This window comes from Culex quinquefasciatus, chromosome 2 (genome assembly GCF_015732765.1).
Source record: "Culex quinquefasciatus strain JHB chromosome 2, VPISU_Cqui_1.0_pri_paternal, whole genome shotgun sequence".
Classification (NCBI taxonomy): Eukaryota; Metazoa; Arthropoda; class Insecta; order Diptera; family Culicidae; genus Culex; species Culex quinquefasciatus.
Window position 1 is genome coordinate 103,024,248 of NC_051862.1, and position 72,089 is coordinate 103,096,336.

Here is a 72,089-nt window from a genome sequence, read left to right on the forward strand (position 1 = left end):
TTTTCCAATTTTATAAGGACTTGGAATATTTAAAATTTGAATTTCTCAATATTTGGCTAATTTAAAATTTTCAATCTTGATGCTGGCATGTTTTCTGAACGTAATTCATCAACCAATGTTTTAAAACTCACTTTTGGGGTTCCCTGAACATATTTCAATCAAAACCACGTTGGATGCTGGGTTTTTCCAATTTTATAAGGACTTGGAATATTTGATATTTGAATTTCTCAATATTTGGCTAATTTAAAATTTTCAATCTTGGATGCTGGCATGTTTTCTGAACGCAATTCATCAACCAATGTTTCTAAACTCATTTTGGGGTTCTCTGAACATATTTCAATCAAAACCACGTTGGATGCTGGGTTTTTCCAATTGTATAAGGACTTGGAATATTTGAAATTTGAATTTCTCAATATTTGGCTAATTTAAAATTTTCAATCTTGGATGCTGGCATGTTTTCTGAACGCAATTCATCAACCAATGTTTCTAAACTCATTTTTGGGGTTCTCTGAACATAGTTCAATCAAAACCACGTTGGATGCTGGGTTTTTTTTCCAATTTTATAAGGACTTGGAATATTTGAAATTTGAATTTCTCAATATTTGGCTAATTTAAAATTTTCAATCTTGGATGCTGGCATGTTTTCTGAACGTAATTCATCAACCAATGTTTCTAAACTCATTTTTGGGGTTCTCTGAACATATTTCAATCAAAACCACGTTGGATGCTGGGTTTTTCCAATTTTATAAGGACTTGGAATATTTGATATTTGAATTTCTTAATATTTGGCTAATTTAAAATTTTCAATCTTGGATGCTGGCATGTTTTCTGAACGTAATTCATCAACCAATGTTTCTAAACTCATTTTTGGGGTTCTCTGAACATATTTCAATCAAAACCACGTTGGATGCTGGGTTTTTCCAATTTTATAAGGACTTGGAATATTTGATATTTGAATTTCTTAATATTTGGCTAATTTAAAATTTTCAATCTTGATGCTGGCATGTTTTCTGAACGCAATTCATCAACCAATGTTTCTAAACTCATTTTTGGGGTTCTCTGAACATATTTCAATCAAAACCACGTTGGATGCTGGGTTTTTTCCAATTTTATAAGGACTTGGAATATTTGAAATTTGAATTTCTCAATATTTTGCTAATTTAAAATTTTCAATCTTGGATGCTGGCATGTTTTCTGAACGTAATTCATCAACCAATGTTTCTAAACTCATTTTTGGGGTTCTCTGAACATATTTCAATCAAAACCACGTTGGATGCTGGGTTTTTCCAATTTTATAAGGACTTGGAATATTTGATATTTGAATTTCTTAATATTTGGCTAATTTAAAATTTTCAATCTTGATGCTGGCATGTTTTCTGAACGTAATTCATCAACCAATGTTTCTAAACTCATTTTTGGGGTTCTCTGAACATATTTCAATCAAAACCACGTTGGATGCTGGGTTTTTCCAATTTTATAAGGACTTGGAATATTTGATATTTGAATTTCTTAATATTTGGCTAATTTAAAATTTTCAATCTTGATGCTGGCATGTTTTCTGAACGCAATTCATCAACCAATGTTTCTAAACTCATTTTTGGGGTTCTCTGAACATATTTCAATCAAAACCACGTTGGATGCTGGGTTTTTTCCAATTTTATAAGGACTTGGAATATTTGAAATTTGAATATCTCAATATTTTGCTAATTTAAAATTTTCAATCTTGGATGCTGGCATGTTTTCTGAACGTAATTCATCAACCAATGTTTCTAAACTCATTTTTGGGGTTCTCTGAACATATTTCAATCAAAACCACGTTGGATGCTGGGTTTTTCCAATTTTATAAGGATTTGGAATATTTGATATTTGAATTTCTCAATATTTGGCTAATTTAAAATTTTCAATCTTGGATGCTGGCATGTTTTCTGAACGCAATTCATCAACCAATGTTTCTAAACTCATTTTTGGGGTTCTCTGAACATATTTCAATCAAAACCACGTTGGATGCTGGGTTTTTCCAATTTTATAAGGACTTGGAATATTTAAAATTTGAATTTCTCAATATTTGGCTAATTTAAAATTTTCAATCTTGATGCTGGCATGTTTTCTGAACGTAATTCATCAACCAATGTTTTAAAACTCACTTTTGGGGTTCCCTGAACATATTTCAATCAAAACCACGTTGGATGCTGGGTTTTTCCAATTTTATAAGGACTTGGAATATTTGATATTTGAATTTCTCAATATTTGGCTAATTTAAAATTTTCAATCTTGGATGCTGGCATGTTTTCTGAACGCAATTCATCAACCAATGTTTCTAAACTCATTTTGGGGTTCTCTGAACATATTTCAATCAAAACCACGTTGGATGCTGGGTTTTTCCAATTGTATAAGGACTTGGAATATTTGAAATTTGAATTTCTCAATATTTGGCTAATTTAAAATTTTCAATCTTGATGCTGGCATGTTTTCTGAACGCAATTCATCAACCAATGTTTCTAAACTCATTTTTGGGGTTCTCTGAACATATTTCAATCAAAACCACGTTGGATGCTGGGTTTTTTTCCAATTTTATAAGGACTTGGAATATTTGAAATTTGAATTTCTCAATATTTGGGTAATTTAAAATTTTCAATCTTGGATGCTGGCATGTTTTCTGAACGTAATTCATCAACCAATGTTTCTAAACTCATTTTTGGGGTTCTCTGAACATATTTCAATCAAAACCACGTTGGATGCTGGGTTTTTCCAATTTTATAAGGACTTGGAATATTTGATATTTGAATTTCTTAATATTTGGCTAATTTAAAATTTTCAATCTTGGATGCTGGCATGTTTTCTGAACGTAATTCATCAACCAATGTTTCTAAACTCATTTTTGGGGTTCTCTGAACATATTTCAATCAAAACCACGTTGGATGCTGGGTTTTTCCAATTTTATAAGGACTTGGAATATTTGATATTTGAATTTCTTAATATTTGGCTAATTTAAAATTTTCAATCTTGATGCTGGCATGTTTTCTGAACGCAATTCATCAACCAATGTTTCTAAACTCATTTTTGGGGTTCTCTGAACATATTTCAATCAAAACCACGTTGGATGCTGGGTTTTTCCAATTTTATAAGGACTTGGAATATTTGAAATTTGAATTTCTCAATATTTTGCTAATTTAAAATTTTCAATCTTGGATGCTGGCATGTTTTCTGAACGTAATTCATCAACCAATGTTTCTAAACTCATTTTTGGGGTTCTCTGAACATATTTCAATCAAAACCACGTTGGATGCTGGGTTTTTCCAATTTTATAAGGACTTGGAATATTTGATATTTGAATTTCTTAATATTTGGCTAATTTAAAATTTTCAATCTTGATGCTGGCATGTTTTCTGAACGTAATTCATCAACCAATGTTTCTAAACTCATTTTTGGGGTTCTCTGAACATATTTCAATCAAAACCACGTTGGATGCTGGGTTTTTCCAATTTTATAAGGACTTGGAATATTTGATATTTGAATTTCTCAATATTTGGCTAATTTAAAATTTTCAATCTTGATGCTGGCATGTTTTCTGAACGCAATTCATCAACCAATGTTTCTAAACTCATTTTTGGGGTTCTCTGAACATATTTCAATCAAAACCACGTTGGATGCTGGGTTTTTTCCAATTTTATAAGGACTTGGAATATTTGAAATTTGAATATCTCAATATTTTGCTAATTTAAAATTTTCAATCTTGGATGCTGGCATGTTTTCTGAACGTAATTCATCAACCAATGTTTCTAAACTCATTTTTGGGGTTCTCTGAACATATTTCAATCAAAACCTTGTTGGATGCTGGGTTTTTCCAATTTTATAAGGACTTGGAATATTTAAAATTTGAATTTCTCAATATTTGGCTAATTTAAAATTTTCAATCTTGATGCTGGCATGTTTTCTGAACGTAATTCATCAACCAATGTTTTAAAACTCACTTTTGGGGTTCTCTGAACATATTTCAATCAAAACCACGTTGGATGCTGGGTTTTTCCAATTTTATAAGGACTTGGAATATTTGATATTTGAATTTCTCATTATTTGGCTAATTTAAAATTTTCAATCTTGGATGCTGGCATGTTTTCTGAACGCAATTCATCAACCAATGTTTCTAAACTCATTTTTGGGGTTCTCTGAACATATTTCAATCAAAACCACGTTGGATGCTGGGTTTTTCCAATTTTATAAGGACTTGGAATATTTGATATTTGAATTTCTTAATATTTGGCTAATTTAAAATTTTCAATCTTGATGCTGGCATGTTTTCTGAACGTAATTCATCAACCAATGTTTCTAAACTCATTTTTGGGGTTCTCTGAACATATTTCAATCAAAACCACGTTGGATGCTGGGTTTTTCCAATTTTATAAGGACTTGGAATATTTGATATTTGAATTTCTTAATATTTGGCTAATTTAAAATTTTCAATCTTGGATGCTGGCATGTTTTCTGAACGCAATTCATCAACCAATGTTTCTAAACTCATTTTGGGGTTCTCTGAACATATTTCAATCAAAACCACGTTGGATGCTGGGTTTTTTTTCCAATTTTATAAGGACTTGGAATATTTGAAATTTGAATTTCTCAATATTTTGCTAATTTAAAATTTTCAATCTTGGATGCTGGCATGTTTTCTGAACGTAATTCATCAACCAATGTTTCTAAACTCATTTTTGGGGTTCTCTGAACATATTTCAATCAAAACCACGTTGGATGCTGGGTTTTTCCAATTTTATAAGGACTTGGAATATTTGATATTTGAATTTCTTAATATTTGGCTAATTTAAAATTTTCAATCTTGGATGCTGGCATGTTTTCTGAACGTAATTCATCAACCAATGTTTCTAAACTCATTTTTGGGGTTCTCTGAACATATTTCAATCAAAACCACGTTGGATGCTGGGTTTTTCCAATTTTATAAGGACTTGGAATATTTGATATTTGAATTTCTTAATATTTGGCTAATTTAAAATTTTCAATCTTGGATGCTGGCATGTTTTCTGAACGCAATTCATCAACCAATGTTTCTAAACTCATTTTTGGGGTTCTCTGAACATATTTCAATCAAAACCACGTTGGATGCTGGGTTTTTCCAATTTTATAAGGACTTGGAATATTTAAAATTTGAATTTCTCAATATTTGGCTAATTTAAAATTTTCAATCTTGGATGCTGGCATGTTTTCTGAACGTAATTCATCAACCAATGTTTCTAAACTCATTTTTGGGGTTCTCTGAACATATTTCAATCAAAACCACGTTGGATGCTGGGTTTTTCCAATTTTATAAGGACTTGGAATATTTAAAATTTGAATTTCTCAATATTTGGCTAATTTAAAATTTTCAATCTTGGATGCTGGCATGTTTTCTGAACGTAATTCATCAACCAATGTTTTAAAACTCACTTTTGGGGTTCTCTGAACATATTTCAATCAAAACCACGTTGGATGCTGGGTTTTTCCAATTTTATAAGGACTTGGAATATTTGATATTTGAATTTCTTAATATTTGGCTAATTTAAAATTTTCAATCTTGGATGCTGGCATGTTTTCTGAACGCAATTCATCAACCAATGTTTCTAAACTCATTTTTGGGGTTCTCTGAACATATTTCAATCAAAACCACGTTGGATGCTGGGTTTTTCCAATTTTATAAGGACTTGGAATATTTGATATTTGAATTTCTTAATATTTGGCTAATTTAAAATTTTCAATCTTGGATGCTGGCATGTTTTCTGAACGCAATTCATCAACCAATGTTTCTAAACTCATTTTTGGGGTTCTCTGAACATATTTCAATCAAAACCACGTTGGATGCTGGGTTTTTTCCAATTTTATAAGGACTTGGAATATTTGAAATTTGAATTTCTCAATATTTTGCTAATTTAAAATTTTCAATCTTGGATGCTGGCATGTTTTCTGAACGTAATTCATCAACCAATGTTTCTAAACTCATTTTTGGGGTTCTCTGAACATATTTCAATCAAAACCACGTTGGATGCTGGGTTTTTTCCAATTTTATAAGGACTTGGAATATTTGAAATTTGAATTTCTCAATATTTTGCTAATTTAAAATTTTCAATCTTGGATGCTGGCATGTTTTCTGAACGTAATTCATCAACCAATGTTTTAAAACTCACTTTTGGGGTTCTCTGAACATATTTCAATCAAAACCACGTTGGATGCTGGGTTTTTCCAATTTTATAAGGACTTGGAATATTTGATATTTGAATTTCTCATTATTTGGCTAATTTAAAATTTTCAATCTTGGATGCTGGCATGTTTTCTGAACGCAATTCATCAACCAATGTTTCTAAACTCATTTTGGGGTTCTCTGCCCGGGCAGAAAGTTACATCTTCCTGAAAACTTGTCATGTTCGCAAAAACACAAACATGTCAAGTACCTGTTAACTTCCAGTTAAGAGTTACCCGGCCCGGCCCGGGCAGAAAGTCGCATCATGGGACGAACAAAAAAATAACATGAGTTGTTTTTGATATCATGGCATGTTTGCTATTTGTTCCAAAAACTCTTAAAATGCGCGCCAAAATCTATGTTCCTTTCTATGTTTGTAGACCTTTTATCATCAGTTGTTAAATTTTCATTTTCTCATGATATTACCGGACTTAGAAAAAATCGAAAACCGAATTATTTTGGGACTTAGAAAAAATTGACCTCTTTATAATGAGATGATGTTATTTTGTTTTATCATGCTTTCACTGGACTTAGCAAAATTTCGAAAGCCAAATTATTTTAGGACTTAGAAAAAATTTCGAAATCTTTATCATGAGATGATATTATTTTGTTTTATCTTGTTTTTGCTGGACTTAGCAGAATTTCGAAAGCCAAATTATTTTGGGACTTAGAAAAAATTTCGACCTCTTTATCATGAGATGATATTTTCTAGTTTTATCTTGTTTTTGTTGGACTTAGTAAAATTTTCACTCCTTGACAAAATTTCACTTTTCCTACACTTAGAATATTTTTTAAAACCCTGGATTATGAGATGATTCATAAAGTTATTTTTTTTCAAGCGGGATTTAGCTAAAATGATAGTTTTGTTAATGGACATTTTTATTGATTTTTTTTCACTTTAATTTACTTTAAATGCACTAGTTAAACTAATCACATTAAAAAGTATTTTACCGCATAGGGGGTCGCAGTGTGCCCAGAGAAGTTGGGCCATCAGTCGTGTGGTGTTCGTTGGATCGATCGGAGAGTGAATCGACGCGCGCGAGCCCGCGGGAAAGTGGTAGAAAGTTCTCGAAATCATTGAAAAGGGGTCGCAGTGTGCCTAGAGAAGTTGGGCCATCAGTCGTGTGGTGTTCGTTGGATCGATCGGAGAGTGAATCGACGCGCGCGAGCCCGCGGGAAAGTGGTAGAAAGTTCTCGAAATCATTGAAAAGGGGTCGCAGTGTGCCCAGAGAAGTTGGGCCATCAGTCGTGTGGTGTTCGTTGGATCGATCGGAGAGTGAATCGACGCGCGCGAGCCCGCGGGAAAGTGGTAGAAAGTTCTCGAAATCATTGAAAAGGGGGTCGCAGTGTGCCCAGAGAAGTTGGGCCATCAGTCGTGTGGTGTTCGTTGGATCGATCGGAGAGTGAATCGACGCGCGCGAGCCCGCGGGAAAGTGGTAGAAAGTTCTCGAAATCATTGAAAAGGGGGTCGCAGTGTGCCTAGAGAAGTTGGGCCATCAGTCGTGTGGTGTTCGTTGGATCGATCGGAGAGTGAATCGACGCGCGCGAGCCCGCGGGAAAGTGGTAGAAAGTTCTCGAAATCATTGAAAAGGGGTCGCAGTGTGCCCAGAGAAGTTGGGCCATCAGTCGTGTGGTGTTCGTTGGATCGATCGGAGAGTGAATCGACGCGCGCGAGCCCGCGGGAAAGTGGTAGAAAGTTCTCGAAATCATTGAAAAGGGGGTCGCAGTGTGCCCAGAGAAGTTGGGCTATCAGTCGTGTGGTGTTCGTTGGATCGATCGAAGTGTGAATAGGCGCGCGCGAACCCGCGAGAAATAGATCGGGAAAGCATTGAAATAGAGATTCGCGTCGTTGAATTATATGTTATATTTTCATTTCGTTTTGAAAGCCCATCCCATAGCATCGTTGCTCGGATGGCACGCCGGCGGTAAGAAGTTAAACATAATACGCGATTGAGGAATTGATAAGTCCTTCTCAAAGCGTCGCAACTCGGTAGGCAGCGATAATGTTTCACTTTTTGGTCATATCATCTTACAAAAATGAATCCTGATCTATCCTAAATTGTACATCACCGAATAATACGTTAATTCAAAATTCATTTCGTTTTGAAAGTCCTTCCCAAAGCATCGTTGCTCGGTTGGCACGCCGGCGGTAAGAAGTAAAACAATACGCGATTGATAAGTCCTTCTCATAGCGTCGTAGCTCGGAAGGCAACGATTGTTTCACATTCTGGTCATATCATCTACCAAGATGAATCCTGACCTTCCCTTTCCTTCCCTACTAACACAATTCCCCACTTCCCGTGATGCTTGAAGGAGATGCTGTGGATTCAACGGTCTCATGCGGTGTCAACAGGTATAGAGCGACAAACTCTGTGTCTGATGAGTCTGCAACTTCAACTATCGGACTAACATTCCTACCTTTGTTGAACTGCATCTCCTTGGGGGGGCGCCGGTATTGACTTAAAGCAGAGATCTTCAGGGGTTATACAGTGAGGATGATTAGCTCCCACTATTCATCTGTTGGTTCATTGTGTAACTTCAGCTGATCCGTCAATAACGGAGTAGCAGCTCATTGGCAGTCAACCATGCTCATGCTCATGCTCATTAAAAAGTATTTTACCGCATATGAGCAATTCTCTACAAAACCGGCCGATTTCGACCATTTTTATTTTTTGTATTTTTTGATTTGGCTCAAACTTTGTGGGGGACTTCCCTATGACCAAAGAAGCCATTTTGCATCATTAGCATATATTTCCACATAGCTGTTCATACAAAATGGTACGTAAATATTGAAATTGCTTTGAAGGATTTTGATCATTTGGTCTTCGGCAAAGTTGTAGGTTGTTAGGACTATTTAGAAAAAATAGATACGGACGGAAATTTCCCGATTTTTCATCAACTTTTTTCACAAAACAAATTCCCAAAATACGTATTTTTGATTTTCGAGATTTTTGATATGTTTAGGGACAAAATCGCAACTTTGAGCTTATAGAAACATGGTCAAATCTGCCGCCGAGTTATGATTTTGAAACTGGTGATTTTAAAAATCGAAATTTCATACATAAAATTTTGAGCTCATTTTATGCAAAATTGAATTTTCAATCGAAAATTATTACAGATTTTGATAGGCCTCGTTTTCAAGTTACCGAAAGTTTGATTTCAGCGAATATTTGCAGTTTTTCGATTTTTAAAATAGTGACCATGAGTGACCATCTCTAAAATATTTTTTGAAAGTTCAGAAAATTTGTATAAAATTGTCTAAGAGACATCGAAGATTGGGCCCGGTTGTTGAGATACAGGCTTAAAGAAAAGAAACACGAAAATTGAAGTTTTCTGTTCACTAAATAGCCACGATTTTCAGACGATATCTCAGCATGGTTCACTTTCAATGTTAATACATGAAACATTCGTGAAATTTTCCGATCTTTTCGAAAAAATATTTTGAAAAATTAAATCAAGACTAACATTTTAAAAGGGCCAAACATTGAATATTATGCCCATTTGAAATGTTAGTCTTGATTTAAAATTTTCAAAATATTTTTTCGAAAAGATCGAAAATTTCACGAATGTTTCATGTATTAACATTGAAAATTGAACCATTAATTGCTGAGATATCGTCATTAGAAAATCGTGGGCTGTTTGGGTGAGACTTAAAAACTTCAATTTTCGTATTTCTTTTCTTTAAGCAGCTGTATCTCAGCAACCAGAGGTCCGATCTTCGATGTCTCTTAGACAATTTTATAGCAAATTTTCTGAACTTTTCAAAAAAAATATTTTTAGAGATGGTCACTCATGGTCACTATTTTTAAAAATCGAAAAACTGCAAATATTTCGCTGAAATCAAACTTTCGGTGGCTATATCTTGAAAACGGGGCCCTTTATCAAAAAATCTGTAAAGTAATTTTCGATTGCAAATTCAATTTTGCATAAAAAAATGAGGTCAAAAAAAATTTATGTATAAAATTTCGATTTTTTCCAAAATCACCAGTTTTTTCAAAAATCATAACTCGGCGGCAGATTTTGACCATGTTTCTATAGCTCAAAAGTTGCGGATTTTTGTCCCCTAAAACATATCAAAAATCTCGAAAATAAAAATATGTATTTTGGGAATTTGAGTTTTGTGAAAAAAGTTAATAAAAACTCGGGAAATTTTTTTCCGTGTACCTATTTTTTCTAAATAGTCCTTAACAATACCTACAACTTTGCCGAAGACACCAAATTGATCAAAAAATTCCTTCAAAAGTTACAGATTTTCGAATATTTACGTACCATTTTTGTATGAACAGCTGCCAAATTTGTATGGAAATTTATATGGACAAACTAATTATGCAAAATGGCTTCTTTGGTCATAGGGAAGGCCCCCACAAAGTTTGAGCCAAATCAAAAAATACAAATAAAATCCATTTCCGGTTTTGGTAGAGAATTGCTCATATACAATTTCATCGCAAAGCGCAAAAATGAGCCCACGCGCTCGCTCACTCTCTCTTTTCTCTCTTCTTTCGTTCACTGCTCGCACGCAACGCGCGAGACATGTCGTGACAGGAATCGGCAATCGGCAGACAGACAGCTTTTGCGTTCGTGGCGGGTTGGTTTGTGTACGTTTTCGCGCAGTAGTTTTCCGCGGATGAATTATAGTCCGCGAATCGCCGCGGGTTGTGAGTACGTTCTGTGGCCGAGGGAGTGTGTGTTCGTTCGTTCCGTGGCATTTGGGAGCCGTGATATGTTGTGGTTAAGTGATTGTTTGTGTTTTTGTGGCGGGGGGCTGCTGTGGATTAACGAGGAAAGGATTTTGGCGGATTCGCCAGGACAAGGACTAGGGTTTGTTTACGTTTTTGGTGCAGTAGTTTTCCACAGATTAACAACAGCCCGCGAATCGCCGCTGGTTGTAAGTGCGTATTTTGGCCGTGGGAATGTGCGTTCGTTGGTGTCGTTTTATGAGAGTTGCGAAATGTTGTAATTTATGTGAAAGTTGATGTTTCTGTGGCTCTGTGGAGAAGTTATGTTAGCGAAATCCTCCTGCTTACATGCCGCTGGTCATCGTTCCTCCTCCTCCTCCTCCTGCCGATGCTGTTAAGACGTGGATCAACGCCGGAATGATTTTGGCGAATTTGACAGTTTTCGGTGGAGGAAAACAGCAGTGTCGATTTGTTTTGGTTTTGTCGTCGCGTCATCAGAATCGCGATTTGTGGGGAAACCGTATTTGATCCGTGTGTTTTCGCGAGTGTGCGTGTGATTGTTTACGTTTCTGCGTTCATGGTGGTGATTGGGGACTGGACGTGAAACTGTGACATTGTTTCTATCGTTTTGGAGTGTCAGCGATAGAAGGATGAACCTTCCTCTTGTGATTCCGGAGGAGGTGATTCAATTGAGTGGCTCGAAAGCAGTTTCACGGAGGAGGATGAGTCCACCTGAAACCCGACGAATATTTTCCGACGATTTTTTAAACTCAGATAAGTATTGATTGTTTTCCTTTTCTTTGTTTACTATAGAATTTTTAATTATTCCATAAATGTTGTTTGAGAATTGATGCTTTGTGTTTTATTTTCTCTTACAGATCTACTAACGGGCATTTTCTGGACATTCGGCTTCTAGAATTTTGTTTAGTTTGACCAATCAGCTGCAAAATGGATTGTGCTGCAATCATATGCTCTCTGGATGCATTTAAAGAGGATTAACAAGGTATGTACGAGAATTATTATTTCAAAGTGAACCTATCACTTCAGTTAAGAAATTCTTTCAAACATTTCAATGTTTGTTTAGCAAAGTTCAGTTTTTCATTCTGTTATTTATGCTGATTTTGAATACACATAATTGACTTTTGACAGATTGATATAAAATTCTTAAAATAAATTATTTATTGATAAGGATTGCATATATTTTTAGTTTCTTTCCTTTAAAGACCATATTTTTGTTTATTTTTGTTGTTTGGGAATTTTATAAATTTAAATGTTTGTATAAGACCGAGCCACGTAGCCCAGTTGTAACGCTTCCACCTTGACAATATTTACAAATTTCTACACTTTCAAATAGGTTTGCTAGAATTTCAGGAAAATTTTCAGCGGCCAATGCAAATAAATTAGTGCATTATTGATTTGTTTAGTTCAATTGTACATATTTTCGAAGCTTTTTCTTTGACTTGGCTTTACAAAAAGTTTTGGATGTAATTTTTTTATTGTACCCTGATTTTTCGGGCCTACTTTGAAGGGGGAGTGACAAAAACTTTAAATAAAATTTGTACCAGCCTTACTTATTCACACTAAACTTTGAATTAATTCGAATTATACGGCAAATGATACAGTCATCCCACATATTCGGAACACCCACAAATTCGGAACACTTTTGTGATAATTTGTCAAAAGCATGCCAAATGCATCTTTTCTGTGTGCCCTACTATTTTTAGGACCTTTATTTGGACATTCTTTTGCTATTTCATTAATATAAGTAGTACTTTTAAAACAAAAAACTGCATTTCGAGACTATTTTATTCAGAGCAGCAAATCGCTGCTTCCAAATTGCCTGTTCCATAATTGTGGGATGTTATTGTGCCTCCCACAATTGTGAAACACCTGAATTTAACTGATATTTTCACAAAAAAAAGTTAGCAGACCATTCATAAAACATTACTAAGCATGAGTTTTACTGGTTTCAGAATGTGAAGTCATTATTTTTTTTAAAAATATGAACCCCTGGAGCGATAAAAAAGATTGTTTACATCGTTAGAAAAAAGTGTTCCAAATTTGTAGATTTCAAGGGTCGAAGTTTTTCTTCAAAAACTTGATATAAAACGATAAAATTTGCAGTTGTTCGATACAGCATTCGAAAGATCGCAAAAACAGCTTTCAAATGAAGGTTCAGTTATCGATTTTCTATGATTTTTTGAATATTGGCCGATCTGTGAACTGTTCCTAATATGAGGGATGACTGTATACAAATATTTTTAAAAATTTAGATTGTCATTATGTTTAGTCTTCCAGCAGATTGTTTGCTATAGTTTTTAATTTTAGGCTTATTTAATAAAAATAAATTTTACTAGAAAATCACATTATATCATTAAATTAATTTGTTTTATTAAAATACAATTGAAAAACAGTCTATATGAAACGTATATCTTCTTACTGTGTATTACGCTTTCTAAAGCAACAAAATTATTACAGAAAAAAAATATCTGGAAACATCACAACTTGTTATGATACTTTTATGTTTTTGTATGATATTTTTCGCCCCATATTTTTCCAGGAAAAAATGAACTGGTCGGGATAATTTTATGTTTATGGATGATATTTTTCCGCACCATAGCATGATAATTTGAAGTTTCCAACACGAACTTCCCGATCAGAAAATTACATCTTACGGTAAACTTGTCATGTTGCCAAAAACATGAAGATGACATGTTTCCATAACGCTTGACTTAAGAGATGTAGAAACATAAAATGTAACATGAGTTACTCTACGAAACATCACAAAAATATCAAACCAAGTTGACATTTTGAACTTCAAAATATCATGTCATGGTACCGAAAAATATCATCCAGGAACATGAAATAATCATGGCCAATTCTGCTTTTTCCTGAAAAAAATTGGTGCGAAAATATATCATCCAGAATCTTAAAAAAATCAAGACAGGTTCAGGTTTTTGCCTGAAAAAAACTGTTTGTAAAAATATCATCCAGAAACATTAATGTATCATGAAAAGTTGTGATTTGTGAAGAAATCTTACAAATCCATAATTCGCAACTTCCCATGATACATTTTTATTTTCAGATGGTATTTTTCGACAGAAAACTTAAAAGGGCTTATTTTTTAAGTAAAAGTGCATCGCGCTATCTGAACTGAGTACACCCTTACCAAAAAACATGATTTTCTGAGTTCAATATCCCACTTTTCATACGATTAACCATTTTTACCTGAACTTAAAAAATCGTATGAAAAGTATGTATGAAAAGCCCAATGCACTGTTTACAAAAAAATAGTCAGAAGAAGTTTTTTTTTATGTTAAAAACTTGCATCTGAAAACATAAAAGAACTATGAAAACAAGTGATATATTGGTGTTTTTTTTCTGAAAATATATAAATGTACTAGAGTCTAACTTATTTACTTAAATTGATTGTTTTGTTTGATTTGGGGTTAACATTAATAAGCATGGGTACCATAAACCAGATGACTGATTGAAGATGATTTTGCAAAACGAAAGTATGACTGAATACGAATGAAAAAAGCGTAAATCATACAGCTGGTTTAATCGTCTATTTGAAATGCTAAATTGCATATTTTTAGATTCCATTTTATTTTTTCCAATAAATAATTCTAGATTACTTTTCCAAAACCACCAATGCGCCATGGGTTTCCTATGTACATAGGACCTTTTCAAAAAGCAAGCGAGAATTACAATTTGCAAGAAGTTTTTCTCAAAAATAGTTTTAAGGATAATATCTCAAAAATTAACACCATGGATGTTTTCAATAAGACCCATTATCTTTAAAAAAACGGGAATTTACATGTTTTGAATATCCAATTGATAAAAAGTGATATGTTCACATAACAATATTTTTTAACATACCTTGTAAATGATCTCTAAATCCATCCAATCAATTCCCTATGATGAATACTATAATATGATGATGGTTGTCCAGAAATGTCTGTCCTGTGAAAGAGAAGAGAACACAAAGTATCAATTCTAAAATGAAAACCCAAATCATTTTTGTAAAGATACTCCGCCTTTACAATAATTATTAAATGTAACTACTACAAAATGTGAGCAAACAATACTTATCTGAATAAAAACGAGAATTCCGTTGTCAAAATGACCGGAATTGTCCAATGCAAATGATGGCTATCGGAACGATGGAGGCCCCAAAATCTTCCGGTGGAAGATGGTGCTGCTAAATAGGTAGGACCCGCCAAAGGGGGATCGAAAAATAAAATAAGTATAAAAATTAAATTACAATCAATAGTTTCAACATTTAAATGAAACAACTCTTTTAAAGTACATTATATACCTTTCCAGTTCTTTTGCAATCATAAATTTCCAAAATGTGTGATTTCTAAAGTTTTTTTTATTTTTTGCAAATATTATTATTATAAGGCCGATGCAAATATTTAAAAAAGTTTTTGTCCCTCGGCCCTGGCCGAGGTCAAGGGGGGGGGCAAAAAAATAAAAAAAAATATTTAAATTTAAATAACAAGCCATAGTCTTCACATTTAAATGAAAAAGGTGTTTTAAAATGCATTTTACACTAGTTCAGTTGTTTTGCAATCATTAGTTTTCAAAAAATCTAAGATCTGACAAAAACAAAAATTGTATCGAAAAAAAAGATTTTGCATCGAAAATTTTCAAAAAATCTTAAGATTTTTTAATATACCCAAACATGCTAAAAATTATTTGGAAGAATGTATTTTAATTTGATTTCAGCTGGTTGCACTTGAATTTTCATTGAAATTTTGAATTTTATTGTAAAAATATTTTGTTTGCCCCCTGATTTTTCGGGCCAATTTTGAAGGGGGGTGACAAAAACTTTTAAAAATATTTGTACCAGCCAAATTACTTTAAAAAATAAGTATTTTTAAACGAGCCCTACCTTGCTAAATATGATTATCAATGCGTTTTATATTGTTTTCAGTTGATAAGACTTCTATTTTCTTTAAAATGGCTTATTTGAACATAAAGGAATCGATGGACAAAGATCATACATATAAAGAAAATACAAAAAAATAACTTGGCACAAATGCACCTTACCTTATTGTTGGCCATGTAGAGGATCTTGACCTTTTTTTTTAAAAAAAAATGGGAAAAAACCTAATAGTTTTTCTCCAAAGTTTGTATGGAGAATTAGGGCGATTCGTTGCTCTTGCATACTGCTAAAAATTGCATGCTACTTGCAACTTACATACAAACTTTGGAGAAAAACCATTCGGCCCAGTCTAAATATTATTGAAAAATTCAAAATGCACGTGTTTCTGGGGACACCAAAGTTCATGCTACCCCTCGAGTTGAGTCTGCACAGAAATTTTGTCAGTCGGTGTAATGAAATGATCATAAGACTGATACAAATTTTATTTAAAGTTTTTGTCACCTTCCCCTTTATTCCCCTTTCACTTTGTTTGATATTGCAAGTTACATACATCATCAGTTTTTCAATGTAATATTAACAACTTTTTGTTGGAAAAAGTTACATTGACTTTAACATAATCTACTTCTAAAAAAATCAATTTATAAACTTAAAAACGATTCATGCCCAAATTCTTTAAAACACTGAAATAATAAAAGCAAATCAAATATTGAAGAAAGGTGATGTTCTTTCTTCAGTTGAATTATTCGCTCAAAACCAAAATCTTTCTTTGAATTAAACAGTTTCTAAAGGTACTTCTCATCTCAGTTTAGGACAACTACTAAACCAATATAATACTGCAACAACGTGAAATTTAAAAAAAATCTCTTTACGAGAACGTCTTTAAAAATACTAAAACAATGATTCGCACAAAATATTCTAGTGACTTCCCAGAAAAAGATTTTCGAAGCCATCTGTGATCAATATATCTTGGTGTTTCAATTCAATTAATATAAAAGTTATGACTGCATTGATTTGGTTTAAAAAAAAAATATTCGCAAAAGTAACAAAATAAAGTTCGAACAGTGATAGCTTCACTTTAAAATAATATTTTTCATACATACCTGGTTAATCCTCTTCAAATCCATCCAACCAAAGCACGATTGCATCGCAGCTAATTTGTCTAATTAAACAAAATGCCAGATGCTGAATGTCCCGAAGCATGTCCAGGTTGTGGTCCTGTTAAAGAAAACAAAACACAAAGTATCAATTCTCAAACAGAATTTCCAGGGTTTTTTTTTTTATCAAATAATCCAACATGATATTATAAAAAAATAGTAAAGGAAAGCAAATAATACTTATCTGAGTCAAAAAATCGTTGAAATACTTCTTCCTGCTAAGTATTTAGAAGCAGCATGTACCATCGATTCAGATGGACTCCACTCTCCACCTTCACCGGGAAACTGCTCGCGGATAGAAGCAATGTCACATTGTCAAGTCCATGCCCCTGCCACACACTCACAACAATCAATTAAAAACGTAAACAAACCCCAAAACACAGTCACATGAACAATCGCAGGCCGCAGCCAGCACCAACGCGGATTTGTCAGTTTTTCTTTCGCTCACCCCCTCCGGAAACACCAAGAAAGTTTCATCCAGTTGTAATCACCCGTTCACCAAGAATACGTCAAACGTAAACAAACACACACGCACACAATCGCGCATTCGCGAAAACAATGTTCCCCCACAAATCAGGATTCCAATTACGCGACACCAAAACCAAAACAAACTTAACCAGCTGTGTTTTCCTTCACCGAGAACTCCCGTGTTCTGTCAAATTCACCGAAATAGTTCCGGCGTTGATCCGTGTCAAGACAGCACCTGCAGGAGGAGGAGGAGGAAGGAGGTCAAGTGACATTGAGGGCAAGAGGATTCCTCTTCTGGGGTCAGCTGCTTGGCCTGAACATTCCTTGCATCCGCCTACACTGAGCGAAACTTTTTCTTCGCCCCAGCCACCAAAACAAAAGCAATCACTTAACCACAACATATCGCGGCTCCCAAACGCCACGGACCGAACGAACACACACTCCTCGATTACAGAACGTACTCACAACCCGCGGCGATTCGCGGACTACAATTTATCCGCGGAAAACTACTGCGCGAAAACGTAAACAAACCAGCCCGCCACGAACGCAAAAGCTGTCTGTCTGCCGATTGCCGATTCCTGTCACGACATGTCTCGCGCGTTGCGTGCGAGCAGTGAACGAAAGAAGAGAGAAGAGAGAGAGAGCGAGCGCGTGGGCTCATTTTTGCACTTTTCGATGGAATTTTATGTGCGGTAAAATAATTTTAATGTGATTAGTTTAACTAGTGTATTTAAAGTAAATTAAAGTGAAAAAAACTCAATAAAAATTTCCATTAACAAATCTGCCATTTTGCGGAGGAGTGAAAATTTTGCTAAGTCCAACGAAAACATGATGAAAAATAATTGTATCATCTCATAATTGACAGGTCAGTTTTTTTTCTAAGTCCCAAAATAATTGGGCATTCGAAATTTTGCTAAGTCCAGCGAAAACAAGATAAAACTAGAAAATATCATCTCATGATGGAGAGGTCGATTTTTTTCTAAGTCCCAAAATAATTTGGCTTTCCAAATTTTTACTAAGTCCAGCGAAAACTTAATCAAACATCAAAATATCATCTCATGATAGACGGGTCGAAATTTTTTCAAAGTCCCAAATAAATTTATTTTCGAAATTCTGCTAAGTCCAAAAATATCAAATAAAAATGAAAATAAAACATTTGATGATCCACTGTCTAGGAACATAAAAAGTATCATGAAATTCGGAGGCAATTTTTTTAGTTTTTGGAACAAACAAAAATCATGCCATGTTCACAAAAACAACTCAAGTTATTTTTCTGTTCGTCCCATGATGCGACTTTCTGCCCGGGTGTAGACCTTTTATCATCAGTTGTTAAATTTTCATTTTCTCATGATATTACCGAACTTAGAAAAAAATCGAAAACCGAATTATTTTGGGACTTAGAAAACAAATTGACCTCTTTATCATGAGATGATGTTATTTTGTTTTATCATGCTTTCACTGGACTTAGCAAAATTTCGAAAGCCAAATTATTTTGGGACTTAGAAAAAATTTCGAAATCTTTATCATGAGATGATATTATTTTGTTTTATCTTGTTTTTGCTGGACTTAGAAGAATTTCGAAAGCCAAATTATTTTGGGACTTAGAAAAAATTTCGACCTCTTTATCATGAGATGATTTTTTCTAGTTTTATCTTGTTTTATTTGGACTTAGCAAAATTTTCACTCCTCGACAAACTTTCACTTTTCCTACACTTAGAATATTTTTGAAAACCCGGGATTATGAGATGATTTACAAGGTTAAATTTTTTTCAAGCGGGACTTAGCTAAAATGGCAGTTTTGTTAATGGACATTTTTATTGACTTTTTTCCACTTTAATTTACTTTAAATACACTAGTTAAACTAATCACATTAAAAAGTATTTTACCGCATATAAAATTTCATCGCAAAGCGCAAAATGAGCCCACGCGCTCGCTCACTCTCTCTTTCTCTTCTTTCGTTCACTGCTCGCACGCAACGCGCGAGACATGCCGTGACAGGAATCGGCAATCGGCAGACAGACAGCTTTTGCGTTCGTGGCGGGCTGGTTTGTTTACGTTTTCGCGCAGTAGTTTTCCACGGATAAATTGTAGTCCGCGAATCGCCGCGGGTTGTGAGTACGTTCTGTGGCCGAGGGAGTGTGTGTTCGTCCGTTCCGTGGCGTTCGGGAGCCGTGATATGTTGTGTTTAAGTGATTGTTTGTGTTTTTGTGGCTGGGGGGTGAAGAAAAAGTTTCGCTCCGTGTTGACGGGTGCAAGGAAAGTTTCGGCCAAGCCGCTGCACCAGAAAAGTAATTCTCTTGCCCAAGATGCTGCTGTGGATTAACGAGGAAAGGATTTTGGCGGATTCGCCAGGACAAGGGACAAGGGTTTGTTTACGTTTTTGGTGCAGTAGTTTTCCACTGATTAACAACAGCCCGCGAATCGCCGCGGGTTGTAAGTGCGTATTTTGGTCGTGGGAATGTGCGTTCGTTGGTGTCGTTTTATGTGAGAGTTGCGAAATGTTGTTATTTATGTGAAAGTTGATGTTTTTGTGGCTCGTTGGAGAAGAAAAAGTTACGTTAGCGGGTGCATTACAAAGCCGCAGTTCGCAGAATCGAAATCCTCCTGCCTGCATGTCGCTGGTCATCATTCCTCCTCCTCCTCCAGCAGGTGCTATCAAGACGCGGATCAACGTCGGAATGATTTTGGCGAATTAGACAGTTCTCGGTGGAGGAAAACAGCAGTTTCGATTTGTTTTGGTTTTTTGTCGTCGCGTCATCAGAATCGCAATTTGTGGAGGAACCGTATTTGGTCCGTGTGTTTTCGCGAGTGCGCGTGTGATTGTTTACGTTTCTGAACCTTCCTCTTGTGATTCCGGAGGAGATGATTAAATTGTGTGACTCGCAAGCAGTTTCACGGAGGAAGATGAGTCCACCTGAAGTGGCTACAGATGTTAGTTCTACTAGTCAACCGACAAATATTTTTCGACGATTTTTAAAACTCAGATAAGTATTGCTTGTTTTCTTTTTCTTTGTTTACTATTGAATTTTTAATTTTTCCATAAATTTTGTTTGAGAATTGATGCTTTGTGTTTTATTTTCTCTTACAGATCTACCAACGGGCATTTTCTGGACATTCGGCTTCTAGAATTTTGTTTACTTTGACCAATCAGCTGCAAAAATGGATTGTGCTGCAATCATATGCTCTCTGGATGCATTTGAAGAGGATTAACAAGGTAAGTACGAGAATTATTATTTCAAAGTGAACCTATCACTTCAGTTTAGAAATTCTTTCAAACATTTCAATGTTTGTTTAGCAAAGTTCAGTTTTTCATACTGTTATTTATGCTGATTTTGAATACACATTATTGACTTTTGACAGATTGATATAAAATTCTGAAAATAAATTATTTATTGATAAGGATTGCATATATTTTTGATTCTTTCCTTTCAAGACCATATTTTTGTTTATTTTTTTTGTTTGGGAATTTTATAAATTTAAATGTTTGTATAAGACCGAGCCACGTTGCCCAGTTGTAACGCTTCCACCTTGACAATATTTACAAATTTCTACACTTCAAATAGGTTTGCTAGAATTTCAGGAAAATTTTCAGCGGCCAATGCAAATAAATTAGTGCATTATTGATTTGTTTAGTTCAATTGTACAGATTTTCGAAGCTTTTTCTTTGACTTGGCTTTACAAAAAGTTTGATTTGTTTCAATTTTGTTAGTTGTATGCAATTTTGGATGTAATTTTTGTTGCCCCTGATTTTTCGGGCAAACTTCGAAGGGAGGAGTGACAAAAACTTTAAATAAATTTTTACCAGCCTTACTTATTCACACTAAACTTTGAATCAATTCGAATTATACGGCAAATGATACAGTCATCCCACATATTCGGAACACCCACAAATTCGGAACACTTTTGTGATAATTTGTCAAAAGCATGCCAAATGCATCTTTTCTGTGTACCCTACTATTTTTAGGACCTTTATTTGGACATTCCTTTGCTATTTCATTTATATAAGTAGAACTTTTAAACAAAAACTGCATTTCGAGACCATTTTATTCAGAGCAGCAAAACGCTGCTTCCAAATTGCCTGTTCCATAATTGTGGGATGTTATTGTGCCTCCCACAATTGTGGAACACCTGAATTTAACTGATATTTTCACAAAAAAAGTTAGCAGACCATTCATAAAACATTACTAAGCATGAGTTTTATTGGTTTCAGAATGTGAAGTCACTTTTTTAAATATGTACCCCAGGAGCGATAAAAAGATTGTTTACATCGTAAGAAAAAGTGTTCCGAATTTGTGGATTTCAAGGGTCAAAGTTTTTCTTCAAAAACTTTATATAAAATGTTAAAATTTGCAGTTGTTCAATACAGCATTCGAAAGATCGCAAAAACAGCTTTCAAATGAAGGTAAAAGCGAATCATTATGTTCAATTATCGATTTTCTATGATTTTTTGAACATTGGCCGATCTGTAAACTGTTCCGAATATGAGGGATGACTGTATACAAATATTTAAAAAAAATTTAGATTGTCATTATGTTTAGTCTTCCAGCAGTTTGTTTGCTAGAGTTTTTAATTTTAGGCTTATTCAATAAAAATATTTTTACTAGAAAATCACATTATATCATTAAATTAATTTGTTTTATTGAAATACAATTGAAAAACAGTCTATATGAAACTTATATTTTCTTACTGTGTATTACGCTTTCTAAAGCAACCAAATTATTACAGAAAAAAAATATCTGGAAACATCACAACTTGTTATGAAACTTTTATGTTTTTGTATGATATTTTTCGTCCCATATTTTTCCAGGAAAAAAATGAACTGGTCGGGATAATTTTATGTTTATGGATGATATTTTTCCGCACCATAGCATGATAATTTGAAGTTTCCAACACGAACTTAAGTTGATAATTTTTTGATATGCGTAGAGTAAATTATGTTCGCGTTTATGTTTGATTAACTCTTAACTGGAAGTTAACAGGTACTTGACATGTTTGTGTTTTTGCGAACATGACAAGTTTTCAGGAAGATGTAACTTTCTGCCCCCCGGGCAGAAAGTCGCATCATGGGACGAACAAAAAAATAACTTGAGTTGTTTTTGATATCATGGCATGTTTGATATTTGTTCCAAAAACTCTTAAAATGCGCGCCGAAATCTATGTTCCTTTCTATGTTTGTAGACTTTTATCATCAGTTGATAAATTTTCATTTTCTCATGATATTACCGGACTTAGAAAAAATCGAAGGCCGAATTATTTTGGGACTTAGAAAAAAATTGACCTCTTTATCATGAGATGATATAATTTTGTTTTATCATGTTTTCACTGGACTTAGCAAAATTTCGAAGCCAAATTATTTTGGGACTTAGAAAAATTTCGAAATCTTTATCATGAGATGATATTATTTTGTTTTATCTTGTTTTTGCTGGACTTAGCAGAATTTCGAAAGCCAAATTATTTTGGGACTTAGAAAAAATTTCGACCTCTTTATCATGAGATGATATTTTCTAGTTTTATCTTGTTTTTGCTGGACTTAGCAAAATTTTCACTCCTCGACAAAATTTCACTTTTCCTACACTTAGAATATTTTTGAAAACCCGGGATTATGAGATGATTTACAAGGTTAATTTTTTTTCAAGCCGGACTTAGCTAAAATGGCAGTTTTGTTAATGGACATTTTTATTGACTTTTTTTCCACTTTAATTTACTTTAAATACACTAGTTAAACTAATCACATTAAAAGTATTTTACCGCATATAAAATTTCATCGCAAAACGCAAAAATGAGCCCACGCGCTCGCTCACTCTCTTTTCTCTCATCTTTCGTTCATGCTCGCACGCAACGCGCGCGGCATGTCGTGACAGGAATCGGCAATCGGCAGACAGACAGCTTTTGCGTTCGTGGCGGGCTGGTTTGTTTACGTTTTCGCGCAGTAGTTTTCCACGGATAAATTGTAGTCCGCGAATCGCCGCGGGTTGTGAGTACGTTCTGTGGCCGAGGGAGTGTGTTCGTCCGTTCCGTGGCGTTCGGGAGCCGTGATATGTTGTGTTTAAGTGATTGTTTGTGTTATTGTGGCTGGGGGCGAAGAAAAGTTTCGCTCCGTGTTGACGGGTGCAAGGAAAGTTTCAAGCCGCTGCACCAGAAAAGTAATTCCCTTGCCCAAGATGCTGCTGTGGATTAACGTGGAAAGGATTTTGGCGGATTCGCCAGGACAAGGGACAAGGGTTTGTTTACGTTTTTGGTGCAGTAGTTTTCCACTGATTAACAACAGTCCACGAATCGCCGCGGGTTGTAAGTGCGTATTTTGGCCGTGGGAATGTGCGTTCGTTGGTGTCATTTTATGTGAGATTAGCGAAATGTTGTTATTTATGTGAAAGTTGATGTTTTGGTGGCTCGTTGGAGAAGAAAAAGTTACGTTAGCGCGTGCATGACAAAGCCGCAGTTCGCAGAATCGAAATCCTCCTGCCTGCATGTCGCTGGTCATCCTCCTCCTCCTCCAGCAGATGCTATCAAGACGCGGATCAACGTCGGAATGATTTTGGCGAATTTGACAGTTCTCGGTGGAGGAAAACAGCAGTTTCGATTTGTTTTGGTTTTTGTCGTCGTGTCATCAGAATCGCGATTTGTGGAGGAACCGTATTTGGTCCGTGTGTTTTCGCGAGTGTGCGTGTGATTGTTTACGTTTCTGAACCTTCCTCTTGTGATTCCGGAGGAGATGATTAAATTGTGTGGCTCGCAAGCAGTTTCACGGAGGAAGATGAGTCCACCTGAAGTGGCTACATATGTTGGTTCTACTAGTCAACCGACAAATATTTTTCGACGATTTTTAAAACTCAGATAAGTATTGCTTGTTTTCTTTTTCTTTGTTTACTATTGAATTTTTAATTATTCCATAAATTTTGTTTGAGAATTGATGCTTTGTGTTTTATTTTCTCTTACAGATCTACTAACGGGCATTTTCTGGACATTCGGCTTCTAGAATTTTGTTTACTTTGACCAATCAGCTGCAAAAATGGATTGTGCTGCAATCATATGCTCTCTGGATGGATTGGATGAGGATTAACAAGGTATGTACGAGAATTATTATTTCAAAGTGAACCTATCACTTCAGTTTAGAAATTCTTTCAAACATTTCAATGTTTGTTTAGCAAAGTTCAGTTTTTCATTTTGTTATTTATGCTGATTTTGAATACACATTATTGACTTTTGACAGATTGATATAAAATTCTGAAAATAAATTATTTATTGATAAGGATTGCATATATTTTTTGATTCTTTCCTTTAAAGACCATATTTTTGTTTATTTTTTTGTTTGGGAATTTTATAAATTTAAATGTTTGTATAAGACCGAGCCACGTTGCCCAGTTGTAACGCTTCCGCCTTGACAATATTTACAAATTTCTACACTTTCAAATAGGTTTGCTAGAATTTCAGGAAAATTTTCAGCGGCCAATGCAAATAAATTAGTGCATTATTGATTTGTTTAGTTCAATTGTACAGATTTTCGTAGCTTTTTCTTTGACTTGGCTTTACAAAAAGTTTGATTTGTTTTAATATTGTTAGTAGTATGCAATTTTGGATGTAATTTTTTGTTGCCCCCTGATTTTTCGGGCAAACTTCGAAGGAGGAGTGACAAAAACTTTAAATAAAATTTTTACCAGCCTTACTTATTCACACTAAACTTTGAATTAATTCGAATTATACGGCAAATGATACAGTCATTCCACATATTCGGAACACTTTTGTGATAATTTGTCAAAAGCATGCCAAATGCATCTTTTCTGTATTTTTAGGACCTTTATTTGGACATTCTTTTGCTATTTCATTAATATAAGCAGTACTTTTAAAACAAAAACTGCATTTCGAGACTATTTTATTCAGAGCAGCAAATCGCTGCTTCCAAATTGCCTGTTCCATAATTGTGGGATGTTATTGTGCCTCCCACAATTGTGGAACACCTGAATTTAACTGATATTTTCACAAAAAAAGTTAGCAGACCATTCATAAAACATTACTAAGCATGAGTTTTACTGGTTTCCGAATGTGAAGTCATTATTTTTATAAAAATATGTACCCCTGGAGCGATAAAAAAGATTGTTTACATCGTTAGAAAAAAGTGTTCCGAATTTGTAGATTTCAAGGGTCGAAGTTTTTCTTCAAAACTTGATATAAAACGATAAAATTTGCAGTTGTTCGATACAGCATTCGAAAGATCGCAAAAACAGCTGTCAAATGAAGGTAAAAGCGAATCATTATGTTCAATTATCGATTTTCTATGATTTTTTGAATATTGGTCGATCTGTAAACTGTTCCTAATATGAGGGATGACTGTATACAAATATTTAAAAAAAATTAAGATTGTCATTATGTTTAGTCTTGCAGCAGATTGTTTGCTATAGTTTTTTAATTTCAGGCTTATTTAATGAAAATAAATTTTACTAGAAAATCACATCACATTATATTGTTTTATTAAAATACAATTGAAAAACAGTCTATATGAAACTTATATCTTCTTACTGTGTATTACGCTTTCTAAAGCAACAAAATTATTACAGAAAAAAAAATATCTGGAAACATCACAACTTGTTATGATACTTTTATGTTTTTGTATGATATTTTTCGCCCCATATTTTTCCAGGAAAAAAATGAACTGGTCGGGATAATTTTATGTTTATGGATGATATTTTTCCGCACCATAGCATGATAATTTGAAGTTTCCAACACGAACTTAAGTTGATAATTTTTTGATATGCGTAGAGTAAATTTTGTTCGCGTTTACACGGGCCCCCGGGCAGAAAGTTACATCTTCCTGAAAACTTGTCATGTTCGCAAAAACACAAACATGTCAAGTACCTGTTAACTTCCAGTTAAGAGTTAATCAAACATAAACGCGAACATAATTTACTCTACGCATATCTAAAAATTATCAACTTAACCCGATCAGAAAATTACATCTTACGGTAAACTTGTCATGTTGCCAAAAACATGAAGATGACATGTTTCCAGAACGCTTGACTTAAGAGATGTAGAAACATAAAATGTAACATGAGTTACTCTACGAAACATCAAAAAAATATCAAACCAAGTTGTCATTTTGAACTTAAAAATATCATGTCATGGTACCGAAAAATATCATCCAGGAACATGAAATAATCATGGCCAATTCTGCTTTTTCCTAAAAAAATTGGTGCGAAAAAATATCATCCAGAAACATAAAAAATCAAGACAGGTTCAGGTTTTTGCCTGAAAAAAACTGTTCGTAAAAATTTCATCCAGAATCATTAATGTATCATGAAAGGTTGTGATTTGTGAAGAAATCTTACAAATCCATATTTCGCAACTTCCCATGATACAATTTTATTTTCAGATGGTATCTTTCGAAGGAAAACTTAAAAGGGCTTATTTTTAAGCAAAAGTCCATCGCACTATCTGAACTGAGTACACCCTTACCAAAAACATGATTTTCTGAGTTCAATATCTCACTTTTCATACGATTTTTGAGTTCAACCCATATAACGATTTTTAAGCTTGTAGTACCTGAAATCAAAAAATCGTATGAAAAGTGAGATATTGAACTCAGAAAACCATGATTTTTAGTAAGGTGTAAGCCCAATACACTGTTTACAAAAATAGTCGGAAAAAGAGAGAGAGGCGTAACATGCGCGCACAGTGAAAGCGTACTGTGAAAAAAACATTGCGTATAAATTGAATTAATTATTAACATTGATATTTAAATTGAATCGATTTATATATTGAGTTTTTCCCATTAATATTCATTTTATATTAATTCCACAAAACTCAGTTACAATGTGTAATTTTTAAGGGACACCAGTCTTATCTATTTTTTGAAAGTTTTGTTAATAACTTTCAATCAATCAGTTATTAAAATGATGTACACAGAAAAAAAGTTGAATTTTGGAACGTTGAAAATTTGGTATGTTGAAAATTACCTCTTTTTTGACATATATTACATAAAACATGTTTAAAGATGTGAACCTGATGAATATTCATCAATAACTGATGAAAATTCATCATTTTCTGTGGTAAAACTAATCATTTATTTTGCCACAACATCTGTCACCATTCCCTGATGAATATTACCATCATTTTTTCTGTGTACTGAAAGTCATCAATATTTTTAAATGTAAAAAATATTTGAATAGATTTATTAAATATTTAAATAAAATTTCACTTTATTTGATATTGCAAGTTACATAAATCATCAGTTTTTCAATGTAATATAAACAACTTTTTGTTGGCAAAAGTTACATTGACTTTAACATAATCTACTTCTAAAAAAATCTATTTATAAACATAAAAACGATTCATGTCCAAATTCTTTAAAACACTGAAATAATAAAAGAAAATCAAATATTGAAGAAAGGTGATACTCTTTCTTTAGTTGAATTATTTGCTCAAAACCAAAATCTTTCTTTGAATTAAACAGTTTCTAAAAGTACTCCTCATCTCAGTTTAGGACAATTACTATACCAATATAATACTGCAACAACGTGAAATTTAAAAAAAAAATCTCTTTACGAGAACGTCTTTTGAAAATATTGAAACAATAATTCGCACAAAATATTCTAGTAACTTCCCAGAAAAAGATTTTCGAAGCATTGATTTGGTTTGAAAAAAAATATATTTGCAAAATTAACAAAATGAAGTTTGAACAGTGATAGGTTCACTTTAAAATAATATTTTTCGTACATACCTGGTTAATCCTCTTCAAATCCATTCAACCAAAGCACGGTTGCATCGCAGCTAATTTGTCTAATTAAACAAAATGCCAGATGCTGAATGTCCTGAAACATGCCCAGGTTGTGGTCCTGTTAAAGAAAACAAAACACAAAGTATCAATTTTCAAACAGAATTTCCAGGGTTTTTTAATCAAATAATCCAATATGATATAATAAAAATATAGAAAAGGAAAGCAAATAATACTTATCTGAGTCAAAAAACCGTTGAAATACTTCTTCCTACTAAGTATTTCGAACCAGCTTGTACCATCGATTCAGATGGACTCCACTTTCCACCTTCACCGGGAAACTGCTCGCGAGTCGCCCAATAGATTACCTCCTCCGAAATAACCAGAGAAAGGTTCTTCCTTCTGTCAAGGACACCCCTAAAGGATAGAAGCAATGTCACATTGTCACGTCCTAGCCCCTGCCACACACTCACAATAATCAATTAAAAACGTAAACAAACCCCAAAGCACAGTCACATGAACAATCACAGGCCGCAGCCAGCACCAACGCGAATTTGTCAGTTTTTTTCTCGCTCACCCCCTCCGGAAACACCAAGAAACACAATCGCGCATTCGCGAAAACAATGTTCCCCCACAAATCAGGATTCCAATCACGCGACACAAAATCAAAACAAACTTTACCAGCTGTGTTTTCCTTCACCGAGAACTCCCGTGTCCTGTCAAATTCACCGAAATAGTTCCGGCGTTGATCCGTGTCAAGACAGCACCTGCAGGAGGAGGAGGAGGAAGGAGGCCAAGTGACATTGAGGGCAAGAGGATTCCTCTTCTGGGTGCAGCTGCTTGGCCTGAACATTCCTTGCATCCGCCAACACTGAGCGGAACTTTTTCTTCGCTCCCAGCAGCCAAAACAGAAGCAATCACTTAACCACAATATATCGTGGCTCCCGAACTCAACGGAACGAACGAACACACACTCCCTCCGCCACAGAACGTACTCACAACCCGCGGCGATTCGCGGACTACAATTTATCCGCGGAAAACTACTGCGCGAAAACGTAAACAAACCAGCCCGCCACGAACGCAAAAGCTGTCTGTCTGCCGATTGCCGATTCCTGTCACGACATGTCTCGCGCGTTGCGTGCGAGCAGTGAACGAAAGAAGAGAGAAGAGAGAGAGAGAGAGCGCGTGGGCTCATTTTTGCGCTTTGCGATGAAATTTTATTTGCGGTAAAATACTTTTAATGTGATTAGTTTAACTAGTGTATTTAAAGTAAATTAAAGTGAAAAAAAACTCAATAAAAAATTCCATTAACAAAACTGGCATTTTGCGGAGGAGTGGAAATTTTGCTAAGTCGAACGAAAACATGATGAAAAGTAATTGTATCATCTCATAATTGACAGGTCGGTTTTTTTCTAAGTCCCAAAATAATTGGGCATTCGAAATTTTGCTAAGTCCAGCGAAAACAAGATAAAACTATAAAATATCATCTCATGATGGAGTGGTCGATTTTTTTCTAAGTCCCAAAATAAATTGGCTTTCGAAATTTTCCTAAGTCCAGCGAAAACTTGATCAAACATCAAAATATCATCTCATGATAAACGGGTCGAAATTTTTTCAAAGTCCCAAATAAATTAATTTTCGAAATTCTGCTAAGTCCAAAAATATCAAATAGAAATGAAAATAAAACATTTGATGATACACTGTTTAGGAACATAAAAAGTATCATGAATTTCGGCGGCAAATTTTTTAGTTTTTGGAACAAACAAAAATCATGTCATGTTCACAAAAACAGTCCATGTTATTTTTGTGTTCTTCCTAAGATACGATTTTCTGCCCGGGGGGCAGAAAGTTACATCTTCCTGAAAACTTGTCATGTTCGCAAAAACACAAACATGTCAAGTACCTGTTAACTTCCAGTTAAGAGTTAATCAAACATAAACGCGAACATAATTTACTCTACGCATATCAAAAAATTATCAACTTAAGTTCGTGTTGGAAACTTCAAATTATCATGCTATGGTGCGGAAAAATATCATCCATAAACATAAAATTATCCCGACCAGTTCATTTTTTTCCTGTAAAGATATGGGGCGAAAAATATCATACAAAAACATAAACGTATCATAACAAGTTGTGATGTTTCCAGATATTTTTTTTCGAAGAAGCACTGGCAACTCGGAGCCAGCAAGTTCACTTTCTTCTGTGCTCCGCAAATTTTTCGATTTTTTTCCAACGCGAGTGACAAAACTTTCCGCGAATGGCTCCCCCGGGGGGACATAAGCCCGTTCCGGAGCGACGCAATCCGTTTATTCGGCCGAATTCAGCTCGTGGTGCTTCACCAGGCCGAATTGCGAAAAACTCGGACGCCACCAAACGGACTTGGTCACCGTCCGTCTTCCTGAACATTCCGAAGGATATCCCTGACCCTTCGAAACTCCATCCTGGGTACAGCCCAAGAAGCCCTATACAAACCCGTCAAAAAACGGCCATGGACCAGCAATCTGCAGGAACGTCCGGGGTTTCATCCTCCGGAGGCAAAACGGTGTCAACAAGCTCAAACGCTATTAAAACATCCAACACATACGATGTGCTGAGCGAAGACAATGGTGACGACGACGACGACAAACAGAATCCAGCCGACGGTATGGAAACTGAGGACGAAGCAAAGATCAAAAACAAGAGGCAAGTGCCTATTGTAATACCAGACTATCCCGGCGCGGCGATAGACAATTTGCTGTCTCGAGCTGGTTGCCAGTACGAGATTTTGATCTTGAAAAGCAGCGTGCGCATCAGCACACTTAACCGTCCTATGTTTGAAAAAGTGCAAACTGTGCTTAAAGAAGGCAACGTACCGTATTTCACATACGCATCGCGGGACAAGCTTCCGGTTAAAATTGTCTTAACCGGATATGTCCCAGTAACCGCAACGCAGCTGGCTGAAGTCCTTGACGCGTACGACGTGCATCCCCAGGAAATTCGTGTTCTGTCCAGTACCGAGACGGTGACTGGCGAACACGTACTTTACCTTTTAGTGTTCGATCGGGGGTCAGTGAAGCTTCAGGACCTTCGCCGTATCAAAACACTTGACGGTTTCGTTGTGAGCTGGAGGTACTTTGCCAAGAGACCTACGGACGCAGCGCAATGTCACCGATGTCAACGCTTCGGACACGGCTCTCGCAATTGCACGCTTCCTCCCAAGTGTGTAAAATGCGGGGAGGCCCATCTCACAGACCAGTGCTCGCTACCTCGGAGGACGAACCTTGGGGACAAAGACAACGCTGAGCGAAATAAAGCTTTGGTCAAGTGTGTCAACTGCCAAGGGAACCACACAGCAAATTTTCGCGGGTGTCCCGCTCGGAAGAGTTATCTCGAGGTGCTGGAGAAGCAGCGGAAGAAACCAGCCAACAAACAACCATCTAAATCATCGTCTTCGACGGTCCCACGTTTGACGCATCTACCTGGTTGGGGGCGTACCTACGCTAGCGTGACTGCCTCGGCTAGCGATGAAACGTCTACTACTGCTGCTGCTGCTGCTGCTGCTGCTGCTGGAGGGGCTGATCTATTCACCCTAACTGAGTTCCTTTCTCTGGCTCGGGAAATGTTTACCCGTTTCCGTGCTTGCCAGAATAAGGAACAGCAATTCATGGCCCTCGGCGAGCTGATGATAAAGTACGTGGGAGCAGGGTAGACTGCTACGCGTGCTGAAGATCTACGACGCCGGAAGTGCTCTGGCTTGCTTTGCATTTTAGAATTAAGTTTTCCTTTCCCTGTCCCTTTCCTTAAGTAATTTTTTGTAGGTTTTTTGATAGTTTTTTCCTGCTCCTGTCACCCCCTTTTCAAAGTTCAAAATATCGAAAGATTATTGTGTACTTAGTAATAGTTGAAAGGAACCCCATATCTCTATTTAATGTATTTTAAATACCACAACTTGTACACCGATAAGTACCACTAATAAAACAAAATTGAAATTGAAAATTGAATTGATATTTTTTTTCTGTAATAATTTGGTTGCTTTAGAAAGCGTAATACACAGTAAGAAGATATAAGTTTCATATAGACTGTTTTTCAATTGTATTTTAATAAAACAAATTAATTTAATGATATAATGTGATTTTCTAGTAAAATTTATTTTTATTGAATAAGCCTAAAATTAAAAACTATAGCAAACAATCTGCTGGAAGACTTAATATAATGACAATCTAAATTATTAAAAATATTTGTATACAGTCATCCCTCATATTAGGAACAGTTCACAGATCGGCCAATATTCAAAAAATCATAGAAAATCGATAACTGAACCTTCATTTGAAAGCTGTTTTTGCGATCTTTCGAATGCTGTATCGAACAACTGCAAATTTTATCGTTTTATATCAAGTTTTTGAAGAAAAACTTCGACCCTTGAAATCTACAAATTTGGAACACTTTTTTCTAACGATGTAAACAATCTTTTTTATCGCTCCAGGGGTACATATTTTTATAAAAATAATGACTTCACATTCTGAAACCAGTAAAACTCATGCTTAGTAATGTTTTATGAATGGTCTGCTAACTTTTTTTTGTGAAAATATCAGTTAAATTCAGGTGTTCCACAATTGTGGGAGGCACAATAACATCCCACAATTATGGAACAGGCAATTTGGAAGCAGCGATTTGCTGCTCTGAATAAAATAGTCTCGAAATGCAGTTTTGCCTTCCTCACCTCAATGAGGAAAGGCTATAAAATCACTCGAAAAATGAACTTCTTTATTCGACCTCCTAGACCCACCTTCACGTATACCTATCGACTCAGAATCAAATTCTGAACAAATGTCTGTGCGTGTGTCTGGATGTGAGTCCGTGCACCCAAAAATATGCACTCGATTATCTCCGGACTGGAAGAACCGATTAAGACTGTTTTGGTCTCATTCGATCCGTCTTGGGGTCCCACAAGACCCTAGTTAATTTTATGAAGTTTTGTAAAGTACTTCAAAAGTTATGCTAAAAAAACGATTTTAACAAAAGTCCGGAAGATTGTAAAAAGGGTGGTTTTAGAAAGAAAACCCTTCATGCTATATATTGTTAGAAAGGTATTTGAAAGACCTTTCCAACGCATCCAAGAGATTGAAAATCTGACAACCCCATCAAAAGTTATGAGCACTTAAGTGTTATTTACACACTTTTTTTAGGCCGGATCTCAAATATTTTGATGAAAAAGTTGTCCGGATCTATTATGCGACCCATTGTTGGATAGGTAATCAAAAGACCTTTCCAACGAGCCCAAAAGATTGAAGATCTGACAACCCTATCAAAAGTTATAAGTACTTTAGTGTTTTCAATACACATTTTTAGAGGCCTGATCTCAGATATTTTGATAAAAATAAGTGTTATTTATACGCTGTGTAGTGTATTCACTTTATGAATGTGAGGAAGGCACCAACCACCTAAAGGTGGATTAAGTAACGTTTTTGTTTTAAAAGTACTACTTATATTAATGAAATAGCAAAAGAATGTCCAAATAAAGGTCCTAAAAATAGTAGGGTACACAGAAAAGATGCATTTGGCATGCTTTTGACAAATTATCACAAAAGTGTTCCGAATTTGTGGGTGTTCCGAATATGTGGGATGACTGTATCATTTGCCGTATAATTCGAATTAATTCAAAGTTTAGTGTGAATAAGTAAGGCTGGTACAAATTACATTTAAAGTTTTGTCACTCCCCTTCAAAGTTAGCCCGAAATATCAGGGGGCAATAAGAAATTACATCCAAAATTGCATACTACTAACAATATTAAAACAAATCAAACTTTTTGTAAAGCCAAGTCAAAGAAAAAGCTTCGAAAATATGTACAATTAAACTAAACAAATCAATAATGCACTTATTTATTTGCATTGGCCGCTGAAAATTTTCCTGAAATTCTAGCAAACCTATTTGAAAGTGTAGAAATTTGTAAATATTGTCAAGGCGGAAGCGTTACAACTGGGCTACGTGGCTCGGTCTTATACAAACATTTAAATTTATAAAATTCCCAAACAACAAAAAATAAACAAAAATATGGTCTTTAGAGGAAAGAAACTAAAAAATATATGCAATCCTTATCAATAAATAATTTATTTTAAGAATTTTATATCAATCTGTCAAAAGTCAATAATGTGTATTCAAAATCAGCATAAATAACAGAATGAAAAACTAAACTTTGCTAAACAAACATTGAAATGTTTGAAAGAATTTCTAAACTGAAGTGATAGGTTCACTTTGAAATAATAATTCTCGTACATACCTTGTTAATCCTCTTCAAATGCATCCAGAGAGCATATGATTGCAGCACAATCCATTTTTGCAGCTGATTGGTCAAACTAAACAAAATACTAGAAGCCGAATGTCCAGAAAATGCCCGTTAGTAGATCTGTAAGAGAAAATAAAACACAAAGCATCAATTCTCAAACAAAATTTATGGAATAATTAAAAATTCAATAGTAAACAAAGAAAAAGAAAATAAGCAATACTCATCTGAGTTTTAAAAATCGTCGAAAAATATTTGTCGGGTTTCAGGTGGACTCATCCTCCTCCGTGAAACTGCTTTCGAGCCACCTCCTCCGGAATCACAAGAGGAAGGTTCATCCTTCTATCGCTGACACTCCAAAACGATAGAAACAATGTCACAGTTTCACGTCCAGTCCCCAATCACCACCATGAACGCAGAAACGTAAACAATCACACGCACACTCGCGAAAACACACGGATCAAATACGGTTTCCCCACAAATCGCGATTCTGATGACGCGACGACAAAAACCAAAACAAATCGACACTGCTGTTTTCCTCCACCGAAAACTGTCAAATTCGCCAAAATCATTCCGGCGTTGATCCACGTCTTAACAGCATCGGCAGGAGGAGGAGGAGGAGGAACGATGACCAGCGGCATGTAAGCAGGAGGATTTCGCTAACATAACTTCTCCACAGAGCCACAGAAACATCAACTTTCACATAAATTACAACATTTCGCAACTCTCACATAAAACGACACCAACGAACGCACATTCCCACGGCCAAAATACGTACTTACAACCCGCGGCGATTCGCGGGCTGTTGTTAATCAGTGAAAAACTAATGCACCAAAAACGTAAACAAACCCTTGTCCCTTGTCCTGGCGAATCCGCCAAAATCCTTTCCTCGTTAATCCACAGCAGCCCCCCGCCACAAAAACACAAACAATCACTTAACCACAACATATCACGGCTCCCAAATGCCACGGAACGAACGAACACACACTCCTCGGCCATAGAACGTACTCACAACCCGCGGCGATTCGCGGATTACAATTTATCCGCGGAAAACTACTGCGCGAAAACGTACACAAACCAACCCGCCACGAACGCAAAAGCTGTCTGTCTGCCGATTGCCGATTCCTGTCACGACATGTCGCGCGCGTTGCGTGCGAGCAGTGAACGAAAGAAGAGAAAAAAGAGAGAGTGAGCGAGCGCGTGGGCTCATTTTTGCGCTTTGCGATGAAATTTTATATGCGGTAAAATACTTTTTAATGTGATTAGTTTAACTAGTGCATTTAAAGTAAATTAAAGTGAAAAAAAAAATCAATAAAAATATCCACTAACAAAACTGTCATTTTAGCTAAGTCCCGCTTGAAAAAATTAACTTTATAAATCATCTCATAATCCCGGGTTTTCAAAAATATTCTAAGTGTAGGAAAAGTGAAATTTTGTCAAGGAGTGAAAATTTTACTAAGTCCAACAAAAACAAGATAAAACTAGAAAATATCATCTCATGATGAAGAGGTCGAAATTTTTTCTAAGTCCCAAAATAAATTGGCTTTCGAAATTCTGCTAAGTCCAGCAAAAGCAAGATAAAACAAAATAATATCATCTCATGATAAAGATTTCGAATTTTTTTCTAAGTCCCAAAATAATTTGGCTTTCGAAATTTTGCTAAGTCCACTGAAAGCATGATAAAACAAAATAACATCATCTCATGATAAAGAGGTCAATTTTTTTTCTAAGTCCCAAAATAATTCGGTTTTCGATTTTTTTCTAAGTCCGGTAATATCATGAGAAAATGAAAATTCAACAACTGATGATAAAAGGTCTACAAACATAGAAAGGAACATAGATTTCGGCGCGCATTTTAAGAGTTTTTGTAACAAATATCAAACATGCCATGATATCAAAAACAACTCAAGTTATTTTTTTGTTCGTCCCATGATGCGACTTTCTGCCCGGGTAATCAAACATAAACGCGAACATAATTTACTCTACGCATATCAAAAAATTATCAACTTAAGTTCGTGTTGGAAACTTCAAATTATCATGCTATGGTGCGGAAAAATATCATCCATAAACATAAAATTATCCCGACCAGTTCATTTTTTTCCTGGAAAAATATGGGGCGAAAAATATCATACAAAAACATAAAAGTATCATAACAAGTTGTGATATTTTTTTCTGTAATAATTTGGTTGCTTTAGAAAGCGTAATACACAGTAAGAAAATATAAGTTTCATATAAACTGTTTTTCAATTGTATTTTAATAAAACAAATTAATTTAATGATATAATGTGATTTTCTCGTAAAATTTATTTTCATTACCCGGGCAGAAAGTCGCATCATGAAACGAACAAAAAAATAAGTTGAGTTGTTTTTGATATCATGGCATGTTTGATATTTGTTCCAAAAACTCTTAAAATGCGCGCCGAAATCTATGTTCCTTTCTATGTTTGTGGACCTTTTAGCATCAGATGATAAATTTTCATTTTCTCATGATATTACCGGACTTAGAAAAAATCGAAAGCCGAATTATTTTGGGACTTAGAAAAAAAATTGACCTCTTTATCATGAGATGATATTATTTTGTTTTATCATGTTTTCACTGGACTTAGCAAAATTTCGAAAGCCAAATTATTTTGGGACTTAGAAAAAAATTCGAAATCTTTATCATGAGATGATATTATTTTGTTTTATCTTGTTTTTGCTGGACTTAGCAAAATTTCGAAAGCCAAATTATTTTGGGACTTAGAAAATATTTCGACCTCTTTATCATGAGATGATATTTTCTAGTTTTATCTTGTTTTTGTTGGACTTAGCAAAATTTTCACTCCTCGACAAAATTTCACTTTTCCGACACTTAGAATATTTTTGAAAACCCTGGATTATGAAATCATCTCATAAAGTTAATTTTTTTTTTCAAGCGGGACTTAGCTAAAATGACAGTTTTGTTAATGGACATTTTTATTGTGTTTTTTTTACTTTAATTTACTTTAAATACACTAGTTAAACTAATCACATTAAAAAGTATTTTACCGCATATAAAATTTCATCGCAAAGCGCAAAAATGAGCCCACGCGCTCGCTTACTCTCTTTCTCTCTTCTTTCGTTCACTGGTCGCACGCAACGCGCGAGACATGTCGTGACAGGAATCGGCAATCGGCAGACAGACAGCTTTTGCGTTCGTGACGGGCTGGTTTGTTTACGTTTTCGCGCAGTAGTTTTCGGCGGATGAATTATAGTCCGCGAATCGCCGCGGGTTGTGAGTACGTTCTGTGGCCGAGGGAGTGTGTTCGTTCGTTCCGTGGCGTTCGGGAGCCGTGATATGTTGTGGTTAAGTGATTGTTTGTGTTTTTGTGGCTGGGGGCGAAGAAAAGTTTCGCTCCGTGTTGACGGGTGCAAGGAAAGTTTCGGCCAAGCCGCTGCCCCAGAAAAGTAATCCTCTTGCTCAAGATGCTGCTGTGGATTAACGAGGAAAGGATTTTGGCGGTACACCAGGACAAGGACAAGGGTTTGTTTACGTTTTTGGTGCAGTAGTTTTCCACTGATTAACAACAGCCTGCGAATCGCCGCGGGTTGTAAGTGCGTATTTTGGCCGTGGGAATGTGCGTTCGTTGGTGTCGTTTTATGAGAGTTGCGAACTGTTGTTATTTATGTGAAAGTTGGTGTTTTTGTGGCTCTATGAAAAAAAAATTACGTTAGCTAAATCCTCCTGCCTACATGCCGCTGGTCATCGTTCCTCCTCCTCCTCCTGCCGTTGCTGTTAAGACGTGGATTAACGCCGGAATGATTTTGGCGAATTTGACAGTTTTCGGTGGAGGAAAACAGCAGTGTCGATTTGTTTTGGTTTTTGTCGTCGGGTCATCAGAATCGCGATTTGTGGGGAAACCGTATTTGATCCGTGTGTTTTCGCGAGTGTACGTGTGATTGTTTACGTTTCTGCATCATGGTGGTGATTGGGGACTGGACGTGACACTGTGACATTGTTTCTATCGTTTTGGAGTGTCAGCGACAGAAGGATGAACCTTCCTCTTGTGATTCCGGAGGAGGTGATTCAATTGAGTGGCTCGAAAGCAGTTTCACGGAGGAGGATGAGTCCACCTGAAGCGACTACAGATGTTGGTTCTACTAGTCAAGCCGACAAATATTTTTCGACGATTTTTTAAAATTCAGATAAGTATTGCTTGTTTTCTTTTTCTTTGTTTACTATTGAATTTTTAATTATTCCATAAATGTTGTTTGAGAATTGATGCTTTGTGTTTTATTTTCTCTTACAGATCTACTAACGGGCATTTTCTGGACATTCGGCTTCTAGTATTTTGTTTAGTTTGACCAATCAGCTGCAAAAATGGATTGTGCTGCAATCATATGCTCTCTGGATGGATTGGAAGAGGATTAACAAGGTATGTACGAAAATTATTATTTCAAAGTGAACCTATCACTTCAGTTTAGAAATTCTTTCAAACATTTCAATGTTTGTTTAGCAAAGTTCAGTTTTTCATTCTGTTATTTATGCTGATTTTGAATACACATTATTGACTTTTGACAGATTGATATAAAATTCTTAAAATACATTATTTACTGATAAGGCTATTGCATATATTTTTTAGTTTCTTTCCTTTAAAGACCATATTTTTGTTTATTTTTTTTGTTTGGGAATTTTATAAATTTAAATGTTTGTATAAGACCGAGCCACGTTGCCCAGTTGTAACGCTTCCGCCTTGACAATATTTACAAATTTCTACACTTTCAAATAGGTTTGCTAGAATTTCAGGAAAATTTTCAGCGGCTAATGCAAATAAATTAGTGCATTATTGATTTGTTTAGTTCAATTGTACAGATTTTTCTTGACTTGGCTTTACAAAAAGTTTGATTTGTTTTAATATTGTTAGTAGTATGCAATTTTGGATGTTATTTTTGTTGCCCCTGATTTTTCGGGCAAACTTCGAAGGGAGGAGTGACAAAAACTTTAAATAAAATGTGTACCGTAAACTGGGGTGACTTTGATAGCCTGGGGTGACATTGATAGAAATTTGATTTGGCCACTAATTTTGATACATCCAATGTAACAGTCTCATTTATGCATATATGTTCGATAATAAGCTATCCATTGATGCTTACATACTCAAAATTCTCAAAAATGTTTAGATATTAATTTGACGAGCATTTGAAAAACCTATCAAAGTCACCCCGGGCTATCAAAGTCACCCCAGTTTACGGTACCAGCCTTACTTATTCACACTAAACTTTGAATTAATTCGAATTATACGGCAAATGATATGTATACAGCAATTCCCCACGAAATCAGCATGATTCGAAAAAAAAGTTCTCCGATCGGGCTCAAAATTTTTCTGGAGGATCCTTGGCCGAAATAATTCGACCCGTATTTTTTTGTTTGGCCATTAGGGTGACCTACGCCGTGTTAGGGTGGTTCGAAAAATGGCAATTTTCGTCGATTTTCGCAAAACCCACTTTTTTCAAAAAATCATATCTCCGCGCCATTTCATCCGATTTTAGCTGTCCTAGACGCAAATGAAAGGTGATTAGTTTGGCTATTTGGGAAAAATAGTAAGAAGTTTCAAAAATCTAGCTCAACATTTGAAAAGGTTGAATGAAAACATAAAATGCTGTTTTCAAGGTCTCGGGACCAAAGAGCCTATGTCTGAAAATATTTTTATCAGATTCCTCAGAAAATTTCACATAACATATCAAAAAATGGTGCAGTTATGTTTTCGATACACTGAGATACGAATTTTTGAAAATAAAAACTGGGGTTTTCGACGCGCCACGCGCAAAAATGGGAAAATGACGAAAACGGGAAAAATCAACTTTTTTCACTAAAACTGCGATACCTTAAAAATTTCAGCGATGACCTATACATGTTAAAATACCAAAATTTTCGTAATTAAAAGACGCAACTTTTGGTCCCATGGTTTTCGTGGGGAGTTGCTGTATACAAATATTTAAAAAAATTTAGATTGTCATTATGTTTAGTCTTCCAGCCGATTGTTTGCTAGAGTTTTTAATTTTAGGCTTATTTAATTAAAATAAATTTTACTAGAAAATCATATTATATCATTAAATTAATTTGTTTTATTGAAATACAATTGAAAAACAGTCTATATGAAACTTATATTTTCTTACTGTGTATTACGCTTTCTAAAGCAACCAAATTATTACAGAAAAAAAAAATATCTGGAAACATCACAACTTGTTATGATACTTTTATGTTTTTGTATGATATTTTTCGCCCAATATTTTCCAGGAAAAAATGAACTGGTCGGGATAATTTTATGTTTATGGATGATATTTTTCCGCACCATAGCATGATAATTTGAAGTTTCCAACACGAACTTAAGTTGATAATTTTTTGATATGCGTAGAGTAAATTATGTTCGCGTTTATGTTTGATTAACTCTTAACTGGAAGTTAACAGGTACTTGACATGTTTGTGTTTTTGCGAACATGACAAGTTTTCAGGAAGATGTAACTTTCTGCCCGGGTAAATAAGCCTGAAATTAAAAACTATAGCAAACAATCTGCTGGAAGACTAAACATATTGACAATCTTAATTTTTTTAAATATTTGTATACAGTCATCCCTCATATTAGGAACAGTTTACAGATCGACCAATATTCAAAAAATCATAGAAAATCAGTAATTGAACATAATGATTCGCTTTTACCTTCATTTGAAAGCTGTTTTTGCGATCTTTCGAATGCTGTATCGAACAACTGCAAATTTTATCGTTTTATATCAAGTTTTTGAAGAAAAACTTCGACCCTTGAAATCTACAAATTCGAAACACTTTTTTCTAACGATGTAAACAATCTTTTTTATCGCTCCAGGGGTACATATTTTTATAAAAATAATGACTTCACATTCGGAAACCAGTTAAAACTCATGCTTAGTAATGTTTTATGAATGGTCTGCTAGCTTTTTTTGTAAAAATATCAGTTAAATTCAGGTGTTCCACAATTGTGGGAGGCACAATAACATCCCACAATTATGGAACAGGCAATTTGGAAGCAGCGTTTTGCTGCTCTGAATAAAATAGTCTCGAAATGCAGTTTTTTGTTTTAAAAGTACTACTTATATTAATGAAATAGCAAAAAAATGTCCAAATAAAGGTCCTAAAAATAGTAGGGTACACAGAAAAGATGCATTTGGTATGCTTTTGACAAATTATCACAAAAGTGTTCCGAATTTGTGGGTGTTCCGAATATGTGGGATGACTGTATCATTTGCCGTATAATTCGAATTAATTCAAAGTTTAGTGTGAATAAGTAAGGCTGGTACAAATTTTATTTAAAGTTTTTGTCCTCCCCCCTTCAAAGTAGGCCCGAAAAATCAGGGGACAATAAAAAATTACATCCAAAATTTCATACTACTAACAATATTGAAACAAATCAAACTTTTTTGTAAAGCCAAGTCAAAGAAAAAGCTTCGAAAATCTGTACAATTGAACTAAACAAATCAATAATGCACTAATTTATTTGCATTGGCCGCTGAAAATTTTCCTGAAATTCTAGCAAACCTATTTGAAAGTGTAGAAATTTGTAAATATTGTCAAGGCGGAAGCGTTACAACTGGGCTACGTGGCTCGGTCTTATGCAAACATTTAAATTTATAAAATTCCCAAACAACAAAAAATAAACAAAAATATGGTCTTTAAAGGAAAGAAACTAAAAAATATATGCAATCCTTATCAATAAATAATTTATTTTAAGAATTTTATATCAATCTGTCAAAAGTCAATTATGTGTATTCAAAATCAGCATAAATAACAGAATGAAAAACTGAACTTTGCTAAACCAACATTGAAATGTTTGAAAGAATTTCTTAACTGAAGTGATAGGTTCACTTTGAAATAATAATTCTCGTACATACCTTGTTAATCCACTTTAAATGCATCCAGAGAGCATATGATTGCAGCACAATCCATTTTTGCAGCTGATTGGTCAAACTAAACAAAATACTAGAAGCCGAATGTCCAGAAAATGCCCGTTAGTAGATCTGTAAGAGAAAATAAAACACAAAGCATCAATTCTCAAACAACATTTATGGAATAATTAAAAATTCTATAGTAAACAAAGAAAAAGAAAACAATCAATACTTATCTGAGTTTAAAAATCGTCGGAAAATATTCGTCGGGTTTCAGGTGGACTCATCCTCCTCCGTGAAACTGCTTTCGAGCCACTCAATTGAATCACCTCCTCCGGAATCACAAGAGGAAGGTTCATCCTTCTATCGCTGACACTCCAAAACGATAGAAACAATGTCACAGTTTCACGTCCAGTCCCCAATCACCACCATGAACGCAGAAACGTAAACAATCACACGCACACTCGCGAAAACACACGGATCAAATACGGTTTCCCCACAAATCGCGATTCTGATGACGCGACGACAAAAACCAAAACAAATCGACACTGCTGTTTTCCTCCACCGAAAACTGTCAAATTCGCCAAAATCATTCCGGCGTTGATCCACGTCTTAACAGCATCGGCAGGAGGAGGAGGAGGAGGAACGATGACCAGCGGCATGTAAGCAGGAGGATTTCGCTAACATAACTTCTCCACAGAGCCACAGAAACATCAACTTTCACATAAATTACAACATTTCGCAACTCTCACATAAAACGACACCAACGAACGCACATTCCCACGGCCAAAATACGCACTTACAACCAGCGGCGATTCGCGGGCTGTTGTTAATCAGTGGAAAACTACTGCACCAAAAACGTAAACAAACCCTAGTCCTTGTCCTGGCGAATCCGCCAAAATCCTTTCCTCGTTAATCCACAGCAGCCCCCCGCCACAAAAACACAAACAATCACTTAACCACAACATATCACGGCTCCCAAATGCCACGGAACGAACGAACACACACTCCTCGGCCACAGAACGTACTCACAACCCGCGGCGATTCGCGGACTATAATTCATCCGCGGAAAACTACTGCGCGAAAACGTACACAAACCAACCCGCCACGAACGCAAAAGCTGTCTGTCTGCCGATTGCCGATTCCTGTCACGACAAGTCTCGCGCGTTGCGTGCGAGCAGTGAACGAAAGAAGAGAGAAAAGAGAGAGTGAGCGAGCGCTTGGGCTCATTTTTGCGCTTTGCGATGAAATTGTATATGCGGTAAAATACTTTTTAATGTGATTAGTTTAACTAGTGCATTTAAAGTAAATTAAAGTGAAAAAAAAAATCAATAAAAATGTCCATTAACAAAACTGTCATTTTTACTAAATCCTGCTTGAAAAAAAAATAACTTTATAAATCATCTCATAATCCAGGGTTTTAAAAAATATTCTAAGTGTAGGAAAAGTGAAATTTTGTCAAGGAGTGAAAATTTTACTAAGTCCAACAAAAACAAGATAAAACTAGAATCTGTGGAAAAAAAAAGAGGTCGAAATTTTTTCTAAGTCCCAAAATAATTTGGCTTTCGAAATTCTGCTAAGTCCAGCAAAAACAAGATAAAACAAAATAATATCATCTCATGATAAAGATTTCGAAATTTTTTCTAAGTCCTAAAATAATTTGGCTTTCAAAATTTTGCTAAGTCCAGTGAAAGCATGATAAAACAAAATAACATCATCTCATGATAAAGAGGTCAATTTTTTTTCTAAGTCCCAAAATAATTCGGTTTTCGATTTTTTTCTAAGTCCGGTAATATCATGAGAAAAAGAAAATTTAACAACTGATGATAAAAGGTCTACAAACATAGAAAGGAACATAGATTTTGGCGCGCATTTTAAGAGTTTTTGGAACAAATATCAAACATGCCATGATATCAAAAACAACTCATGTTATTTTTTTGTTCGTCCCATGATGCGACTTTCTGCCCGGGTGAACATATTTCAATCAAAACCACGTTGGATGCTGGGTTTTTCCAATTGTATAAGGACTTGGAATATTTGAAATTTGAATTTCTCAATATTTGGCTAATTTAAAATTTTCAATCTTGGATGCTGGCATGTTTTCTGAACGCAATTCATCAACCAATGTTTCTAAACTCATTTTTGAGGTTCTCTGAACATATTTCAATCAAAACCACGTTGGATGCTGGGTTTTTTCCAATTTTATAAGGACTTGGAATATTTGAAATTTGAATTTCTCAATATTTTGCTAATTTAAAATTTTCAATCTTGGATGCTGGCATGTTTTCTGAACGTAATTCATCAACCAATGTTTCTAAACTCATTTTTGGGGTTCTCTGAACATATTTCAATCAAAACCACGTTGGATGCTGGGTTTTTCCAATTTTATAAGGACTTGGAATATTTGATATTTGAATTTCTTAATATTTGGCTAATTTAAAATTTTCAATCTTGGATGCTGGCATGTTTTCTGAACGTAATTCATCAACCAATGTTTCTAAACTCATTTTTGGGGTTCTCTGAACATATTTCAATCAAAACCACGTTGGATGCTGGGTTTTTCCAATTTTATAAGGACTTGGAATATTTGATATTTGAATTTCTTAATATTTGGCTAATTTAAAATTTTCAATTTTGGATGCTGGCATGTTTTCTGAACGTAATTCATCAACCAATGTTTCTAAACTCATTTTTGGGGTTCTCTGAACATATTTCAATCAAAACCACGTTGGATGCTGGGTTTTTCCAATTTTATAAGGACTTGGAATATTTGATATTTGAATTTCTTAATATTTGGCTAATTTAAAATTTTCAATCTTGGATGCTGGCATGTTTTCTGAACGTAATTCATCAACCAATGTTTTAAAACTCACTTTTGGGGTTCTCTGAACATATTTCAATCAAAACCACGTTGGATGCTGGGTTTTTCCAATTGTATAAGGACTTGGAATATTTGATATTTGAATTTCTCATTATTTGGCTAATTTAAAATTTTCAATCTTGGATGCTGGCATGTTTTCTGAACGCAATTCATCAACCAATGTTTCTAAACTCATTTTTGGGGTTCTCTGAACATATTTCAATCAAAACCACGTTGGATGCTGGGTTTTTCCAATTTTATAAGGACTTGGAATATTTGATATTTGAATTTCTTAATATTTGGCTAATTTAAAATTTTCAATCTTGGATGCTGGCATGTTTTCTGAACGTAATTCATCAACCAATGTTTCTAAACTCATTTTTGGGGTTCTCTGAACATATTTCAATCAAAACCACGTTGGATGCTGGGTTTTTTCCAATTTTATAAGGACTTGGAATATTTGAAATTTGAATTTCTCAATATTTTGCTAATTTAAAATTTTCAATCTTGGATGCTGGCATGTTTTCTGAACGTAATTCATCAACCAATGTTTTAAAACTCACTTTTGGGGTTCTCTGAACATATTTCAATCAAAACCACGTTGGATGCTGGGTTTTTCCAATTTTATAAGGACTTGGAATATTTGATATTTGAATTTCTCATTATTTGGCTAATTTAAAATTTTCAATCTTGGATGCTGGCATGTTTTCTGAACGCAATTCATCAACCAATGTTTCTAAACTCATTTTGGGGTACTCTGAACATATTTCAATCAAAACCACGTTGGATGCTGGGTTTTTCCAATTGTATAAGGACTTGGAATATTTGAAATTTGAATTTCTCAATATTTGGCTAATTTAAAATTTTCAATCTTGGATGCTGGCATGTTTTCTGAACGTAATTCATCAACCAATGTTTCTAAACTCATTTTTGGGGTTCTCTGAACATATTTCAATCAAAACCACGTTGGATGCTGGGTTTTTCCAATTTTATAAGGACTTGGAATATTTGATATTTGAATTTCTTAATATTTGGCTAATTTAAAATTTTCAATCTTGGATGCTGGCATGTTTTCTGAACGTAATTCATCAACCAATGTTTCTAAACTCATTTTTGGGGTTCTCTGAACATATTTCAATCAAAACCACGTTGGATGCTGGGTTTTTCCAATTTTATAAGGACTTGGAATATTTGATATTTGAATTTCTTAATATTTGGCTAATTTAAAATTTTCAATCTTGGATGCTGGCATGTTTTCTGAACGTAATTCATCAACCAATGTTTCTAAACTCATTTTTGGGGTTCTCTGAACATATTTCAATCAAAACCACTTTGGATGCTGGGTTTTTCCAATTTTATAAGGACTTGGAATATTTGAAATTTGAATTTCTCAATATTTGGCTAATTTAAAATTTTCAATCTTGGATGCTGGCATGTTTTCTGAACGTAATTCATCAACCAATGTTTCTAAACTCATTTTTGGGGTTCTCTGAACATATTTCAATCAAAACCACGTTGGATGCTGGGTTTTTCCAATTTTATAAGGACTTGGAATATTTGAAATTTGAATTTTCAATCTTGGATGCTGGCATGTTTTCTGAACGTTATTCATCAACCAATGTTTCTGAACTCATTGTTGGGGTTCTCTGAACATATTTCAATCAATACCACGTTTTTTTTTTTTGAAAAGCTCAGCACTCAACGGAATCTACGGAGGAATTTATCATTCACCTAGCAGCAGTGACACCGAGTTTATTGACAGCTACGAAGAATGGCTAAGAAGTGTGTTCGCGGATGAAAGAAGGAACGTATTCGTCGGTGACTTTAACATTCGATGGAATGAACCAGGGTGTTCCAGAGAGCTAAAGAACGTTGCAGATGCTATGGGAATGAGGCAGATTGTTTTGGAATCCACGCGCGTCGGACCGACAAGCAGCAACATCATTGATCTCGTCTTCACCAACATGGAGAATGCAGAAGCACGTGTTGTTGAAGAACTGAAAGTGTCTGACCATGAGACAATCAGTATCGCGATTGGGAATGACACAATCAATCTTCCGGAGCGAGAGGAATCGTATGTAAGCTGGAAGCGGTACTCCAAGGACAAGCTGCAAGAAATTCTTCGAAGAAACAGGAGCAGTAACAGCAGGATAGATGAGACAATTGGAGAAGCATCGCGTAACTTCAGCACAAATCTGGTGTCCGCTGTTAAAAGTTTAGTCGATGTTCGCTGCTGTAGACGCACAGAAACAAGTGACTGGTACACTGATCATCTGAGGGCTATGAAAAATGAACGGGACAACGCGTACCGGCAATATAGGTGTACAAAATCTGTTCCAGCGCTGGAGAAGTACAAGCTGTTGAGGAACGCTTACGTCCGGGGTCTGAAACAGGCGAAAAATCAGTCGGTTGAGGAAGAAATTAGAAGCTGTCATGGAGATTCTAAGAAGCTATGGAGATGTTTGAAATCGCTGATTCAGCCCGGAGGAAAGCAGCATGCAGAAATCGTCTTTGGAACCGGCTGCAGCGATGCAGAAACAGCAAGGCGTCTAAACAACTTCTTTGTGGACAGCGTAGAAGAGATTCATGCGAAGATTCCGCCTCCAACAGTAGTTCCAGTAGCAGTGCAGGAAGAGCCAGAAGAGTCGCTGTACGAATTCCAACAAGTCACCATGGCCAAACTCAAGGATACCGTTCGATCGCTAAAAGACTGTGCTGGCGTCGACAACGTGACAAAGCGTGTGATGTTGGATGCTCTGGATGTCGTAGGAGGAGAGTTGTTGGATATTGTGAACAGGTCTCTGAGCCAAGGTGAATTCCCACAACATTGGAAACAAACTTTGGTAATTCCAATTCCAAAGGTGCCGAAATCAACGCGTCCGGAAGATCACAGACCAATCAACATGTTGCCGCTGTACGAGAAGGTCATAGAAACGATTGTGAAAGAGCAGCTGACGGCGTTTGTGGATCGAGCGGGAGTACTAGTTGAGGAGCAATCTGGTTTTCGGAGACATCATTCTTGTGAGTCAGCTCTTAACCTCCTACTTGTGAAGTGGAAGCAGTACGTGGAAGAAGGAAAAATTATCTTGGCAGTATTCGTGGACTTGAAGCGCGCTTTTGAGACAATTGACCGATCCAAGTTGAAGGCAGTTTTGCATCGTTGCGGAGTACGTGGTACAGCTTTGAGGTGGTTAAGCAGCTATCTAAGCAGCCGAGTACAAGTGACAAGGTACAACAGCGCAACATCGCCCGCTACGGATGTGAATCTTGGAGTACCACAGGGAAGTGCACTAGGACCGCTGCTATTTATTCTGTACATGAACGACCTAAAACAAGCGTTACGGCAGGCACAAGTGAACTTGTTCGCCGACGACACAGTTCTGTTCGTAGTGGGAGATAGTTTGGACGAATGTTTTGACGTGATGAATGCTGAACTAGCAGGATTTGTCGATTGGCTGAGGTGGAAGAAACTTCAACTTAACGTCAGCAAAACGAAAAGCATGATTGTGACTACACGGCGGCTCAATGACATGAGCAGATCAGTTATGGTAGATGGCGAGGCAGTTGAACGGGTGGAAGCGATCAAATATCTTGGAGTAATGCTGGACGAAAAACTCAACTTTAACGAACACATTGACTACACGATACGGAAAGCAGCTCGCAAGTATGGAATTATGTGCAGAATCAGCCGATACCTGACCTCAGAAGCAAAGATACACGTCTACAACTCTTTGATTGCTCCCCATTTTGACTACTGTGCCTCAATTTTGTTTCTTGCAACCCGGACGCAGCTAAAACGAATGCAAGTGCTTCAAAGCCGAGTTATGCGTCTGATACTGAAATGTGACCGTTTGACTTCAAGACAACTTATGCTAGAGTGCCTGCAGTGGATGTCCGTTAGGCAGCGCATCGAATACAACACCTTAGTTTTTGTGTTTAGGATTAGGAAAGGGATGGCCCCAAAATACTTGACGGAAACGGTGGTACACGGAAGTGACATTCATCAGTACAACACAAGACAAGCTGACGACCTCAGACTGCTGCAATGAAGACTTGCACCCAGAACTCTCTACTTTATAAAGGATACAACCTGTTTAATCAACTCCCCGACGAAGCTAAGCTCACCAGCAACATCAACGAGTTCAAGAGGCACTGCAAGACTTTCGTTTTACGAATCCTGGCTGAAGTTATCCTGGACGGTTATCCTACGGCCGCTAACGGCGGCCATCTTTATGGCAACCAGGATAACTTCTGGTTATCCTACGGCCGATTATGACAAATAAAAATGATTAAAGGAAGTAAACATTATTTAAACAATTGCAAGGTTCAGTGTTAAAAAAATATAAAAATGAAAAACAAATAAAGATTAATGATGCAAAATTCAAATTTACAAAAAAAAATCTGAAAAACCTAAACGCTCCCAAAAAGAAAAATGAATGAATGAAAATAAAAATTCAAATCCTCGTTGGGCCAGCAATGAGAGGTTAATACAATTATTTTAATAATGCAGAACATTATTACCTAGTTCTACAAGCATGTTTTTCAATTCGGCATGCTGGCCAAGTAATTTTAAAAATGTTTTCTGAACATATTATAATAAAATTTGGAATAAATTCAAAGAAATTCTCAAAGAACCTCGTAGGGCCAGCTATGGGGAGTTGATAAAATTATTCTAAAAATGTAGAACATTATTTCCAAGTCCTACAAGCATGTTTTTCAATTCGGCATGCTTGCCAAGTAATTTTAAAAATGTTTTCAGAACATATTATAATAAAATTTGGAATAAATTCAAAGAAATTCTCAAAGAACCTCGTAGGGCCAGCTATGGGAGTTGATAAAATTATTCTAAAATGTAGAACATTATTTCCAAGTCCTACAAGCATGTTTTTCAATTCGGCATGCTTGCCAAGTAATTTAAAATGTTTTCAGAACATATTATAATAAAATTTGGAATAAATTCAAAGAAATTCTCAAAGAACCTCGTAGGGCCAGCTATGGGGAGTTGATAAAATTATTCTAAAAATGTAGAACATTATTTCCAAGTACTACAAGCATTCGGCATGCTTGCCAAGTAATTTAAAATGTTTTCAGAACATATTATAATAAAATTTGGAATAAATTCTCAAAGAACCTCGTAGGGCCAGCTATGGGTAGTTGATAAAATTATTCTAAAATGTAGAACATTATTTCCAAGTCCTACAAGAATGTTTTTCAATTCGGCATGCTTGCCAAGTAATTTAAAATGTTTTCAGAACATATTATAATAAAATTTGGAATAAATTCAAAGAAATTCTCACCTCGTAGGGCCAGCTATGGGGAGTTGATAAAATTATTCTAAAAATGTAGAACATTATTTCCAAGTCCTACAAGCATGTTTTCAATTCGGCATGCTTGCCAAGTAATTTGTTTTCAGAACATATTATAATAAAATTTAATAAATTCAAAAAATTTCAGCTATGGGGAGTTGATAAAATTATTCTAAAATGTAGAACATTATTTCCAAGCATGAATTCGGCATGCTTGCCAAGTAATTTTAAAATGTTTCCTGAATATATTATAATAAAATTTGGAATAAATTCAAAGAAATTCTATGGGAGTTGATAAAATTATTCTAAAATGTAGAACATTATCCAAGTCCTACAAGCACTCAATTCGGCATGCTTGCCAAGTAATTTAAAAAATGTTTTCAGAACATAATATAATAAAATTTGGAATAAATTCAAAGAAATTAAAAAAAAAATCAAAAACAAACATGCAAACATGCTTGTAGGACTTGGAAATAATGTTGTACATTTTTAGAATAATTTTATCTACTCCTCATAGCTGGCTCTACGAGGTTCTTTGGGATTTTTTTTGAATTTATTCCAAATTTTATTATAATATGTTCTGAAAACATTTTTAAAATTACTTGGCAAGCCTGCCGAATTGGAAACATGCTTGTAGGACTTGGAAATAATGTTCTACATTTTTAGAATAATTTTATCAACTCCCCATAGCTGACCCTACGAGGTTCTTTGAGAATTTCGTTGAATTTATTCCAAATTTTATTATAATATGTTCTGAAAACATTTTTAAAATTACTTGGCAAGCATGCCGAATTGAAAAACATGCTTGTAGGACTTGGAAATAATGTTCTACATTTTTAGAATAATTTTATCAACTCCCCATAGCTGGCCCTACGAGGTTCTTTGAGAATTTCTTTGAATTTATTCCAAATTTTATTATAATATGTTCTGAAAACATTTTTAAAATTACTTGGCAAGCCTGCCGAATTGGAAAACATGCTTGTAGGACTTGGAAATAATGTTCTACATTTTTAGAATAATTTTATCAACTCCCCATAGCTGGCCCTACGAGGTTCTTTGAGAATTTCGTTGAATTTATTCCAAATTTTATTATAATATGTTCTGAAAACATTTTTAAAATTACTTGGCAAGCATGCCGAATTGAAAAACATGCTTGTAGGACTCGGAAATAATGTTCTACATTTTTAGAATAATTTTATCGACTCCCCATAGCTGACCCTACGAGGTTCTTTGAGAATTTCTTTGAATTTATTCCAAATTTTATTATAATATGTTCTGAAAACATTTTTAAAACTACTTGGCAAGCATGCCGAATTGAAAAACATGCTTGTAGGACTCGGAAATAATGTTCTACATTTTTAAAATAATTTTATCAACTCCTCATAGCTGGCCCTACGAGATTCTTTGAGAATTTCGTTGAATTTATTCCAAATTTTATTATAATATGTTCTGAAAACATTTTTAAAATTACTTGGCAAGCATGCCGAATTGAAAAACGTGCTTGTAGGACTTGGAAATAATGATCTGCATTTTTAGAATAATTTTATCAACTCCTCATAGCTGGCCCTAGGAGGTTTTGACTGTTTAGTTAAATCCTTTCATTTATTTCTGAGGAGCCTTGGGATTTTTCAGAATGTTTGAATTTATTTAATTTGGAATCCGTTATCCAAATTATTCACCTTTTTTAAGATTTTGGAAAACCAAACTTTGTTATTGTTTAAACAGTGTTTAATTTCTTGAATCATATTTATTTTTCATAATCCGCCGTAGGATAACCTAAAGTTATCCTGGATGCCATAAAGATGGCCGCCGTTTTTAGCCGTAGGATAACCTCCCAGGATAACTTCCCATCTAAGAGGAAGATGGGAAGTTATCCTTTGACAGTTATCCTACGGCCTGCGGCCGCCATCTTTATGGCGTCCAGGATAACTTCCCCGGGATAACTTCCACGATCTATGACTTAAACATTTTCATGAAAATTCTCAATATGAAAATTTAATTGGAGGCGCCACTACGACTTTAAAAAAATCATTCAAATTTTGTTATGAAAATTTGACTGGAGGCGCCCTTCCCTAGTAACATTTTAGGTTTTAAGTAGGCCATAAAAGCCTATTTAGGCCGTATCAGGGTTTCCAGAACCCTGATACAACCAGTAAGTTTAAAAATGTTACTAGGGTTATGACTAAAAAAAATCATGTAAATTCTCGATATGAAATATTTGACTTGAGGCGCCCCTACGACTTAAAAAAATCATGCAAATTCTCGATATGGAAAATGGAATGGGGGCGCCCCTATGACGTAAACATTTTTATGTAAATTATCAATATGTAAGTTTTACTGGAGGCGCCCTTATGAGTGGGAAAAAATTGGTAAAAATATTGAATAAAAAAGTTGAATAATCGGTGCCCAAAGCAGCTTAAAAATGATAAAAATATTTTAAAAATAAGATTTTACTGGAAACGCTATTATGACAAAATTAAAACATTCAACAACAAAAAAAAAGTTTGACGCCCCTCTAGCAACATAAAGGCTGTTTATTAAGAGCCAAACAAAGTTTGGCGTACGGTAACATAAAAAAAAATATAAATTTTGTTTAGCGTTCTAGCTAAAACATTTTTTTGCGCCGGTTGGCAAACTTTGTTTGACTAATTTTGAACAGTCTTAATAGCTTGAGGAGCGCCGATAGTCAAATAATTTTATTTTGTTTTTATTTTAACGAAACGCCGCTGGTAAAATCCTATTTTCAAAATATCTTTGATCTTTTTTTATGTTGCTCTACTTTTTCATTTTTTTTTTTTTGTCATGAGGGCTTTTTTCAAAAGGTAGTCAAATTGTTTTATTTAACATTTTCGTTTCATCACAAGGCGCAACTTTTTATCATTTTTATTTTGCTTAAGCTAACTTTTTTTGATTATTTTTTTTTTCGTGTTGTGAAACTTTCTTTGAAATCTGATTTTCAAAATATTTTCATCATTTAAATTTTGTTTATGAGAGAGGTGCCTTTTCGGAACATTTTCTGGGGTAAATCGAAATATATCTTTGTTTCCTGTAGCAACTTTGTTACTTTTTTCGGAAAAGTCAAGGAATCGATAGAGATATATTCAAAATTATCTTTTTTCATTTTTTATACTCAAAAGTCTGTTACAAATGTTTGACCCAAAAATGAAGTTTCTTATCTAATTTTTCAGATTTTCAGAAAATTCCGTCCAAAGGTACAAAATTTCATACGTTTACATACCCATTCCAGCCCTCAAAATTGTATGGAGTCTTGTATGGAAAAACAAATGATGCAAAATTGCTTCTTTTGACACAGGGAACAACCTGTGTATTTCCATGTGTGCATGTGTGTGTGTGTGAGCAATAAAATTACCACCGTGGATCCGTCTTTGATGAAACCTCAGTAGGCACTAATTTTTTTTGAGGCTATCTGTTAGCTTATATAGTTCGCATGAAATGCGGCAACATGGCGCAAATTTTGCCTTGTCTCCTGCTTTCTTGGAACTGTCACGCGAGAATGTTGCACCGCTGTTGCCACATTTCATGCGAACTATATAAGCTAACAGATAGCCTCAGAAAATTTCAGTGCCTACTGAGGTTTCATCAAAGACGGATCCACGGTGGTAATTTTATTGCTCACACACACACACACATGCACACATGGAAAGACACAGGTTGTGTACCAACTTGGGAGGAATTCTGTTCTAATGAAGATTTTTAGGACGGTCACCCGAAACCCAGAATGATTTGGGGCAATGGTGTTGGGACCAAACTGGTAGGATATTGGCCACACCCGGAGTGGCCATGGCCCTGAGGGAAGGTTCTTCCGGGAGGACATTAACGGAACCATACAAATTGAGGTAAAATGGGTATCAAAATTCATGGTTTTTGATACTGGTAATGAAAATGTCAATGTTGACAGGATTGGCCACACCCGAAGTGGTTGTCCGGTAGGAACTTCTTCAGAACCTTCCCCCAGGGCAATGGCCACTCCGGGTGTGGCCAATCCTGTAAAAATGGCCATTTTCAAAATTTCATCTCCAGTTTCAAAAACCATGAATTTTGATGCTCATATTGCCCAAATTTGTATGCACGGAGAGACTGTGCCCAGAAATTTTAACAATTAAAATTGTTGATTTTACTTTCGTAAATTTCAACAAAAGCGTACTTGTTACGGCCCATTTTCAGTTAAATCAACCAAAATTAAGTAATAATTTAATAACCTGTTTGTTGAAAATGCTAAAGGCAAAAAGCTAACAGATTTCCCGAACTCGAATGAACGTGCTCGACTTTTAGCTTTGGTTTTAGAAAAATCAAGATTTTTTTTGGTTAAATTTAAATATCAATTGGTTGAATATTTAAAAGATGAACTTGGGTTTGTTTACGTTTGTCATTTGAAGTCAGGATTCGAACAAGAGCGGTCGATTTGTTGAGTTTGTGTTGTTAATAGTGAAGTGAGAGAATGTGAAAGGTGAAAATCACACTATTTGGCTAATGTTGAAGTGTAAATCGAAGTGAACACTGTTGCAACTGTGGAGGTGCAATTGGTGAGTAAGTTTATTGATGATTTCTTTGCAGGTGATAAACTATGAAGAACAAGACGAGGACATTCGCAATGAGGACCTCTGATGCGAGGGGACTTCATGCCAATGTTTTAAGGAAAGGGAAGGGCAGTGAAAGGAACAGGCGGGCGAACTCTTGCACGGGCAAATTTAACAAAAGGTTGGTTAATCTAAGTAAGTATGGATTTATTTTTACATAACAATTTATCTGTTTTGATTTTTATTAGAAAATTGAATAATGAAAAACCTTCGTGCTTACGATGGATACAAATTTAATGAACCATTATTTTTTCAGAATCATCAACCATAAAATACATGGAAATGCGTACACATAATATCAAAATAAAAATTAGATGATGGGAAATGTCTAAAAAATAAAATTAATAAAAAAAGATATACCAAAGAAGATAGTAATATTTTTAAAATGCTCGTAATAGAAGACTGCAAAATAAACTGGTAAGTAAAACTCTAAATATTGTTTACAGGAATCGGAGTACGTTGAATAAATTTAATGCAAGCTTGGTAAGTAGCATTATTGATGTTGATGTCCTTATCATAATTACATTTATTTACGATTCTTTTTTTCAGTTTATAGCCAAAATTAAGAATTTTGTATTAAATTACTAATAAATTTTATATGTCTATTTGCAGCAAAAGGTTCACTTTGGTGTAAATTCTGTGTCCAACCACAAGAAAAATAACTAAACCTGAGACCGTTGTAGATGATGATGACTTATCGGATGATTGCACAGTGATGGTAAGTGAATACAACACTTAATTTTATACAACATAATAACTTAACTTGGTGAAAATTTTGCTCGGTTTATATTTTTAAGGAATTCACGAGAAATTAAACATCTTTTTTAAATATGTTTAACAAAATTTGGAATACGTTTTATTATGATTTTTTTAGATTTATGCAACGTAATTTTTTCAAACTTTAATCAAACTTTACAGTTAATAAAAAGTTTTGTTTTCATGCTTTTTAATAGTAATTTAATAACTTTATGCAAAAAAAAACAAATTAGTACAAAAAGTTAAAATTTCAGGCAGAATAAATGCGAATATAAAAACACCCAGAATTAATTTGTGAGGCATTATTAAAAAATTACTTCAAATTCAATAAAAATATTGCTAACAATAGCTAATTATTGACTACATGTACGAATATTTTTCTGTATTTAAGTAAGACATTAGTTAAAAATATAGCTAGAAATTCAACCCGGCCTGTATCGTTAGATAATTAAAGAAAATATATATCGACACTAACATAAATTATGGTAAATTAAGAAATGTTTTGTTATAATCCACTAATAACACAGTTCAACAAAAAATCAAATGTTTCTTGTCTCTGAGACGAGTATATGTGTTCCTAGTAGAATTTTGCCTGCTGAATCCGAATCCGGGTCCAGAATTGCTCCAAATGGTCCCAATTTTGAGATACACCCGTTTGAAATGTTAGTTTAGGTCAAAATTAGCTACTTTGTCGAATATTTTACAAAAGAACTATTGAATAAACAACTAAACCAATACGTGTATCTTATAGTTCACGTTTTTCCCTTTCTGAAACACCCCTGGTTTTTAAAATTTCATTGTGTCTACGCATATTTATAGCCATTTAAAAATTATATTTTCAGTTGGTTCTCATTCAAGTTTTTCCAACTTGCATGCAAGTCATATTATGCTTGGATATCAATAATAAAAATTAAAAATGCTTTGCAGAACGTTAAATAAGTATGTCTCGATAATCTAATTGATCATTTTTAATGTAATTTTGTCTGCTGAATCCATTCCTATCATTAGATTTTTGCAAAAAGGTCAGCTTTTTGAGTAAAAATTGAATTTTCGATGATTTTTTCAAAATAAAGTCTATTTTATGCTAAAGTATGACTCAGAGATGACTAAATGTTGATGTCTCGTCAGTCTTATTGATCACTTTTAATGTATTTCTGTCTGCTGAATCCATTCCCATCATTAGATTTTTTCAAAAAGGTCAGGTTTTTGAGTAAAAATTGAATTTTCCATGATTTTTTTCAAAATAAAGATTATTTAATGCTAAAGTATGACTCGTGGATGTCTCGTCAGTCTAATTGATCATTTATAATGTATTTTTGTCTGCTGAATCCATTCCCATCATTAGATTTTTTCGAAAAGGTCAAGTTTTTGAGTAAAAATTGAATTATCGATGATTTTTTCAAAATAAAATCTATTTTATGAGCAATTCTCTTTGAAATCGGCCGATATCGACCATTTTTTTTTGTTATATTTTTTGATTTGGCTCAAACTTTGTGGGGGCCTATGACTAAAGAAGCTATTTTGTGCCATTGGTTCACCCATACAAGTCTCCATACAATTTTGGCAGCTGTCCATACAAAAATGGTACGTAAAAATTTAAACAGCTGGAACTTTTGAGTGAATTTTCTGATCAATATGGCGTCTTCCGCAAAGTTGTAGGTATTGTTGAGGACTATTGAGAAAAAAAGGTACACGGAAAAAAATGCCGAATTCTTTATTAACATTTTTTACAATTACTCAAATTCCCAAATGTTGAAAAGTTTTAGAGGACAATAAAACCCCATTTTTTGAGCCATAGAGAAGTATGGTCAAAAAATCTGCCGCCTTGTTATGAATTTTTGAAAAGGCAGTTATTTTTGGAAAAAAATTGAAATTTCATACAAAACAAAATTTGACTTAATTTTTTATGTTAAATTTGCAATCGAAAAGTACAGATTTTTGTTAAACGGCTCCGTTTTCAAGATATAGCCACCCAAACATTCAATATTGCGCCCTTTAAAAATGTTTTTCTTGATTTTTTTTGAAGATTTTGAAAAGATCGGATTTTTCTACGAATGTTTTATGTTTTAACATTGAAAATCGGAACATAAGTTGCTGAGATAAATATCGACATTATAAAATTATGGGGTTTTTGGGTAAGATTTAGACAACCTCAATTTTTCTCTTTTGTTTAAACCACTGTTCTATGTCTCTTTGACAATTTCATAGAAAATCAAAGATCAGAATCTTTTAAAAATTGATATTTTTAGAAAAAGTCACTCATGGTCAATATTTTTAAAAATCAAAAACTGCAAATATTTCACTTAAATCAAACTTTGGGTGACTATATCTTGAATACGGAGTCCTTTATCAAAAAATCTGTAAAGTACTTTTCGATTGCAAATCAAATTTAACATAAAATGATTAGGTCTTATTTCGTGTTGTATGAAATTTCGATTTTTCCAAAATCACATTTTTTTCAAAAAATCATAACTTGGCGGCAGATTTTTTGACCATATTTATCTATGGCTCAAAAAATGGGGTTTTTTGTCCTCTAAAACATATAAAAAATATCGAAAATCAAAAAATACGTATTTTGGGAATTTGAGTTTTTGTGAAAAAAAGTTAATAAAAAATTTGGCAATTTTCCCGTGTACCTATTTTTCTTAATAGTCCTTACAAATACCTACAACTTTGCCGAAGACGCCAAATTGATCAGAAAATTCACTCAAAAGTTCCAGCTGTTTAAATTTTTACGTACCATTTTTGTATGGACAGCTGCCCAAATTGTATGGAGACTTGTATGGGTGAACCAATGGCACAAAATAGCTTCTTTGGTCATAGGGTAGGCCCCACAAAGTTTGAGCCAAATAAAAAAATACAACAAATAAAAATGGTCGATATCGACCGATTTCGAAATGAACTGCTCATAAAATAAATTTTATTTTGAAAAATCTATTTTTACTCAAAAACTTGACCTTTTCGAAAAAATCTAATGATGGGAATGGATTCAGCAGACAAAAATACATCATAAATGATCAATTAGACTGACGAGACATCGACATTTAGTTATCTCTAAGTCATACTTTAGCATAAAATAGATTTTATTTTGAAAAAATCATCGAAAATTCAATTTTTACTAAAAAACCTGACCTTTTTGAAAAAATCCAATGATGGGAATGGATTCAGCAGAAAAAAATACATTAAAAATGATCAATTAGACTTACGAGACATCGACATTTAGTTATCTCTAAGTCATACTTGAGCATAAAATAGATTTTATTTTGAAAAAATCATCGAAAATTCAATTTTTACTCAAAAAGCTGACCTTTTTGCAAAAATCTAATGATAGGAATGGATTCAGCAGACAAAATTACATTAAAAATGATCAATTAGATTATCGAGACATACTTATTTAACGTTCTGCAAAGCATTTTGATTTTTATTATTGATATCCCAGCATAATATGACTTGCATGCAAGTTGGAAAAACTTGAATGAGAACCAACTGAAAATATAATTTTAAAATGGCTATAAATATGCGTAGAAACAATCAAATTTTAAAAACCAGGGGTGTTTCAGAAAGGGGAAAACGTGAACTATAAGATACATGTATTGGTTCAGTTGTTTATTCAATAGTTCTTTTGTAAAACAGTCGACAAAGTAGCTAATTTTGGCCTAAACTAACATTTCAAACGGGTGTATCTCAAAATTGGGACCATTTGGAGCAATTCTGGACCCGGATTCGGATTCAGCAGGTGAAATTCTACTAGGAACACATATACTCGTCTCAGAGACAAAATCTTGTTGGACTGTGTAATTTTCAGCATGCAAAAATATTTCAGTTAATACAACGAAAAAAAATGTTGAAAAATAGTTGAAAAGTATGGTCCAGCCTGTTTTTTTACAGAATATTCCACAATATTTCAGCTGAAAACAAAAAAAAAATAGTTAATTTTCTGAAAAAAATATTCTAGCAGTCGACTGCTACGACTTGAAAATATCATGCAAATTCCCGATATGAAAAATTTAATGGAGGCGCCCCTACGACTTTAAAAAAATCATACAAATTTTGTTATGAAAATTTGACTGGAGGCGCCCTTATGACTTAAAAAAATTCTGCAAATTCTCGATATGAATAATTTGACTATAGGCGCCCCTATGACTACCAGATTTTTTATGAAAATTATGAAAATTTTACTGGACGCGCCCCTAAGACTTAATTTTTTTTCAATACGAATATGCAATATAAAAATTTGACTGGAGGCGCCCCTACGTCTTAAAAATATCATGCAAATTCTCGACATTTAAAATTGAATGAAGGCGCCCTAATGACTAAATCATTTTTATGAAAATTATGAAAATTTAACTGGAGGCGCCCCTAAGACTTAATTTTGTTCAATACGAATATACAATATAAAAATTTGACTGTAGGCGCCCCGACGACTTGAAAAAATCATATGAAAAATTGAATAGATGCGCCCTTACGATTAAAAAAAAATAATACAAATTTTGTTATGAAAATTGGACTGAAGGCACCATTATTACTTAAAAAAATCATAAAAATTCTCGATATGAAAAATTTGACTGGAGGCGCCCCTATAAGTAAAACACTTTCATGAAAATTACGAAAATTGAACTGGAGGCGCCCCTAAGACTTAATTTTGACAAAGGACTTTGTCTTAAAGCTCTATCTGCGGTGTCAATGCAAAATTTTTCGAAAATGTAGCGTTACCGTCACATGCCCTCGGCGTGACATTCTGTTTCTGTTGCGTGGATGCCGTGCCAACTATTTAAGCTAAAAGTTAGCCTCTGGAGGATTTAGTGTCCATCAGACTTTCATCAAAGACGGATTGGGAATTTTATTGCTTACACACACACGCACACGTTGAAAGAAACAGGTGGTGCACAAACTTGAGGGGAGGTCCAAGAAGTTATTGACGGTTGCCAGAACGGTCACCGGAATACCGAAGTGATTGGGAACAATTTGGTGAGTATCGGCCACACCCGGAGTGGCCATTGCCCTGAGGGAAGGTTCTACCGGGAGGACATTTACGGAACCACACGGAGAGACCGGCCAGGGCAAATCTAAGAAAATCTTGGTTAATTTAACTAAAAGTATGGGTTAATTTTTTACACAGCTTTTTTTCAACAATCGATTGTTGATTTTGTTAACCCGAAATTGCTGACCACCAGTAACTAAAAGTAACTAAAAAACCCGATTTAATCCCACCTGGGGTGAGATAGAGCCTTTCTTACAAAAGGAAGTTAACGGCAGTTGATTTTTTTTTTCAAAGAAATAGCAAAATAAAGAATGGTCCATTCATAATACAATTCGAAACTCAACCATATTTTTTCATATAACTGAAAAGCGCTGGTTTTTGCCCCATTTTCGTAATGTTTTCTGCATATCGCTAAATTGTTCGTATTCTCTGAGTGTTTTTTTTTGCACTTTTCAAAATATCAAGAATTAACGAGAAAACAAAATAATTCCGTCTTGCTCCACTGCGTTAAAGTGGTTACAAAATGACTGGCAGAAAGTGTTTCAACACCCGAGATTTTGCCGTGTTGTAAACAACGATGTAACGGTAAAGCCGCATAAATGTTCTTGAAAGCTTTGAAACGCCTACTGTAATTCACTAAACTGTCATTTAGGCGTTAGGCAAAATTGTGAGCTTTCAATAAGCAAGCCAGAAAATTATGTAGTATGCATTTAGGCGTTTTGGGATTGGGAAGCATACAACGGCTGAGCGCTCGGTGGGACATCACTACGACAAACGCAAACGTACCGAATAAACCACCTTGGTGCGCTGGTACGATGAACAAAAATACTAATACACAAAAAGGCTAGTACTGAAGCTAGAAAACCAAACCCGCGATGTGCGTTGTCAATGGCACATGGGAAGCTTGGACGCTTCCCAGAAATTCGTTCGCTCAGAGTTCGATCAGAGAATGAGCAAAACAAAAAAGAAAGGCAAAAGAATGAGCATGAGGCTTCAACACAGATAGCTGCTTGCGTCTAGTTTGAGTTCACTGAAGCTTAGCATAGAAAATAATGATAGGCGATATGTGATGAACGAGCAATCGATAAAGCAACTTGCACTAAAAGGGGGTAATCTAGTATCAAAACTCTATACGCGCCAGCATTGCTCGCGTCTGCATGTGAAGCTCAACTTGACAACTTGTCGACGAGGCGTCGAAAATCGATCGTCCATGATTTTTTGCAAATTTTTCGAATTTATATTTCTCGAGAAATGATTTGAGAACGAAGCTTGAATTGGAGTCGGAGCCAAAAGCAAACACTATACCTTTCTTTAGTAAGAAAGGCAAAATGGAAATTTTCTAAAATCCGAACGGTAAATCCGAATGAGGTCAAATTTGTTTCAGAACACCGAGTATGGTCTAGATTATGATGTGGAGAAAAAAATAGATAAAATGCCAAAGGAATAGTTTTGGCATTTGGTGAAAGTTGGCTTTTACCTTTTTAGGGTTTTCCCTCACAGTGAATTAGTCCACAAGCTGTAAATCAAGAACCACATTACCGACATGGATGAAAATTTGGGAGGATGTAGGGCTGGAAAAATGCAATTTTTTGGATAAATAAACGATTTCAATACTTCAATTTTCGACCGAATTTTCATTTGAAAACCGCCTGATTTGGTGAAAACACACTCCGAGTTCCCATAAAAAATGGATAAATTCAAATTTGGTATGGAACTGGTTCAGGTTCAGCACATCCCCTTTCAAATGCGCCCAAGAGAGCTTAAATCCATAATGTGGGCTCTGAGAAACCCCCTACCACAAAATTGAGCACTTTTTTACCACACACGGACGTCACGCGTGCTCTACAGTAAATTAAGCGCCACAATTCGGATATTGGAGGTAGACCAATTCTGTCATTGTCAATCGATCGGGCATCGAAAATCGATCGTCCATGATTTTTTGCAAATTTTTCGAATTTATATTTCTCGAGAAATGATTTGAGAACGAAGCTTGAATTGGAGTCGGAGCCAGAAGCAAACACTATACCTTTCTTTAGTAAGAAAGGCAAAAATAGTTGGAATTGCCATTTTCGTTGGCTAAATAGCCGAAAAATTTGCAAAAAATCATGGACGATCGATTTTCGATGCCCGATCGATTGACAATGACAGAATTGGTCTACCTCCAATATCCGAATTGTGGCGCTTAATTTACTGTAGAGCACGCGTGACGTCCGTGTGTGGTAAAAAAGTGCTCAATTTTGTGGTAGGGGGTTTCTCAGAGCCCACATTATGGATTTAAGCTCTCTTGGGCGCATTTGAAAGGGGATGTGCTGAACCTGAACCAGTTCCATACCAAATTTGAATTTATCCATTTTTTATGGGGACTCGGAGTGTGTTTTCACCAAATCAGGCGGTTTTCAAATGAAAATTCGGTCGAAAATTGAAGTATTGAAATCGTTTATTTATCCAAAAAATTGCATTTTTCCAGCCCTACATCCTCCCAAATTTTCATCCATGTCGGTAATGTGATTCTTGATTTACAGCTTGTGGACTAATTCACTGTGAGGGGGAAAAACCCCTAAAAAAGGTAAAAGCCAACTTTCACCAAATGCCAAAACTATTCCTTTGGCATTTTATCTATTTTTTTTTCTCCACATCATAATCTAGACCATACTCGGTGTTCTGAAACAAATTTGACCTCATTCGGATTTACCGTTCGGATTTTAGAAAATTTCCATTTTTGCCTTTCTTACTAAAGAAAGGTATAGTGTTTGCTTTTGGCTCCGACTCCAATTCAAGCTTCGTTCTCAAATCATTTCACGAGAAATATAAATTCGAAAAATTTGCAAAAAATCATGGACGATCGATTTTCGACGCCTCGTCGACAAGTTGTCAAGTTGAGCTTCACATGCAGACGCGAGCAATGCTGGCGCGTGATGCTGGCGCGTATAGAGTTTTGATACTAGATTACCCCCTTTTAGTGCAAGTTGCTTTATCGATTGCTCATTCATCACATATCGCCTATCATTATTTTCTATGCTAAGCTTCAGTGAACTCAAACTAGACGCAAGCAGCTATCTGTGTTGAAGCCTCATGCTCATTCTTTTGCCTTTCTTTTTTGTTTTGCTCATTCTCTGATCGAACTCTGAGCGAACGAATTTCTGGGAAGCGTCCAAGCTTCCCATGTGCCATTGACAACGCACATCGCGGGTTTGGTTTTCTAGCTTCAGTACTAGCCTTTTTGTGTATTAGTATTTTTGTTCATCGTACCAGCGCACCAAGGTGGTTTATTCGGTACGTTTGCGTTTGTCGTAGTGATGTCCCACCGAGCGCTCAGCCGTTGTATGCTTCCCAATCCCAAAAACGCCTAAATGCATACTACATAATTTTCTGGCTTGCTTATTGAAAGCTCACAATTTTGCCTAACGCCTAAATGACAGTTTAGTGAATTACAGTAGGCGTTTCAAAGCTTTCAAGAACATTTATGCGGCTTTACCGTTACATCGTTGTTTACAACACGGCAAACTCTCGGGTGTTGAAACACTTTCTGCCAGTCATTTTGTAACCACTTTAACGCAGTGGAGCAAGACGGAATTATTTTGTTTTCTCGTTAATTCTTGATATTTTGAAAAGTGCAAAAAAACACTCAGAGAATACGAACAATTTAGCGATATGCAGAAAACATTACGAAAATGGGGCAAAAACCAGCGCTTTTCAGTTATATGAAAAATATGGTTGAGTTTCGAATTGTATTATGAATGGACCATTCTTTATTTTGCTATTTCTTTGAAAAAAAAAATCAACTGCCGTTAACTTCCTTTTGTAAGAAAGGCTCTATCTCACCCCAGGTGGGATTAAATCGGGTTTTTTAGTTACTTTTAGTTACTGGTGGTCAGCAATTTCGGGTTAACAAAATCAACAATCGATTGTTGAAAAAAAGCTGTGTAAAAAATTAACCCATACTTTTAGTTAAATTAACCAAGATTTTCTTAGATTTGCCCTGGCCGGTCTCTCCGTGTGGTTCCGTAAATGTCCTCCCGGTAGAACCTTCCTCAGGGCAATGGCCACTCCGGGTGTGGCCGATACTCACCAAATTGTTCCCAATCACTTCGGTATTCCGGTGACCGTTCTGGCAACCGTCAATAACTTCTTGACCTCCCTCAAGTTTGTGCACCACCTGTTTCTTTCAACGTGTGCGTGTGTGTGTAAGCAATAAAATTCCCAATCCGTCTTTGATGAAAGTCTGATGGACACTAAATCCTCCAGAGGCTAACTTTTAGCTTAAATAGTTGGCACGGCATCCACGCAACAGAAACAGAATGTCACGCCGAGGGCATGTGACGGTAACGCTACATTTTCGAAAAATTTTGCATTGACACCGCAGATAGAGCTTTAAGACAAAGTCCTTTGTCAAAATTAAGTCTTAGGGGCGCCTCCAGTTCAATTTTCGTAATTTTCATGAAAGTGTTTTACTTATAGGGGTGCCTCCAGTCAAATTTTTCATATCGAGAATTTTTATGATTTTTTTAAGTAATAAGGGTGCCTTCAGTCAAATTTTCATAACAAAATTTGTATTATTTTTTTTTTTAATCGTAAGGGCGCATCTATTCAATTTTTCATATGATTTTTTCAAGTCGTCGGGGCGCCTACAGTCAAATTTTTATATTGTATATTCGTATTGAACAAAATTAAGTCTTAGGGGCGCCTCCAGTTAAATTTTCATAATTTTCATAAAAATGATTTAGTCATTAGGGCGCCTTCATTCAATTTTAAATGTCGAGAATTTGCATGATATTTTTAAGACGTAGGGGCGCCTCCAGTCAAATTTTTATATTGCATATTCGTATTGAAAAAAAATTAAGTCTTAGGGGCGCGTCCAGTAAAATTTTCATAATTTTCATAGAAAATCTGGTAGTCATAGGGGCGCCTATAGTCAAATTATTCATATCGAGAATTTGCAGAATTTTTTTAAGTCATAAGGGCGCCTCCAGTCAAATTTTCATAACAAAATTTGTATGATTTTTTTAAAGTCGTAGGGGCGCCTCCATTAAATTTTTCATATCGGGAATTTGCATGATATTTTCAAGTCGTAGGGGCGCCTCCTGTCAAATTTTTATATTGCATATTCGTATTGAAAAAATTCAGTCTTAGGGGCGCCTACAGTTAAATTCTCATCATTTTCATAAAAATGTTTTAGTCATTAGGGCGCCTCCATTCAATTTTTCAAATCGAGAATATGCATGTTGGAGAACTTCTGCCGATGATTGAATTTGTTACCCTAGATATAAGAATTTTGGACTGTTCTAATGTAATCATGAATTGTTGCGTTCTCTCAATCAATCTCTTATCGCTCTCTGCGATCTTTTGCATGTCCGCCAACGATCGTCAGCACGATCGATCGGGTAGCCGATAGGGAGCTGCGGCTCATCAGTTCAGTCTGTATTCGACAACGCTCGCAAGAATACATCGAGGAGGAACCTCTGCCAAAATCACTTTTCGCTTTTTTCTTTGAATAAATGGCCCAAGTCTAAGCCGTATAGTCTTTCTTCGAAAGTTGTTTTAATTTTTGGCAAGTTCCCCACCGAAGCAAACCCCACGGAGAAGACGTCCTGCCGAGTAGCTGCCCAGTTTGCGTACATTTTTTGGTGCCGAAACCCGGGACTGCCTGGTCATCACCATCGTCGGCCGGCCTGAGGAGAACATCGTGGGAATCTTGGACTCCGGCAACAATCGTCGTCTGTCAGAGAGTTGCTGATTTCGTCCTACGAGGGATCTTCGGTCGGAACAATCTGCCCACGGCAGTCTTCTCGACCTGGACATTGGTACGAGGCAAGGACATCGTTGGACTGTGCACGTGGAAACCGCGTGGACGAGGAAGCAGGTCTAGCCAAGCGAGCAAAGGTAACCTCACAGCAGCAGATAAGGTGAGTTACAAGTGAACCACAATTGCGACAAATAAAGTGTGAATTCACGGGGTTTGAGGATTTTGCGCTCATCACTATGTCGAAGCAACTGAAGCAGCATTTGATTCGTCGGAACAACATTTTGGGTTCCCTAAAGTTGATTCACCATTATGACGATAATTTTGTGTTCGATAGGGATTTCCCCCAACTCAAATTTCGCCTCGAGAAACTGGATCATCTTTGGGATGAATTCAACGAGGTGCAAGATGAAATTGAGTTTAGCCAACCCTTGACCGACGAGCCTGACGCTGTTAGGACTCAATTTGAAAACGACTACTTTGAGCTGAAGGGAGCTCTTTCGTCGAAATTGGAAATCGCCACCCAGAACACTCACGCGCCTCCCTCCCCCATTGCTCCACCTGCATTTCATTCCTCCGTCCGGCTCCCCGAATTGAAAATCCCTGATTTCCACGGGGATTATGATGAGTGGTTGAACTTTCACGATCTGTTCAACTCACTTATTCATTCGAACCACCATTTGTCGTCGGTGCAGAAGTTTCAATATTTGAAATCTGTGCTGAAAGGGGATGCTGCGCGGCGCATCCAGAATTTGGATGTGAACACGGCTAACTACACGCTCGCGTGGAACATTGTGAAGAAAAAGTACGATGATAAGAATCTGCTCCTGAAACAGCACTACATGGCGCTGTTATCTATTCCTTCTGTTCACAAAGAGTCGTCGACAGCGCTCTCGGAACTCGCTGACGAATTTGATAAGCGCGTTGGCGTGCTTAACAAGCTTGAAGAGTCCAAAGATCACTGGAACTCGTTCCTCGTCACCCTTCTCAGCATCAAGCTTGATCCTGGAACCCAGACGGCGTGGGAGCACAGCTTGGAGGACGACCAGAAATCTACTTACCCTGATCTGATTGCTTACATCCTCAAGCGCTCTCGCACGTTACAATCTCTAAAGCTCTCCCAAACTTCGCAACACGGCACAAAACCCGAACCCAAGGTCGAACACAAATCCACTCGCTCGAAGACCTCAGCGTACCACTCTACCAACACTAGTGATACGCTATCCCAGTGCAAGCTGTGCAAGCAAGAGCACATGCTGCACCAGTGCGATGAATTTAAGAAGCTTTCGCCACAAAACCGCTTCGACATTGCCAAAAAGCACGGTCTCTGCTTGAACTGCTTAAAGGCAAGCCATATGATGAAAGCATGCACTGCGGGTTCGTGCCGAACGTGTAACAAACGCCACCACACACTGTTACACCTGAACACAGCTGCCGCCGACAAACCAACGGCCTCAGCTGTACAAGTTGCCCACTGTCAACAATCCTCACGATTGGCTTCGGTCGTCGAGTCTCCGTCGTCGGTTACGTACACTGCCGAGCAGTGTCACGTGGTCCCTCGGGAAATGGGATCGGCCCCGTCGCCGTCGGTTGGGCAATGTCTTTCGCGTTCGTTCGTTCCGTCGTCGGTCTCGCACGCAGTACCGTCAGGGTCTCACAACTCGCAAGTGACTCACAGCCAAGCAGTCACTCAAACCCACTCGTTCGTCTCGAAGGCTGGTCAAGCTGTCGTCTTTATGCTGACCGCCTACGTTAGGGTGATGTGTGCAGATGGCACACACATCCATGCTCGAGCCCTGTTGGATTGCGCCTCTGAAGCAAATTTCGTGACCGAATCTCTCGCGCAGGCTCTGCGGTCGAAACGCAAACCCGCAAACGTCGATGTGTACGGTATCAGTCAAACTGTCAAGAAAGTGAAGCACCAAACCACAATCCCTGTTTCGTCTCGTGTGGGCCCGTACACCACAAGCATGGACTTTCTGATTCTGCCCTCCCTAACCAGAATCCTTCCCACTACCAACGTGGATGTTTCGAAGTGGGTCATTCCTCGCCACCTCCCACTTGCCGATCCAAAATTCAACATCGCTCATGACGTCGACATGATCATTGGCGTCAAGCACTTTTTCGCCATCCTGCAGGGTGAACAACTTTCGATTGGATCTGGCCTACCAACACTACGCAACACTGTCTTTGGATACGTCGTCGCTGGCGACACGGATGCACCTGCACAACAATCCGTAACTTGCAACGTTACTGCTGTCGAACGGCTGGAAGCTGCAGTTCGCAAGTTCTGGGAGGTGGAGAGCTTTGAGACAGGGAAGGCCCTGTCCCTCGAGGAACGGTATTGCGAGAATCATTTTGTAAAGACCCACACTAGAGCCCCTGACGGTCGGTACGTGGTTCGTCTGCCAATTCGTGAGGAGTTGCGATCTAGTTTGGGAGAGTCGATTGCGGTCGCTCAACGCAGATTCTTTAGTACTGAGAGGAAGTTCACGTCGAACCCGGAGCTGAACAAGGAGTACTCAAAGTTCATGGCGGAGTACGAACAGCTCGGGCATATGGAAGAGGTCACTCCAGATCTCAGCAAGCCTCACTTCTACCTTCCTCACCACGCGATCCAGCGACCAGAGAGCACAACAACAAAAACCAGAGTGGTCTTTGATGCTTCGTGTAGATCGTCAAACAACATCTCGCTCAACGATCTATGCTACATTGGACCTACGGTGCAACCACCACTCTTGGACACCATTCTGCGATTTCGTCTGCCAAAGTACGTCGTCACTGCCGACGCGGAGAAAATGTACAGGCAGGTACTCGTCCATCCGGACGATCGGCCGTTGCAGCAGATTCTATGGCGATCTACCCCGAACGAAGACCTGAAGACGTATCAGTTGAACACTGTTACCTACGGTACCGCCCCCGCGCCGTACCTCGCAACCCGCGTCCTGAACCAGCTGGCCGACGACGAGGCAGAAAACTACCCCCTCGCTGCTCCTCAAGTCAAGCGATCGTTTTACGTGGACGACTACTTATCGGGTGACAACGACGAGAACCGCTTGATGGAAACTAATCGTCAACTCATCGGACTTCTTGGATCTGGCGGTTTCACCATGCGCAAGTGGTGCAGCAACAGCTCTCGCGTTCTGTCTCACATCCCCGAGGAACTCCGAGATCCCCGAACCGAGTTGGAGCTCAGCGAATCCGGATCGATCAAGACGCTCGGCCTTCTGTGGCAGCCGGTGCCTGACCACCTCAGCTGCAAGGTTCCCGAATACAACTCGACGGAGCCAATCACGAAGGCACTCATTCTCTCGGAATTGTCGCAGCTGTTCGACTCAACTGGTATGGCAGGACCAGTCATTGTTCGAGCAAAAATGTTTCTCCAATCGCTGTGGGAAAAGAACTTCGGGTGGACCCAAGAGCTGCCAGAGGAGTATCAAGAATGGTGGAAGCAGTACAGAATCGAAATTCGCGTCCTCAGCATGCTCAAAATCCCTCGCCGAGTTCTAATAGATCACTCAGTGGTCATCGAGCTGCATTGTTTCTCGGACGCGTCCGACAAAGCGTACGGCGCGTGTGTCTACGTGAAGTCAACCAACTCGTACGGCAGGTCGAAGGTCAACCTGCTTATTTCGAAATCTCGCGTCTGCCCTAGGCGCAGATTAACGATCCCCCGTCTCGAGCTGTGCGCAGCTCTGCTGGGGGCCCAACTGACCGCAGCTGTCCTGGAAGCCACCAACCTGAGCTGTCCAGTGGTCTACTGGTCCGATTCTGCGATCGTCTTGCATTGGATTGCGTCATGCTCATCAACCTGGAAGGTGTTCGTCTCGAACCGAATCGCAGAAATTCAACGCCTCACGCAGGGCATGCCCTGGCGTCACATCCCAACCCACCTGAATCCAGCAGATCTTATTTCTCGGGGACTTCTTCCTTCAGAGCTGGTTGGATGTGTATTGTGGGAGCACGGACCAGAGGTCATCGAGCTGTCCTCTTCGCATTGGCCCCAAAACTGCATTGAACTCTCACCATTACACATGCAGGCTCGTGACGACGAAGCACGCCAAACTGTGTCGGTGCTCACAACAAGCTCTCTCGAGGATCGCATCCAAATCGAAGATCATTCCGCACTCTTGCCCCTGCTCCGCTCAGTCTCTTGGATTCGGAGATTCACGGACAACTGTCGCAGCCGTCCCGAAGAACGACGAAATGGTTTTCTAAAGTTTCGAGAAATTGACGACACACTCAAGCTGCTCATCACACTGACGCAGCGCACCCACTTCGCTCAGGAAATCAAGCATCTTCTCAAAAATCCCGGCCCAGTCCGTAAAGACTTCGATTTCAAATCCCAAATCAAGACCTTGAATCCCTTCATCGACCCGGAGGGTCTGCTCAGAGTGCACGGCCGGTTGGAAAACAGCAGCTTACCGTTCGACACCAAGTACCCCATAATTTTGCCCGCCAAAGCACATCTGACGCATCTGATCGCCAAAAACACCCACTGGGATACTCTACACTCGGGTCCACAACTGCTGCTATCGACGCTACGTCAGCGCTACTGGCCGGTCAGGGGGCGAGATGTTGCGAGGAGAGTCGTCAACGAGTGTCTGGACTGCTTCCACTGCAAGCCAAGAAGCATTGACCAGATGATGGGGCCTTTGCCAGCAGCTCGTCTCGTTCCGTCGCGCGCGTTCGTGAGCAGTGGTGTCAACTACTGCGGGCCGTTCGCCGTAAGGCCACCGAATCGTCGCGGCGCGTCCGTCAAAGTATTCGTCGCGATCGTCGTCTGTATGTGGTCGAAAGCGGTACACATCGACATGGTGTACGACCTCACGTCCGCGTCGTTCATAAACGTCCTAAAGCGCCTCGTTGGACGTCGCGGCCGCGTGACCGACCTCTACTGCGATAACGCCCGAACGTTCGTCGGGGCTAATCGCCACCTGGAGGAACTGCGCCGAGCATTCGATGCGATGCACTCGTCGGATGCAGTCGCCGCTCACTGCGCAGAGAAGGGGATCACCTTCCACTTCAACCCTGCCCGATCGCCGCACCACGGAGGGCTGTGGGAGGCCGCTGTTAAAAGCTTCAAACATCACCTCTACCGCGTGATGAAGGATACGCTGCTCACCATTGACGATTTCAACACCCTGATCGTCCAAATCGAAGGCGTCCTCAATTCCCGACCCCTTACTCCTCTTTCCTCCGATCCCACTGACGTGGTTGCCCTCACTCCTGGGCACTTCCTCGTCGGAGAACCGCTGTTCTCCATCCCTGAGCCCGATCTGTGCGACATTTCTATTAATCGGCTCAACTCTTTCCAGAAGATGCAACAAAAGCTCCAGCATTTCTGGAGAGCATGGTCGCGCGACTACATCGGCCACTTCCAAAACCGCAAGAAATGGCCCGTGGTCCGCCCAAACATCGAAGTCGGCACGATGGTTCTCCTAAAGCAGGACAACGCTCCTCTAATGCGCTGGAAGCTGGGCCGGATCGAGGCGGTGTTCCCCGGCAAAGATGGGCTCGTTCGTGTGGTGGATGTCCGCACGGCGCACGGCACGTATCGGCGTGCAATCACGGAGGTCTGTCCGCTGCCCAT

At 36.6% G+C, this 72,089-nt stretch overlaps 2 protein-coding genes across 2 annotated transcripts in view; both read left to right on the forward strand.

Moving 5' to 3' along the window:
• The first annotated feature begins 30,608 nt into the window (after positions 1-30,608).
• On the forward strand, positions 30,609-49,391 carry LOC119766144. Its single transcript, XM_038250543.1, has 4 exons — positions 30,609-30,802; positions 46,806-47,880; positions 47,977-48,136; positions 49,231-49,391. Exons 1-4 carry the CDS (start codon positions 30,609-30,611, stop codon positions 49,389-49,391), a joined length of 1,590 nt encoding a protein of 529 aa, XP_038106471.1.
• Positions 49,392-66,735: 17,344 nt separating this feature from the next.
• The window catches only part of LOC119766145, a 5,430-nt gene continuing 76 nt past the window's right edge, over positions 66,736-72,089 (forward strand). The window contains exon 1 of the mRNA XM_038250544.1: positions 66,736-72,089. This exon is cut by the window's right edge and continues 76 nt beyond it. Coding sequence (XP_038106472.1) covers positions 66,736-72,089 — 5,354 coding nt within the window.

Coding starts and splice junctions, on each gene's coding strand:
- LOC119766144 (XM_038250543.1), top strand. CDS start 30,609: ATGGACCAGCAATCTGCAGGAACGTCCGGGGTTTCATCCTCCGGAGGC. Junction 47,881..47,976: donor TGTTGGATGCTCTGGATGTC/GTAGGAGGAGAG, acceptor CCAATTCCAAAG/GTGCCGAAATCAACGCGTCC. Junction 48,137..49,230: donor TTTTCGGAGACATCATTCTT/GTGAGTCAGCTC, acceptor TCCCCGACGAAG/CTAAGCTCACCAGCAACATC.